The following is a 60,948-nucleotide window of genomic DNA, read 5'->3' as shown; positions in this document are numbered from 1 at the left end:
GAGCAGATGTAAACGAAAACCTGCAAATATGCGCAAAATATGCACATATGAGCAGATGCAAGCGAAAACATGCAAATATGCACATATGAGCAGATGCAAGCAAAAACCTGCAAATATGCGCAAAATATGCACATATGAGCAGATGCAAGCGAAAACCTGCTAATATGCGCCAAATATGCACATATGAGAAGATGCATGCGGTGAAAATTTTGGCAGATGCAGCAGCTTACTGCGCCGAGTGATGTCAGATGGTGTCCGAGCAAAGCGAAATTCTTCTCGAAACGCGTCCAAACGTCAGGATCCTCTCCACACGTAATTTTGCAAAAAGGCGCCAAATCTTAGGTGGCGTCTCCACACATAGCGCACAAATCTCGGGTGGCGTATTCTCCATACGTAGCGCACAAATCTCGGGTGGCGTCTCCACACGTAGCGCACAAACCAGCAAAAAAAAGTCAGGTTGCGTCAGGTGGCGTCGCGCAAATCTCAGGTGACGTACTCACCACACGTAGCGCACAAATCTCGGGTGGCGTCTTCACACGTAGCGCACAAATCTGCAAAAAAAGTCAGGTTGCATCAGGTGGCGTCACGCAAATCTCAGGTGACGTACTCACCAACACGTAGCGTACAAATCTCGGGTGCCGTACTCACCACACATAGCGCACAAATCTCGGGTGGCGTCTCCTCCACATGTAGCGCACAAATCTCAGGTGGCCGCGTCTCCACACGTAGCGCACAAATCTGCAAAAAAGTCAGGTTGCATAAGTTGTTAGCGCACAAATCTTACTCTCCCACGTTGAAATTTGTAAAAAAAGGCGTCCAACCATCAGCTTCCTCTGTAGATGAATAGGGCTCGGAATCCGCGGGCAAATTCAAAGGCTCGGTGACGTCACAGGTCATGTGACGCGCGGGCACAGCTCATTGTGCACGGCTGCTGAACTGTATTCCGCGTGCACGATGAGAAGTCACGTGGTGCCGATTCCAGCCACCTCATTGGCTGGAATCGGCAGTACGCCTAACCTAGGCAGAAGATGCTAATGCAGCCGTGCACTACACACTAGTTAAGCAGCCGTGCACTACACACTACACATAAGCAGCAGGGGGTAAGGGGGGGTTCACACAGGGCGGATTTGCTGCGGTTGTGCCGCAGCAGATCCGCCCGCGGCCGCTAATCTCGGGATTAGCCAGCCATGTGGATGAGATTTCTCAGAAATCTTGTCCACACAGGCCGGCTAATCCGCTGCGGTAAATCCGGTTTCAAAAGATTGAGCATGTCTGATAACTTTTTTTTTTGTTTATTTACGTCGCGGCCGCGCTCTCCTCTATGGGAGAGCCGGCCGCAATGGAAAAGCATGCGGCCGAGCCGCTTCAAAGCCGCCGCGGCTTAAACCGCAGCGGTTTTCCCGGCGGAAATCTTGCGGTTTTTGCTGCAGCCAAACCACGAGATTTCCGACGGGAATCCGCCCTGTGTGAACCCAGCCTTAGGGTTTAGGGTAAGGTTTTAACCTAACCCCGTGCTGCTTAACTGTAGAGTGTAGTGCACGGCTGCTGAAGGCAATCCGCGTGCACGCTGTGTAGTCACGTGGTGCTGAAGAGCCAATCAGGTGGCTCTAATCAGCAGCGCTGCTTAAGTGCGGCTGAAATCCTAAATATGCTCCCCTGTTCCCACACAGACATCTTCTCCTTCACCCCACAGTCATGTGACTGGAGCCTGTCACGTGCCCGTGGCGTCGGCCCTGTTTCCTGCACTCTCTCCCCGGGATCAGGCGACCAGCGATGTCGTCCGAGCAGTTTGAGACGCTACACGACCTCTTCACGGAGCGCTATGAGCAGCTGCAGAGCATGCCGGCCATACTGGAGGCCTGCCGCGGAGGTGACTGCAGGGTGACCGCTCGTTTAGGGGTAGCGGAGTTTGTCGGCATGACATCGCAGTGCATGTCAGCCATGGTGCTTGCGAGGCTGGTGTACTTACCTTCATCAGTAGTGTTAATGAGGATTCCAGGGCCCATTAACGCCTTAGTGACGGGCTGATTTGGGCCTTTACTCAACACTCATGACCTACAGGGTGTGTATGTAGGGGGCTGATCACACGGATTGCAGCTATTAACCCTTTAAATGGCAATGTTCAGGGGTCCTGAATGGGCCCCCATTATGAAAATGCGGGTTGCCATGCAAGTGTAATGGCAGCCAGTGGTCTTCTGAAAGCCCCCAAGCCATGTCTGTGGTTTGATACCCCATCTGTCGGATCGCTGTATGATTTAATGCTATATTAAACCGCAGGAGCGATCAGAGCCTCGCATGTTCATGTCTTCTATGCAGACTCTTTAAAAATAAAAATGTAGAAATCAGTTGAAAAAAGCTTTTCATACTTATTAAAGAAGCAATAAAAGTTTTAAACCCCTTTTTTGCCATATTAATAAAATAAAAATAAAATAACCCAACAACCTATTTAGTTTTGCTGCGTCTATAAAAGTCAAATCTATCAGAGTAATCATTCAGATAGCGGCAGAAAATAACTTTATTTTTTCCAAAAATATTTTATTTTTTAACATGTTACAGCAACAAACTATATAAATCTGGTGTTTGTGGTAATCATACTGACCCAGGTAATTTTTGTTGCAGTGTGTGCGCCATAAAACAAGGTGCACCCAAAGATGGCAGAATTGTGTTTGTTTTTTTTGTGTTTTTTTTGCTTTCCATTTCACTCAACTCAAGTTTCAGTACATTACATGGTACTATTCAAAGGTACAACTTGTCCCACAAAAAAAGAAATTTGACGGAATAGTCATAGGAGGGACCCTTCACACAGGTCGGAATTGGGCTGCAGGACGCCGCCAAATTCATATTTTCGGAATTCCACGCCAAAATCTTAAGATCTAGCTGCAAATTTTGATGCAAAGTTGCAGGCAGGTTTTAAGCCTGCCCCCCCCCCCCCCAAAGAAATTTTATAAGTTCTACACAACACATTATATGTACCCCAGAGTGGTGCCACTAACATATACAACTCGTACCCAAGAAAGATAAGCTCTCATACACCTAGGCCAGTGATGGCAAACCTTTTAGAGACTGAGTGCCCAAAATGCAACCCAAAACCCACTTATTTATTGCAAAGTGCCATCACGTCAGGGGGCGGGGCTTATCACGACGTATGATTTTACCCCCGTCGTTCTAAAAAAGGACAGGGCCGCTTCAAAACAAACAGCATGCAGATTTTGACTGCTTTTTCGATGTGGAAATACTGCAGAATGTCCTCAGCGGGAATTTCTGTGAAAAATTCTGCAGCATTTCCACATCCAAAAAGCAGTCAAAATCTGCACCATGTCTAGTTTGAAACAGCCCTGCCCATTTCCGCCACCTGTAAACATACCCCAGTCGTAATAGTGACACCCCAACAGCGCCCCCCTCCCCCGCATACTAGTGACACCCCACAGCGCCCCCCCCGCGTACTAGTGACACCCCACAGCGCCCCCCCCGCGTACTAGTGACACCCCACAGCGCCCCCCCCGCGTACTAGTGACACCCCACAGCGCCCCCCCCCCCCGCGTACTAGTGACACCCCACAGCGCCCCCCCCCCCCGCGTACTAGTGACACCCCACAGCGCCCCCCCCCCGTACTAGTGACACCCCACAGCGCCCCCCCCCGCATACTAGTGACACCCCAACAGCGCCCCCCCCGCATACTAGTGACACCCCAACAGCGCCCCCCCCCCCCGCGTACTAGTGAACACCCCCCGCAGCGGTCCCCCGCGTACTAGTGACACCCCCCGCAGCGGTCCCCCGCGTACTAGTGACACCCCCCGCAGCGGTCCCCCGCGTACTAGTGACACCCCCCGCGTACTAGTGACACCCCCCCCCCCGCAGCGGCCCCCCCCCGCGTACTAGTGACACACACCCCCCCCCGCAGCGGCCCCCCCCCCCCCGCGTACTAGTGACACACCCCCCCCCGCAGCGGCCCCCCCCCCCCCCGCGTACTAGTGACACACACCCCCCCCGCAGCGGCCCCCCCCCCCCCGCGTACTAGTGACACCCCCCCCCCGCGTACTAGTGACACCCTCGGCCCCCCCGCGTACTAGTGACACCCTCCCCCCCGCAGCGGCCCCCCCCGCGTACTAGTGACACCCCCCCCCCCCCCGCAGCGCCCCCCCCCCCCGCGTACTAGTGACACCCCCCCCTGCAGCGCCCCCCCCGCGTACTAGTGACACCCCCCCCCCCCCCCCCGCAGCACGCCCCCCCCCGCATACTAGTGACACCACCCCCCCGCGTACTAGTGACACCCCCCCCGCAGCGCCCCCCCCCCCCCCCGCGTACTAGTGACACCCCCCCCCCCCCCGCGTACTAGTGACACACACCCCCCCCTGCGTACTAGTGACACCCCCCCCGCGTACTAGTGACACCCTCGGCCCCCCCCGCGTACTAGTGACACCCCCCCCCCCCCGCAGCGGCCCCCCCGCGTACTAGTGACACCCCCCCCCCCGCAGCGCCCCCCCCCGCGTACTAGTGACCCCCCCCCCCGCAGCGGCCCCCCCGCGTACTAGTGACACCCCCCGCGTACTAGTGACACCCCCCCCCCGCAGCGCGTCCCCCCGCGTACTAGTGACACCCCCCCCCGCATACTAGTGACATTCCCCCCCCCCGCGTACTAGTGACACCCCCCCCGCAGCGGCCCCCCCGCGTACTAGTGACACCCCCCCCGCAGCGGCCCCCCGCGTACTAGTGACACCCCCCCCCCGCGTACTAGTGACCCCCCCCCCCCCCGCAGCGGCCCCCCGCGTACTAGTGACACCCTCCCGCAGCGGCCCCCCGCGTACCAGACACACTCCCCCCAGCGGCCCCCCGCGTACCAGTGACACCCCCCCCCCCTCAGCGGCCCCCCACGTACCAGCGCGCCCCCCCCCCCCCGCGTACCAGCGACGGCCCCCCGCGTACCAGCGACACCCCCCAGCGGCCCCCCGCGGACCAGCGACACCCCCCAGCGGCCCCCCGCGGACCAGCGACACCCCCCAGCGGCCCCCCGCGGACCAGCGACACCCCCCAGCGGCCCCCCGCGTACCAGTGACACCCCCCCCCCCTCAGCGGCCCCCCACGTACCAGCGCGCCCCCCCCCCCCCCGCGTACCAGCGACACCCCCCAGCGGCCCCCCGCGTACCAGCGACACCCCCCAGCGGCCCCCCGCGGACCAGCGACACCCCTCAGCGGCCCCCCGCGGACCAGCGACACCCCCCAGCGGCCCCCCGCGGACCAGCGACACCCCACAGCGCCCCCCCCCGCATACTAGTGACACCCCAACAGCGCCCCCCCCGCATACTAGTGACACCCCAACAGCGCCCCCCCCCCCGCGTACTAGTGACACCCCCCGCAGCGGTCCCCCGCGTACTAGTGACACCCCCCGCAGCGGTCCCCCGCGTACTAGTGACACCCCCCGCAGCGGTCCCCCGCGTACTAGTGACACCCCCCGCGTACTAGTGACACCCCCCCCCCCCGCAGCGCCCCCCCCCCGCGTACTAGTGACACACACACCCCCCGCAGCGGCCCCCCCCCCCCCGCGTACTAGTGACACCCCCCCCCCCCCCGCAGCGGCCCCCCCCCCCCCCCGCGTACTAGTGACACCCCCCCCCCCCCGCGTACTAGTGACACCCTCGGCCCCCCCGCGTACTAGTGACACCCTCCCCCCCGCAGCGGCCCCCCCCGCGTACTAGTGACACCCCCCCCCCCCCGCAGCGCCCCCCCCCCGCGTACTAGTGACACCCCCCCCTGCAGCGCCCCCCCCGCGTACTAGTGACACCCCCCCCCCCGCAGCACGCCCCCCCCCCGCATACTAGTGACACCACCCCCCCGCGTACTAGTGACACCCCCCCCGCAGCGCCCCCCCCCCCCCGCGTACTAGTGACACCCCCCCCCCCCCCGCGTACTAGTGACACACACCCCCCCCTGCGTACTAGTGACACCCCCCCCCCCGCGTACTAGTGACACCCTCGGCCCCCCCGCGTACTAGTGACACCCCCCCCCCCCGCAGCGGCCCCCCCGCGTACTAGTGACACCCCCCCCCCGCAGCGCCCCCCCCCCCCGCGTACTAGTGACCCCCCCCCGCAGCGGCCCCCCCGCGTACTAGTGACACCCCCCGCGTACTAGTGACACCCCCCCCCCGCAGCGCGTCCCCCCGCGTACTAGTGACACCCCCCCCGCATACTAGTGACATTCCCCCCCCCCGCGTACTAGTGACACCCCCCCCGCAGCGGCCCCCCCGCGTACTAGTGACACCCCCCCCGCAGCGGCCCCCCGCGTACTAGTGACACCCCCCCCGCGTACTAGTGACCCCCCCCCCCCGCAGCGGCCCCCCGCGTACTAGTGACACCCTCCCGCAGCGGCCCCCCGCGTACCAGACACACTCCCCCCAGCGGCCCCCCGCGTACCAGTGACACCCCCCCCCCCCTCAGCGGCCCCCCACGTACCAGCGCGCCCCCCCCCCCCCGCGTACCAGCGACACCCCCCAGCGGCCCCCCGCGTACCAGCGACACCCCCCAGCGGCCCCCCGCGTACCAGCGACACCCCCCAGCGGCCCCCCGCGGACCAGCGACACCCCCCAGCGGCCCCCCGCGGACCAGCGACACCCCCCAGCGGCTCCCCGCGTACCAGTGACCCCCCCCCCCCCCCCAGCGTACCAGCAACACCCCCCCCCCCCCCGCGTACCAGCGACACCCCCACCCAGGGCCCCCCGCGTACCAGCGACACCCACCCAGCGGCCCCCCGCGTACCAGTGACACACCCCCCAGCGGCCCCACAGTCTCTGCTGAAGTCGCTCTGTGTCCTGCTCTCCAGCTGCTGCTACCGTTGCTCTCTCCAGCCTCCACTGGTAGTGGCTGTGCTCATGCCTCCGGCGCTTAGTTTCCTGCTACCAGCGGCGCTCCCTCCAGCGTTCCTGGTGCTGCGGCCGCCGGCGCTCCGTCCCCTGCTGCCGCCGCCGGCGCTCCGTCCCCTGCTGTAGGGGAGCCGCGGCCACTCCAGGTACTCACTAGTGGTGAGCGGCCGATGGCTCTGCGTGCCAGCAGGGAGGGCTCTGCGTGCCGCCCCTGGCACGCGTGCTATAGGTTCGCCACCACTGACCTATGCCAACAAGATATGGCTCTCGCAATGCGACAATGAAAGTCTTTAAGGCACAAAATAGGCTGCTCACAGAGGTTTAAAATGTCTGACTTTCTGGCATTTTCTACTGGCTTTTGCTACATATATTTAACCCCATCGGGGTATGTATGAAGGGAGACACCCGGCGGCAATAGCTCCGATAAGCCGCACGGCTCATGGGAACTGTTAACCCTTTAAATACCACTGTCCATTCTGAAAGTGGAATTTAAATCCCTTGGCCAATTTTCGGGGGTCCCGTACGGCATCCCCTTCCCCCCCACCTGAAATTAAATCACAGGGAGCTGTGGCAGCCGGGGTCCTTCTGAAAGGCCGAGGGCTGCATGGCAGAATGCCTATCAGGCTATGCCCGTGGGGTTGCTTGATAGACTGCCTGCCCGATCACAGTATGATGTACTGCAGTATGCTAAAAAAAAGTTAAACAAAAAAATGAAGTTAATGGGCTCAATAAAGTTTTACTAATTATTAAAAAAAATCTAAACAATAAAACCGAAAAATACATATTTTCCTGGTTTCCTAATTAAGTCAGAAGATGTGTTCTCCTCTAGCAGACGTAGCTCATGGATGTTATAAGCCACAACTAAAACGTGAATTTTTTTTTTTTTTACAGAGCAACATAAAAGTTTAATTCGAGAATTTGACAAGCGACATCTAGAGGCAAATGAGATGGTAAATATATTGTAGCCTGAAGTCACATCTGTATTATATAACAAGCTGCACCTCGGTGTTAGCAGGGTTATCTGGGGAATTATTGTCTCAACTAGCAGCGCAGCAGAACCAACATAAGGAAAGATATACTTCCTGCTCCTGTTCTGCCTGCACCACTGATGCAGCTGACCACCGCTGTAGTCGTCACATGGCCTGGCAGCAGTCAGCGCTCGCTTCCAGCACCTGAGGGTAAGTATATCTTTTTTTTTTATGTCGGTACTGCAGGCTGAACTAGTTTATGAAAAAATGCATCTGGATAACCCTTTAAAATGCATCTGGATAACGTGTATGAAAGTACAACTCCCGATCTATCTGTCCCCCCCCACCCCCCCACCCCCCTAAATTTCTACCGCAATACAGACTTTAAAGTGGTTGTTTATTGGAGGTTTTCTGGATATTCCTGTATGAATTGCACAGCAGTTTAAGGCTGGGGTCACACAGGACATATTCCCGGCGGAAATCTTCCGGTTTGGCCGCAGCAAAAAAATGTGAGATTTCCGACCGGGAAAGCGCTGCTTCAAAACCCGCTGCACTTAGCCGTGCGCTTGTCCGCTGCGGCCAGCTCTCCCATAGAGGAGAGCGCAACCGCAGCGGAAAAAAAAAGAATCGACATGCTGCGGCCAGCGAATCAGTGCCGGCTGTGCCGCAACAAATTCGCCATCCCGTGTGGACGAGATTTCTTGAGAAAATCCGCCCTGTGTGAACCCAACCTAAAGGGGTTGTCCAAGTTATAAAAGGGCCCACATAGTGTAAAATAACTAATCAGCTGATATTCGCTGCTTCCCGCTTGCCCACAGCCATCTCAGGTCTCTGGCTGACGTCATCTTTAGAAGTTGTAGCTTCTAAATCCTGAGCTGTCTACAAATAAGATGCTACAGCTAATGACAGCGCTCAGCAATTATCTCTAAGCACTGTCATTGGCTGCAGTGGCAGGTTTAACCTCTTAACCACCACTAACGTGGCAGCCATTAAGAGGCTTTATTCTGGAACACCATCTTTTGATGGTGGCTGCATCAAAGCCTGGCGCGGGTCTATTGTGCCAGTGAGAGCTGGTGCTTGTCTGCTGGACAGCAGCCAGGCACTTGCTCTAAAATCAGAGACCAAAGAAAGACCAAATCCCTGCTATTTAACCCTTTACATGCTGCGTACAGTGCAACCGCAGTCGTTGAAACACTAATAGAGGGGGTCTCTCTCTCGCCCATCGGACCCGCACGATGTGATCACAGGGACCGGGGGATTGAATATCGCCATAGGCTTTCTAATGCACTGCTATACTGAAGCAAAATGAAGACTAGAGTTCATCTCGCTGGCTGTTATTCGTTCATTAAGTGCTCCAGTGATTGGCTGAGCCACAGCCAGTGCTTCCTGGAGACGGGGATTTTGAACCTCCAAACCAGAAAGCGCTTACTGAAAACTACAAACAAAGTCTGCCGGAGCTGAAGAGGAGGCGTGCGGTGGACCTGACAGCGGCTGTTAGGGGATTTATTTTTTAATGCAGATAGGGCTTATTTTAGGGACAAACAGTAGCGTTCTCGTGTGATGCGATGCAACAGAAAGGAAGGCTGTATAGGTAAACATGGGCTACAAAACATCACAAATCGCGGCTGTATTCAGCAACCCACAATTTTTTTTTTCTTGCAATGGCACAGGCTAGAAAACATCGCTAATTGGATCCCATTGGAAAACATAGGCTTCACATACATGCGAGTTTTGTAGCGATGTCGCATCACGAGAAGATCACGTGATTTTGCCACCCGTGTAAAAGCGGCCTTATAGAGGACAAATAACAATGCTATGGCTTTTTGAATACGGTGACACAAAAGCAGATCTTATAAAAAAAAAAAAAAGATAAAGATACATATATGTACTCAAAAATGCCATTCAAAATTAAATTTGTCCCACCAAAAACAAGCCCTCATATGGCTATGTTGACAGAAAATTTAAAAAGTTATGGCTCCAAGAATGTGACGATTAAAAAAACCTGAAAAATTCATTGGTCATTAAGGCACAAACAAGCTTGGTCACTAAGGGGTTAAAAGACTTCACAGGCTGTGTGTGTGTGTGTGTGAGATTGCAGATTTCTGCAGCAGATTCCGCGCGTATTTGCTTTAAGTGGTATTTTTTTTTGCATGCGGATATCCGCACCTATTAAAAGCAATGTGGCCGATCTGCACGGAATCCACAGTATAAGGCCTCACGTCCACGGGGAAAATCAGGCCCGCTAGGGATTCTCCATGGACAATCCGTAGCGGGTCCCTCCTGCCCCGCGGACATGAGGCATAAAAATAAGAATTAACTCACCTCTCGCCCGCTCCGGATCTTCCCTTCGCCGCGGCCGGATCTTCTTTCTTCGGCCCGGCGGATGCGCAGGGCACGTCGGTTGCCCATAGGGATGCATTGACCACCCGCGGATAGATAAATACCCGCGGATGGTCAATAAAAGTGATTTAAAAAAAAAATTGCTCCATTTTCGTGCGTGTCTCCCGCGGGGACGGCTCCCACGGGCTTCTATTGAAGCCTATGGAAGCCGTCCGGATCCGCGGGAGACCAAAATCGGAATTTACTCACCCGCTCCGGTTCTTCCCTTCGCGCCGCTTCATCTTCTCTCCGTCGCGGCCGTATTTTTTCTCTTCGGGCCGGCGCATGCGCGGGGCACGCAACCGACGTGCCCTGCGCATCCGCCGGGCCGAAGAAAGAAGATCCGGCCGCGACGGAGAGAAGATGAAGCCGCAGCGAAGGGAAGATCCGGAGCGGGCGAGAGGTGAGTTAATTCTTATTTTTATGCCTCATGTCCGCGGGGCAGGAGGGATCGGCTACGGATTCTCCATGGAGAATCCGTAGCGGGCCTGATTTTCCCCTGTGGACATGAAGCCTAAGGCCTCATGTCCACTGGGAAAATCAGATCCACTGCGGATTTGTAATGTGGATTTGGGCTGCGGATGCACTGTTATTGTCTTTTATTTTTCATGCGGGAGATCCATTGAGCTATGTGCTCTATGAGCTCCCGCACGCGTGATCCACACTAAAATGGAGCATGTCCATTTTTTTCATGCTCCAGAAATTTTTTAATTCACTTTTAAATACCATCCGCGGGTGGTCAATGCATTCCTATGGGGCGCAGATCCGCGTGCAGGAAAAACGCCTCATGTGACTAAGGCCTCATGTCCATGGGCAAATTAACAATTTAAATCCGCAGCGTTTTTCCTGCATGCGGATCCGCGCCCCATAGGGATGCCTTAGACACCCGCAGGTAGTTAAATACCTGCGGATGTCATTTTTCCCTGCAGGCACGGGTCCCGCGTGCAGGAAAAAATCTGGACATGCTCCATTTAGGTGCGGGTCTTCCTCGGGGACGGCTCCCGCAGGCTTCTAATGAAGCCTATGGAAGCCGTCCGCATCCGCAGGAGACCCGCGCCTGAATTAAACTCATCTGCTCCGGGCGATGCAGGTCTTCCTTCCTTCGCGGCGGGAAAATTCTTTCTACGGCCCGGCGGATGTGCCGAGCACATCCGCCGGGCCGAAGAAAGAAGATCCGGCCGCGAAGGAAGGAAGACACGCATGGCCCGCAGCAGGTGAGTTTATTCTTATTTTCAGCCCTCATGTTCGCGGGGCAGGAGGGACCCGCTCCGGATTCTCCATGGAGAATCCGTAGCGGGTCTGATTTTTTAATTTTTTTTCCCCTGTGGACATGAGGCCATGCAAGCTAAAAATTCCCAGATCCTTTAACTGTTCTTCATAGGACATGATTTGCAGACCACTTGCCATCTTGGTAACTCTTCTCTAAACTTGCTCTAGTTTGTCTGTCTTTTTTAAAGCGGGTGCCCAGAACTGGACACAGTATTCCAGATGAGGTCTGACTAAGGAAGAGTTGAGGGGGATAATGACCTCACGTGATCTAGACTCTATGCTTCTCTTAATACATCCTAGAATTGTGTTTGCCTTTTTAGCTGCTGCATCACATTGTCGACTCATGTTCAGTCTATGATCTAGAAGTATACCCAAGTCTTTTACATATGTGCGGCTGCTTAGCTCAATTCCTCCTCCCATTCTATATCTGCTTTTTTAATTTTTCTGTTAGCCGCTGCCCACTGTGCAAGCTTTTCTAGATCTTTTTGAATACTCTCTCTCTCTTCCCTAGTGTTAGCTATCCCTCCTAGGTTTGTTTCATCAGTGAATTTGATCAGTTTCCCATCAATTCCCTTCTCTAGATCTATATATATATAAAAAATTGAATGTATGTCTGTGTGTGTCTGTTTGTCCTTTATGCGCTACTACACCATTCATCCGATCGCCATGAAACTTTGGGAAGTTGTTGAGTACACTCCTGGGAAGATTATAGGGATAGTACATTTATGCTACGATAAACGGCGTGCGTGCGCCGTTGACAGTTACGCCCCCCCCGTAGATCGTTCGATTTCCATCATTGCCACTAATTCTCTCACTTCCCGATGTTGTAGAAACATGAAATTTGGCACGAGCATTGATTATGTCATAAATAGGAAAAACTAATGGGTCACAACTCGATTATTTAATTCTAAGCGCAAAAAAATTAGCGTCCAAATTTTACGTACGGAATCTAATTCTCTCACTTCCTGATGTCATAGAAACTTGAAATTTGGCACGAGCATTGATTATGTCATAAATAGGAAAAGTTAATGGGTCCTAACTTGATTATTTAATTCTAAGCGCCAAAGAATTAGCGTCCAAATTTTACGTACGGAATCTAATTCTCTCACTTCCTGATGTCATCTATATATTTAAAAATGAATGTATGTCTCTCTGTCTGTCCTTTATGCATTACTACACCATTCATTCAATCGCCATGAAACTTTGGGAAGTTGTTGAGTACACTTCTGGGAAGATCACTGGCATAGTACAACTATCCTATGATAGGTGGCGCGTGTGTGAGCGCCGTCGACAGTTATGTCGTCCCCCCCCCCCCCCCTTCCACGTAGATCGTTCGATTTCCATCTCAAGCACGAAAGCAAAAGGCATTACGAGCAACGGGAGGCGTGTTCAACTACAAAATGATGCATCCGCCGAACGTTTCGCTTGACAATTGCTGCATATTGAGAATGCTGAGGTAAAATGAAAGCTGTGCTGTGACTGGTTGCTATATATTATACTGCTGAGGCAACATGAAAGCTGTGCTGTGATTGGTTGCTGCTTCTTATACTACTGAGGTTACATGAAAGCTGCGCTGCGATTGGTAGTTATATATTATACCACTGAGGTAACATGAAAGCTGTGCTGTGATTGGTTGTTATATATTATACCGCTGAGGTAACTTGAAAGCTGCGCTGTGATTGGTTGTTATCTAGATATTTAAAAACGAATGTATATCTGTCTGTCTGTCTTCGCAGCAACGCGCGACGGGTAAGCTAGTCTATATATATAAAATTGAATGTATGCGTGTGTCTGTCTGCATGTGTGTGTCTGCGTGTCTGTCTGTTTGTCCTTTATGCGCTACTACACCATTCATCCGATCGCCATGAAACTTTGGGAAGTTGTTGAGCACACTCCTGGGAAGATTATAGGCATAGTACAACTATCCTGTGATAAATGGCACGCGTGCGAGCATCGACAGTTACGCCCCCCCCCCCACGTAGATCGTTTGATTTCCATCATTGCCACCAATTCTCTCACTTCTTAATGTCGTAGAAACATGAAATTTGGCACGAGAATTGATTATGTCATAAATAGGAAAAGCTAATGGCTCCCAACTCGATTATTCAATTCTAAGCGCAAAAGAATTAGCGTCCAAATTTTACGTACGGAATCTAATTCCATCACTTCCCAATGTCATAGAAGCGAGAAATTTGGCACGAGCATTGACTATGTCATAAATAGGAAAAGTTAATGGGTCCCAACTCGATTATTCAATTTTAAGCACCAAAGAATTAGCGTCCAAATTTTACGTACGGAATCTAATTTTCTCACTTCCCGATGTGATATATATATATATAACTCTGTCTGTCTGTCCTTTATGCATCACTACACCATTCATCCAATCGCCATGAAACTTTGGGAAGTTGTTGAGTACACTCCTGGGAAGATTACTGGCATAGTACAACTATCCTACGATAGGTGGCGCCCATGTGAGCATTATCCACAGTTATGCCCTCCAGACAAAGATCGTTTGATTTCCATCTCAAGCACGAAAGCAAAAGGCATTATGAGCAAGCGTGTTCAACTACAAAATGATGCATCCGCCGAACGTTTCGCTTAACAATTGTGGATATTGAGAATGCTGAGGTAAAATGAAAGCTGTGCTGTGATTGGTTGCTATTTATTATACTGCTGAGGTAACATGAAAGCTGTGCTGTGATTGGTTGCTATATATTATACTGCTGAGGCAACATGAAAGCTGTGCTGTGATTGGTTGCTACTTATACTACTGAGGTTACATGAAAGCTGCGCTGCGATTGGTTAAGTATTATACCACTGAGATAACATGAAAGCTGCACTGTGATTGGTTGTTATAATACCGCTGAGGTAACTTGAAAGCTGCGCTGTGATTGGTTGTTATCTTGATATATAAAAACAAATGTATGTATGTAAGTCTTCGCAGGAACGCGCGACGGGTAAGCTAGTCATTTATAAAAATGTTGCACAACACTGAGCCTTGTGGTACCCCACTTGATACATTCTTACACTTGGATGTGCAGCCATTTATGAGGGACAACATTTGCCCTTTTCCAATCTTCTGGGACTTCTTAGGTTAATTGTCAATCCGGGTATACAGGCAGGTAGGAACTATTAGGGGTTGATCCAGGGAACAGTCTGATTGCCATTAGGGAGTCAGGAAGGAATTTTTCCCCCAAAAGGGCTAAATTGGTTTCTGCCCTTGGGGTTTTTTGCCTTCCTCTGGATCAACACAGGAGGATAGACAGGCTGGACTAGATGGACATTGTCTTCATTCAGCCTTACATACTATGTTACTATGTTCTCCTGTTTTCCAAGAATTTTCAAAAACCTCTGCTGCTTCCTTTAGTATCCTAGGATGTAATTCATCTGGACCTTGGGACTTGAACTCATTTAAGTTTGCTAAGTGTTCCCTCACCATCTTTCTGTTTACAGATAGCCTGCATTCTTTTACTCCCCCAATAGCACAGGGAAGATCAGTTGATGTTCCATCCACTTTCTGAGAGAAAACAGATACAAAATAAGAATTTAAAAGTTCGGCCTTCTCGACATCATTCTTAACCAATTCACCATTTTCATCTTGTAAGCATCCTATAGCATCTTTGACTTTTCTCTTGCTTTTTTTTCCCCAACATAGTTTTTATTTGATTTTCAAAAGCATACAAATGTAATGCAAATAGGTGATCCTCATTACAATTGCAATAACATTGTGTTTCACTCATAACATTTTCCACTTATTCAGATATGGAAACATAAAAAGAAGCATCGAGATGAAACATATAAATGACATGTATGCAGTGACTTGTAGATTAGCATTACTCTGAATTATATATCTCCTTTTAGATTGCAATTGCATTTACTATTAATTAGCTTTATAGTAGTCCCTAATTCTGGTTAACTAATAACCAAAACTGTCACCAAGATTTACAGATAAAATTAAAACGATACATGGAATTTTTTGATTTAGTGTGTATTTTTACGTATTCATAATGGTCTGCCAAGGTATCTAGAAGTTTTTTAATGTGTGGAGGAGAACTTGTTCTCCAATTTGTTGTAATAAGTTTTGCCGTCAACAGGATATGGCATATCCACATCCTATGTGATTTGGGTATATCATCACATTCCAACAATAAAAGCGCAAGCTGGGGACTCTTTTTCACATAGGTGCCTGTAATCTTTAGTATGAGGGCAAATACTTCTCCCCCAAAATTTTGAATTGTCCGGCAATCCCATAAGACAGTGTTCCCCAACTCCAGTCCTCAGGGACCGCCAACAGGTCATGTTTTCAGAATTTCCTCAGTGTTGCACAGGTGATGTAATTATTGTCAGTGCCACAGATATTGCCACAGGTGTTCTTTACATAGGAGATCCTGAAAACATGACCTGTTGGTGGTCCCTGAGGACTGGAGTTGGGGACCCCTGCCATAAGATGTGAAACAGTGTTCTCACCTGTCCACAATTTCTCCAGCACTCTCTACTATGGCAGGGGAAACTTCTAGCTAATTTAGCTGGAGTGTAGTACCACCTTGTTAGTGTCTTATAATGCGTTTGCAGGATCGCCGCAGACAGAGTGGATTTACTAGCCCACTCAAAGAATTTCAACCACTGAAGCTGAGAAAAGCCCTGCTAAAGATCCGACTCCCAATTTATTAGATGGATTCTCTTCGTGACACCCATATCTTCTGATAAGACATTGTAAAATTTACTAGTTTTAAAGCCCTGAAAAGCTCTATTCGCTGTGAAGAGGGACCCCATGATGTCATTGAATGGCTCTTATTGGCTAACGCCAGACTAAGTTTGCCGATCAGAGCATTAGCTTTCTGGAGGCGGGGCATTCAAGCCCCGCTTGCAGAAAGCAATGCTCTGTCAACGTGCACAGGGGAGCGACTGCCTGCAGCAACGCCGCCGGAGGTATTGATTTTTTTTCACACTGTATTCTCAGCACATAAGACGAAAAGTCGGGGGGTTGTCTTATACGCCCCATCGTCTTACATGCCGGAAAATACGGTATTATGCGAGGTGGAGAACTCCGCTATCTTATTTTCAATATGGTCGGTGCGCTCCTCTATTTCCTGGAGCAAGTGGTAAAATGCAGAGGAAATATATGTTTTAAATCTTTTTGTAATAACCCTCTCAGGGCTATAATCATATTTTTTTATGAATTCCTCTGACGCAGGAGAGCTAGATGAAGGGACAGTAGAAAGAAAGTCATTTTCTTCATCAGAACCCTGCTGTATGGAAGGAGGGGTAGAGAGCCTGCGCTTATGTTTCTCTGGGTTCAGAGAGGGAGAGGAAGGCTGGGAGGAGGGGCTGGTGTGTGTAGATATGGCCAACTTAGATTGCTGAAGTTTTAATGAGAAACCCCTTTCTGCACCACTTTCCTTTAAAGCCATCTCTCTATTTCCTCTGCCCTCTCCTGACCCCACTCCCATGTCTCTGCTGAACTTTCCTTACCAGAAGCAAAGCTGCGTTGTTTATTTTAGAAGGAGGAGGGGGGGGCGGGGGAGCGTGTGGGCACCTTGATATATCTGTTTATCTGCAGATCGACTTCCACTGCACTCCCTTCACTCACCCCACACGTTGCTGACCTCCTCTGTGGGCTCAGTTGTGGAGGGAGACCAGCAGCAGCAGGACGTTGCTGTGCAGCGTCGACTGTATGAGGACTCCTCGCCCGCTCCTCTCCGGACAAAGAGTCCCCGGGAGCTTGCGGCCCGCTCCTCCGTCCTCACAGGGAAAAAGTCGGAAATCCTCTGCGGAGGCCCCTTAAAGACTCTTCTCTTTGGCATGCTGGTAAGACAGGAGCAGGCACCTTTCACCTACAGGGAGAAACCGCGCTGGGTCTGCTTGAAATGTTGCTTTAGGCTGGAGAAAAGACGGAGCTCAGCCTGATGCGATCGTCTCCACCATCAGTCAGGCCACACCCTGACTTTTCTTTTGCCTTTGACATACCCTCAAATCCTTTGTTACTGCTTTTGGCCTGGTTGCAAGCCTCAATTCATTATTAGCTTTAGCTTTTCTGACACTTGCCCTACAGTTTCTGCAGACCGCATTATATTCTTTTTTAGATATTTCCCCCTTTCCATTTGATAAACATATTTTTCTTTGTTTTTAACATGTGTTCCAAGTTCTGCGTTCATCCATCCTGGTTTCTTTAAATGCTTCCCATTCTTCCTTCTCTTAGGGATTGTTAACGATTGTGCTTTGAGAATCTCATTTCGCAATATTTCCCAACCTTGGGCATTTCTCTTCTCAAGAACATTCCAGCCATTGGATTCTTCCTACCATCTTTCTGAGTTTATTGAAATCTGCCTTTCTGAAGTCCAACCTTGCGGTCTGAGTCTTCCTCCCCTTTTTATCCAAAATTCAAGAATAGTATGATCACTGCCTCCTAAGGACCCAGCCACCCTTAGGTTGGCTTCAGACAAGCGTGTATTTTGTGCGTGCACAAAAACACACGTCTATTAGCCCCAATTCATTCTCTATGGTGTGTGTAGATGTCCATGCTTTACAGGCGTGTGCCTGCAAAGATAGGCACACGCCAGTAAAGCAAAGATAGGACATGCGTGCACCATAGGGAATGCCGGTGGCTCCATTGAAAACAATGGTCTGCCGGCACCCCTGCATTGTTTTTCAGGGAAGGGCTTTACATAGCTGCATCTTCTCCTGATGTCCCCTGCACTGCGGTGCTGATCTATGAGCAGGCGGGGATTTAAAATCCCCGCCTACTAAAAGAGCTGGATGTGATTGGCTTAGGTGCTCAGCCAATCACAGGCCGCTCGCCCATCATTCATTCGGCGAGAGCGGCCTGTGATTGGCTGAACACCTCAGCCAATCACAATCAGCTCTTTCAGCAGGCGGGGGATTTTAAATTCCCACCTGCTCATAGATCAGCACCACAGTGCAGGGGACAGCAGGAGAAGACGCAGCTGAGCCCTGGCAGCTGATGCAAGGTATCTCAATATTTTTTTTTTTTAACAGCACTTTTACAGGAATTTCTGGGAAGGGCTTATATTTAAAGCCCTTCCCTGAAAGCAGTTGACAGGGTGCCAGCAGCAGAATCCTCTACCGCAGCTGTCATGTGTGACAACTGTGGCAGAGAATTGAAGAATTCCTCTGCTGCATCTGTCACAGATCTCCCATAATCACTATGTCATGCTTTTTGGAGAGCTTGGCCATCTGATGTAGAAAGAGTTCATCAATATCTTCCGCTTGTCTAGGTGGCTTACAGAAAATGCCTACAATGCTGTCCTTTCTGTTCTCTCCTTGTATTCTTACCCAAACGGTCTCTACAGAAGTCCCATGCTCTGAAGCTTAAAACTCTGTGGAGATGAATGTTTTCCTAACATACAACACAATACCTCCTCTGCTTTTTTTTGGTCTGTCTCTTATAAATAAATTGTATCCTTCAAGCCTTGTGTTCCAATCATGTGTATCCTAACAAATGAAGTATCAGAACAGGTTCCTTATTTTGTTTACGATGTTTTTATATATAATCTGTATAGTTTTGGATTACAGGGCGCATACGGGAACTGTTTTTGTTGTTGTCGGGGGGGGGGGGGGGGCATTTTATTCTGTAATTTATTTTTACTTATTTTTGTAACTTTTTTTTACCATCTCTGTCCACCATGACCTCATATAAGACCTCTGGGTGTCATTCACATTGTATGTTTTTTTTATTTCACTTTTCCACTATAATTGGGTCAGCATCCAATACTCACTAACAGAGCTGATCAAGGTCTGATAGGACTCTTCAGCTTTTCTATGACAGGAGGCACCCGGCAAACATGTATAGTGGAACAAACACTTCCACTTTCATGTTTTAGTACATAGCTCTCATTGATCGCTGTGTAGCTTGGAAAGGAGAAGACAGAAGTGGTTAAAAACTGCTTCGCCCTTCCTCTCTGGGTTCTTGCTCTGTGTGCCAGCCGAAGACCTGACTTGCTCCTGCTTGATTGCAGCAGCAGAGGCTTTAATCCTGCACTGTACTTCTACTATTGGCTGGGATTAAAGCCCAGAACCAAGCACCCTATATTTACCGCAATTGGTCCTTAAGGGGTTAAACGAGTACTTGCATGTATTACACCTAGTGGTACCACATTGGTAATTGCCTGTGTAATCAAGCCATGTATAAGGAACATGTTTATTTCACCATGTTGCCCACTGACTATCCTTTCCTACCCACAAAATTAACTCCTGCCTTCAGAATGTCGGCTGAAACAGCATCCTGATAGAATATGGGTATATTTCTTTGTACTGCGGCTATAGTTTGCTTGTAATTTACACTATGTTGGGTTGTTAATAATCCCCTGATGATGGATGATATTCATAACGTCTTTTCTTCTTTTTCAGCTTGTACAAATGGAAGAAGAACTAAAAGTCGCCCCGCGATCATTTCAGAACCAAATGATGAATAAGATGCACACGTATAGAAAAGTCCTCACTGAGCTGCAGCGAGAAGCTAAAAACACGAATGTTGGGTTTGCTTTAGATGATGTCAGGAAGGGCTTTTATAGCGAGGAAAATGAGCAGAGGGTAAGTTTTGTATTAGCAGTTATCGGTAGGAGGATGGGAAGTAAAAGCGTGCTTCCGCCTACACCATAGCGGTTATGGCCTTTAAGCACAATGTCCGCGGGCGGACTTGATAAGCGGAATCCGCATGGGTCACTCGCACGGAAGTTCCACAATTCAAAGTGCCAATAGTGAAGCATTGGCATCCGCAACTCAATTTAAACATGCAGATTTGATTTGCGGACCATTTCATGCAGAAAACAAATATCAGCATGCTCCATTTCAGTGCGGATTCCATCTTCAATAGAAGTCATTGAGTGCGGACGATCCACAGTGCATCCGCAAATACAGTTGTGGACGCACTGCGGATTTGAAGGCTTAAATCAATTAGGCAGGTGGGGAAAAGGCTGGGAAGGTGGGGTTGCGGATTTTTTTCCAGACGGATGAACCGCAGTGCATCCGCGTACAACTGCGCGGAAAAACCATTGCATCCACAATCTCCCGCAAGCAATTAAAAATAATTTCCGCAGGCCATCTGCTGCGAAATCCAATCCACCCGTAGATATGAGGCCTTACACTTCTAGAACTTGGCCTGTTTTTATAATTTTATAGCAGCTTCACATGAGCGGGATCCGCTGTGTGCTGCCCCCGCATGAGACAGTCGGCATGGCATGCGTACTTGCTGCGTGCCATCAATTGCTTTGCACTATCTTGGCAAGATGCGCGCGTAATATGTGTCAAGATAATACATGCTGCAATCTTTTATTGCACGCGCTAAAATGGGAGCCTATGCCAGATTCGTACAGGGTATTACGCGTGCAAAACGTACGTGTGGAATATGCAGCACTCCATGTTTGTGTGAAGAAGCCCTTAGGCTGAGGTTACATGGGACAGAATTGCAGCAGAATTCTCGCGGAATGGTCACACCAAAAAACGGCAAGATTTCTGCGGGATAAGTGCAGCTTCAGAACCCGCTGCCTCTAGCCGCGTGTTTTGGAGCGGTTTCGCTGTTTGCATTCTGTTGCAACTTTCTCGCCCCATAGAGAGGGAGAGGGGCTGCTGCGGAAAACGAGAAAAGAATTGACATGCTTCTGAATTGAATTCCACTCCGCTAGTCCGTTTTTGTGCAGCTTGGCCGCAATGTATTGGCCTCAAAATCTCGTCCCCTTTGCTGGCTGATCACGGGATTATGAACCATGGGTGGAATTGCTTTGCGGAGTTTACGCACGGAAATTCTGCAACAAATCTGCCCCATGTGAACCCAGCCTTACCCTACACTGAAATATTCCTAGGACCTACTAATTGCCTGGTAACTAGCTTCCTGACAGCAGAGGGCCACTTTGCGGGAGCGTTTAGGAGTTTGAGGGCTTGGGTAAGAAAAGGAGAATCTGTAGTCGTGCCGTGACTATTAGGAGTGGGGTAGTCTGGAAGAACTCTGCTATGACTGCTGGACAAGTGGAGAGAGGGGTGGGGGGAATGCTTTAACCTATTAACCCTTTCCAATCCACTGTCTGACGTCTGAAGACATTCTCATTGAAGGCTGTACAGCTCCAATGTCAGAAAATGTCCGGCAGGGTATTCTTACTGTAGATTACTGACCGCTCTGTTGTCGGGGGCCTCTCCAGCATGACCCATACCGCAGTACTGGCTCTAGCCAGCAGATGGCACCATTGTAAAATGGCAGACAGAGAAAGCCCCCTAGACAAACCCTGAATCTAAAATTGGATTGCAAAGGATTAAAGACCAGAAATCTTTTAAACTTTCTTTTTTTGTTATTTTCATCCACACTTTTCAGGAGCTATAACTCTTTTAATTATCTATCGACATAGTTTGGGTTTTGCAGGGCAAGCTGTATTTTTTAATAGTCTTACTTATTGTACCTTATAATGTATTAACACTTTTAAAAATTTTTCAAAAGGGATGAAAGAGAAAAAACACAATTGCACCACTGTTTTAGGGTTTTGTTTTATACAGTGAATATGGTGCAAAATGACAGCCAGTGGCTATATTTACCAACATACAAATATAAAGCCATACAAGGGCAGGTATACACTACTTCCCAACAGAATGCAGATAGGCAGTTTGCTATATGGAGGAGTATTGCATGGGTGCAAGGCACTGATGAACAACCTCTGCATATGAACATACCTACTACATATTGAGGGAAGTGGCTGCTTAGTATTATACCTGCACATAGATAACACATACAAAGAGTGCCAAGTCCCTTTAATGCAAATAAAGAGGATGGAACAATACCTCAGTCAGAGGCCTATGACAAGAGTCGGGAAGGTATCATCACAACTAGAAGGTGAGTGAGGAGACTCACTTAACAAGCCTCTCACTAGCCAAGCCAGAATCCTACTGCACACTGATGAGGAGCAAACCCCTCAAAACAGCTATGTATGGATTCTGCCTTGGTTTTCTATTCCTAATCATTGTTCCAAAGACCAGTATAAAAGGCTTGACATTGATTTGCAGGAATACTGCCATCCAATAGGCAATTCCCAATCATTGTTCTATCTTCCTTATTTGCATATATTTCTCAGAGGAGCATGCATGGCCTTATAAGTCCCCTCACTCACCTTCTAGGTCCTCTCCTTAAGGAGAAATGATATCCTTGCGGGCTCAAGTCCCCTTAACCCCTTGAGTGGCATGCCCAGAAACTTTTTGGGATGAGCTCCACTGCCCATAGCGATATAGCCCAGAAGATTTACGGGCTATGTTTCGCTATGGGAGCTGCAGAGCACACTGCCGTAAGCTGTGGCAGTGTGCTCTGCCTGCACCGACCCACACAGAACAGTGCAGGACTTTAAAAAACAGAAGCGGGAAGATATTGCCAATCCGCCGACAATCTCTCGCTTCTATTTTCAAAGTCCTGCACTGCTTTGTTTACAGGTTGCCATAGAGACCATAGGCTTGTCAGAAGCCAGCCGATAGTCTCCATGGCAGGGAGAGCTGGTGCTTGGCTGTCAGAGGATAGTCAGGCACCAGCTCTACATAGCAGAGAATGGAGAAAACCTCCGATCTCTGCTGTGTTAACCGTTTACATGCCGTGCTCTATACGAACACAGCATGTAAAGGGCTGACAGAGGGAGTGGGCTCCCTCTGTCAGAGGATAGCCGGGCACCAGCTCTTACACAGCAGAGAATGGAAAAAGCCTCCAATCTCTGCTGTGTTAACCCTTTAAATGCTGCGGTCTATGCAACTGCAGCATGTAAGGGGCTGTCACCATTGGACCCCAGAATGTGATCAGGGGGTCCTGATGAGTCTCTGTGGAAGTCCCCTTAAGGGACAAACAAAAGTTAAAAAATTATTAAAAAATAAAAACGCTTGTCTCCCTTCACTTGGTAAAAAATGAAAAACAAAATTACACATGTGATATCCCTGTGTCGTAATGACCCAAAAGAGGAAGTTAGTCCATTATTTAACGCCTTTTCTTTTTTTTTTCTCCCACATTTAAAAAAATCATAGCTCCTTTATTCACCGATGTAGCTGTACGAGGGCTTGTTTTTTGCGAGACAAGTTGTATTTTTCAATGGAGCTATTTAAAGTACCATATAATGTACTGAAAAACTTTTACAAAATTCTAAGTGGGATAAAATGAAAAAAAAATTGATATTCCACCATCTTTCAGTGTGTTTTGTTTCTACGGCGCACAAACTGCAACAAAAATGACATAACTTTATTCTATAGGTCAGTACGATTACTACGATACCGAATGTGTATAGTTTTTTTTTTTTTTTTTTTTGCTGTTGTGCTTGTATTTTTTTTCAAAGACCTTTAATTTTTAAAACTTTTTTTCTGCTGCATCTTCTGCGCGCAATAACTTTTTAATTTTTCCGTCGACGTACTTGAGCAAGGGCTCATTTTTCGCACAATGTCCTGTAGTTTACGTTAGTACTAATTTGGAATAGATGCGACTTTTTGATCGCTTTTTATTGCATTTTTTTCCGGTGACTAAGTGCATTTGTGGCGTTCTTTATTTATTTTTTTTCGGATTACGTTCACTGTGCGGGGTAAGTAATGTACTACTTACCATGGGCACGTAGTGCCGAAGAATCCCCTGGAGGAAAGAGGTCAGGGCGGCATACCATGGATTCCCTGCATCCCTGGCGTACGCCGCCATGGAGCCGTCAGCCGCCAAGTAGCGCAGGCCTCCATGAGCGGGTCAGCATCTTCTGCCGTGATCGGGTAGTTCCTCCTGCCAGGGGAACGGTGGCAGTGGCATCTTTCTAGACCATCGGGGCGCATATTGGTGACATCATTCGTCGCGGTGACGTCACGCGCACGATGTAGGGAGGCTTGGCTACGGGCGCAGACCCAGAAATGGCGCCAGATTTAGATCTGCTTCACAGGACAGGCTCTACTCCTGCATGGAAGTTATCCTGCAAACTGCCATAAGTGCCTCAGCATATCTAGACGTGACAGCTCAGCACATGAAGGAGAAGCAGATGCCCTACAAACCATGAGTGGCTATATGCCAAAAAAGGAGTATGCTAAACTTGTCTCTGTGATTGATTAGATGCATATATGTTCCCTTTTCTCCCCCTTTCCCCTATTCTTAGACTGATAAGGAAGGTCTGAAGACTACAGCCGGACACAAGAAAAAAATCGAGGAAGTGTTATCTGTAGCACGTGACTTGAAGATAGTTACAAAAAGTCTCTATGTGAAGAGTGCACTGGGAAGATCCTAGCGGAGGAAAGGGCGGCGTTTAAAACTGATATCAGGTGCATGATTAAGGAGGGATTACAGGCCTCTATGGCGTCCTTCTCTCACCCTCAGCCTGGACCGTCAAGGCAGGCAGAATCGGCAAGTTCTATCTCCGGTTAGTCCCTGGAACACCTATCAGAGGGGAAAGTAGAAGATCCGCTGCCGATAGTTGAGGACGAGAAAAAATACTACTTTTCCTTAGATGACATGGGACACCTCATCAAGGCTGTCAGGGAAACGATGCAAATCGAGGAGGGCCGTCCACCCAGAACTTTCCAAGATGAGATGTTCAGGGGACTTCGATCAAGAAGGAAAACTTTTTTTTTTCGGTTACCCAGACCCTGCAGCAGGTTATCACAAACGAGTGGCAGGAACCGGAAAGAAGACTATCCATCTCAAGAGAGATTATAAATCATCTGGCTTTTTCTCCGGAAGATGTCTATCTGTATAGGGAGACCCCAAAGGTCGACATGCAGATTGCCAAGGTAGCCAAAAAAAACTCTACCTTTCGAAGATGCGTCCCAGCTCTCAGATCCTATGGACAAAAAAGTCGACTGACTGATGAAAAAGACCTGGGAAGCACCTGCCTTCACTATTAAGGCTAATATAGCGGCAACGTCAGTAGCCAGTTCTATGGTCTTGTGGCTGAACAGGATGGAAACCTCAATTAAAGAACGGGCTCCCAGGGAAGAATTAGTCAGCTGCGTTCCCCTTCTGAAAATGGCCACCGCCCTTCTTGCAGATGCATCAGCGGAATCCGTTAGATACGGCGCAAGAACTGCAGTCCTCAGCAACACCGCAAGAAGAGCGTTGTGGTTGAAATCATGCTCAGCCGACATGACGTCCAAAAATAAGCTTTGTGGAATCCCGTTCCAAGGCGAATATATGTTCAGAACTGTTTTGGACAAAATCCTTGAAATAAAAACAAGATCCTTCCAGACAGGAGGTCCTATAAGAAGCCATCCTTTCCAAGGAGGACATGGCAGCCACCTCCAGAAACTAAAGGGAAAGGAAAAACTGGGAGATGGTTGTACCCCAAAGGTGGTCGGGGTAACGAAGTCCAATCCATTTCTGACCCAACAGGGGGTAGATTAGCACGATACCTAGACCAGTGGAGGGGGATAACATCCAACCCCTGGGTACTCCAGATAATTGAAACAGGGTATCGAATCGAATTTAACTCATTACCCCCTAGAAGATTCTTCCTAACCTCCCCAGGGTCCCCGCAGGAACAGAAAAATCTGTTAAAAGGCATCCAGGAACTTAAAGACCTAGGAGTCATTATGCAGGTTCCCGAACATGAAAGGGGTGAGGGATTTTATTCCCCCCTTTTCTTGATAAAAAAAAAAATGGCTCTATTAGAACCATCTTTAACCTCAAATCGTTAAACAAATTTATTTCTTACAAGAAATTTAAAATGGAAACCGTGAGATCTATCGTACCCCTGATAGATCCTGACAGCGTCATGTGCACCATAGACCTTAAAGACACATACTATCACGTCCCGATAGCTGCAATCCATCACAAATATCTGAGGTTTGCTCTGCAGGATGGTGACAGTCTATCACTACCAATTTGTGGCTCTACCCTTCGGTATCTCTACTGCTGCTAGAGTCTTCAATAAGATCCTAATAGAAATTATAGCTTACTTTAGGCGAAATCAGATTTGTCCCCTATCTGGACGATTTCCTGCTTGTATCAAGAACAACAGAGGCCATACGTGCAGACTTGTCAGTAGTCCTGTCCACACTGGATGACTTGGGGTGGATAATAAACAAAAATCAGATGTAAGCCCAGGTACACAGAAGATATACCTAGGAGTACTCCTAGATTCCCACACCCAGGAATCACGGCTTCCACTGTCTAAGAGCAAGGATCTTATTCAATCCATATCATCCCTTTGTCAGGCCACAACAGTGTCTATCAGCGAAGCAATGAAAGTGCTGGGCCTGTTGACAGCCTGCATACAAATAGTTCCATGGGTGCAAGCCCATACTCGCCAGCTACAGCAGTTCATCCTCGCCCAGTGGGACAAACGACAGAATTCCCTAGACAGAAAAGTGAGCCTGTCCGTCCAGGTTAAACAGTCCCTGCATTGGTGGACTTGACAGAGTAACCTGAGCAAGGGTACTTCTTGGTCACGAGAACCCTCCGTATTCGATACTATCATGACCGGGTGGGGAGCACCAGTAGCAGACATGACCCTGCAGGGAACCTGGGATTCCCGAATAGCCGCACGTTCATCTAACTATAGAGAACTAAGTGGCAGAACCCCCACCTAAAAATAAGGCATGTCGAAATCCTAACCGATAACATGACAGCCCTGTTGTTTGTTCGTCACCAAGGGGGAACACAACACCTGCACTTCCAAAAACTGTCGGCAAGGATACTTCACTGGGCGGAATCCACGGTGCTATCCCTCTCCGCCATCCACCTGAAGGGATCCTCAAACATCATCGCAGACTACCTCAGCAGACAGAGTCCTTCCGGGAGAATGGTGTCTGAACCAACAGGTCTTTGATCATCCAACACGCCAGTGGGGGCAACCACAGATCGATCTGTTTGCCACAAAGGCAAATACAAAATGCCGGGACTTCTATTCCCTCAACCCAAGGGACAACCCATACGGGGTAGACGCCTTGTCTCAAAAATGGGACATGGACTTGCCTTATGTGTTTCCTCCCTTCCCGCTGATCCCATACATTCTCAAAAAGATTCAGGGCAGCCGAGCAGCCTTAATCTTAGTCATCCCCATGTGGGACAAGAGACCCTGGTATCCTTTTATTATAGGCCCTAGCAATCCAGGGTCCATTCCAACTGCCGGCCAAGCAAGATCTCCTTGTCCAGGGCCCACTAATGTACTCGGGGGTCGAAAAACTGAAGCTAGCAGGTGGATGCTGAAGGCGTAATTCTTCAGGGGAAGGACTTTCACAAAAAGTAATCACTACCTTGTCTAAAAGTCGCAAACCCGTAACCACAGCCATTAACAGTAAAGTGTGGAAGAAGTTCTCAGAGTTCCGTAACCTAGACCCAAGCAAAGTTCCAAGTGTAGATATACCTGTAATCTTGGAATTCTTGCAGGCGGGCCTGGAAAAAGGCCTTAGCTCAAGAACTCCTTAGGGTTCAGGTGGCAGCTTTAGGATCCTATTTTGGATTTTTCCTTAGCGGAGCACCGCTGAGTCCGTAGGTTCCTTAAGGGAGCAGACAGACTTTGGCCCTTCATTAGGGAAACATTTCCCACATGGGACCTGAACTTAGTCTTAAATAGCTTCTGCAAACCACCCTTTGAACCTCTCTCCCAACTTCCTGTAAGGTTGCTTACGTTAAACGTTTCCCTCCTAGTCGCCATAACCTCAGCTTGAAGAGTAGGAGAACTACGGGCCTTATGCTGTGTCGAACCGTACATGCGGGTACAAGGCCTCCACTGAGCTAATCTGCAAGGCGGCTACCTGGTCCAGTCTGCATACTTTCATAAAACATTATAGGGTTAATGTACAGTCGGACAAGGACCTGGTAAATTTTGGTTTAGTAAACATTGTCCACCGTAATAATGTGAAAGTCGCTGGCTCTTCCTGTCCATACCGAGGTCAGAGATTTGACTTGAGTTTTCTCTTTGCAGTGATATGTTGGTAAATAAGCTATAGGTAAATATGGCCACTGGCAGTGATTTTTTAGTTGGTTTCCCTTAGCAGTTAAGCATTTCACGGTGAAGCAAAAGTGACATATTAACTTTATTCTGTAGGTCAATACAAATGTGGTGATTCCAAATTTTTTTTTTTTTTTTGTTTACAAGTTGTTTCTGTTGCCATATTCAGAGAAAATAACTTTTTAAACTTTCATCAATGTGGCTCTGTGAGTGTTTTTTTATGGGCTGTAATTTTTATTGCTACTATTTTTGGGTACGGTTGTGGCGATACCTATTTTATTTTTTTTTTAAGTTCGAAATGGGAAAAGAGGATTTAACTGAACTAAGATTTTAAAAAAAATTTAAAATAACTTGCTTTTACTTTTTTAAAATTCCCATCTGGAACTTGATATTTGCGATCGTTTGATTGCTTTTAATGGTGGTCCATTAAGCCCTGTCACAAGCAGACCTTAATAGACTGCAATACATGCCAATCCTGGGATCCTTCACTAGGGTGTGGGCTACCATGTAACCCATCAGTACCCTGCATTTGTTTTGTAGGAAGGGGGAGTTGGCTGATTGGTCTCTGAAGTGAAGTTCCCCCATCCTGCTGGCCGCTTAAATGTCTACTTTGCCTAAACAGTTAACTGCTGTGATTGGCGCTAGCTCACATCGCTGCAGACGGCTGACAGCTGTCAGAAGCAGACGGCAACTGCTGGGTATGGAACAGGCATCGTTCTCAAGCCTGCAGTATATTTACGATAGGCAGTCCTTAAGGGGTTAACTACTGGGAAAGTAATGCTTGTAAAGTGCAGGTAGGCAATACTGTAATTACCAAGGAGCTCTATTCTGAGTATGTTAAAGACCAGATTCTCACATATAACTGAGTCCTTTTTTTTTTTTTTTTTTTTTTTCCAGCATTTTTAGCACGTAATTTTGTGAATGTGAGCTCACCCTTATAGGGTGTAAGAAGCCTGTCCACATAATGGTATGGGGTACTTGTGCAGAGGATTTTGTACCCCTAATTGTTGCTAGCACTTATTTCTTTGCACTTCGGCTGGTGTTTGTAAGGTTTCCCTAAAATCTGAGTAGTGGGCTGAAAGTGTTAAGTGCACACATATTGTATGACATTAGACAGAAAATGGTCTGCAGTTTTACTTCTTCAGGAGCAGCGCTCCCATTGTTTTTGGGTCATACCAGGTATTGCAGCTATGTCCCAAGAGTTTGAATGAGGCTGAGCTGTAATATCAGACACGGCCCATGAACAAGAGAGGGGCAAATCCTTTTCTTCTAATTTCATATACTTACTTAAAGACACGTTTTGCTTCCATTTTTGGATTGTCTGCTCCCTAGAATTGACGACTGCGCATTTGGCAGCAGCTGCTGAATTATAATAAGGTTCCTGACTTATATAAACTGCTTCTTGCTTGTAGCCAGCGGCCAAGTCATTGTTGTTCCCAGCCCTGATGTAGCACCACCGGCTTCTTCATTTTCTCTTTCCTGACTCCGCTTTCTTCTAAAGCTACATTGTTTTCTATTCCCTTTGTAACAACATTTTTTTAGTTTGGGTTTTTATGTTAACCGCATTGAGTTTGTTTTTTCTGCTTTACTCTGATCACAAATTGTTTGACTGACTGACTGACAATAGATCATCTTTTACACGGCTCTTATACAGTAGTTCACTAATCAGGAGGAGTTATTAAAGGGGTTTGATGTGAATCTTCATCATTGTACAACGTCCCGTGTTCAATCTCCCCAGACCCTTCACACTGCATGTTTTGCGCTCTTTTTAGAGACGGACTATTGTACCCCTTATTTCTACTGTCTTAACAATGTTGTGAGAAGAGAGGTGTCAGCAGAGAGTTGACACAGCCAAGCGCAATGTGCTATACCAGATTCGGCAGGACAGCTGAATGTGGCAGGACAGATGGAGTTACACAAGCTCTACAGCAGTAAAGTGGCAGGACACGTTTAACCCCTTAGTGACCAAGCCTGTTTGTGCCTTAATGACCAGGCCAAATTTTGCAAATCTGACATGTCACTTTAACATGGAAAAACACCAGAAAGGTTTCGCATATCCAAGCGATTCTGACATTGTTTTTTCGCCACATGTTGTACTTCATTTAGGCGGGAAAAAAAAGACCGATAGAATTTGTTTATTTATTAAAAGCACCAAAATTGGGAAAATGTTGAAAAATCGTCATTTTTTTTCACATTTCCAACTGCAATATCTCAAATATGTGCAAACATAATATAGAAATTTTTGCTAAGATATATATTTCCATCCGTTTACTTTATTTTGGGCGCACATTAGAAAAACTTTTGGTTTTTTTTTAACCATTTAGGAGACATACAAATTTAACATTACTTTTCAGCATTTTGAGGAACACTTTGTTTTCCTACACCAAGCCAAGATTGGAAAGGCTCATAGGAGTCAAAATGATAGATACCCCCACAAGTAACCCCATTTTAAAAACTATACCCCTTAACGTATTCACTGAGGGGTGTCATTAGTATTTTAACCCCAGTTTTTTTTTTTCAAGAGTCAATGCAATTTAGAAGAGAAAAACTAAAATTTCATATTTTTGCAAATATGTCATTTTAAAGACAGGATTTTTTTCTATAATACACATTTGTCCCGTGCTCAGAAACATACCCATTGTGGCCCTAGTATTACGTCTGTATACACAATGGGGCCCAAAATGAAAGGAGCAACCGGTGGCTTTCGGAACAGAAATTTTGCTTGAAGGAGATTTAGGCCCTGTTGCACACTTGTAGAGCCATTGAGTGACCAAAACGATGGAGAACCCCCACAAGTGACCCCATTTTGAAAAGTAGACCCCTTAACGAATTTATATAGGGGTACGATGACTTTTTTGACTTCATAGTTTTTGAATGAATCTAAGCCAAGCAGAAGGAAAAAATTGTGATTTTTTTTTTTTTTTTTTTTCATTTTTTTTTGGCAATTGTCAATTTAAAAAGTTTTTTTTGGACGGTATACATAGGAATGAAGACGTTCACCCCAAATTGGTACCCCCGTTTGTCCCATGTTCAGAAACATACCCATTGTGGCCCTAATCTACTTAAAGGACACATGGCTAGGCCTATAATGGAAGGAGCACCCGTTGGATTTCAGGGTACAACAGAATAAATTCCAGGCCCCATTGCCCACTTGTAGAGCCATTGAGCATCCAAAACGATAGAGAACCCCCACAAATGACCCCATTTTGAAAACTAGACCCCTTAACGAATTCATCTAGGGGTGTACTGCGTATTTTGACCCCACAGTATTTGAATGAATCTAAGCAAAGCAGAAGGAAAAAATTACGATATTCATTTTTTTTGGCAATTTTGTCAATTTAAAAGTTTTTTTTGTAGAGTGTACATAGGAATGAAGACGTTCACCCCAAAATGGATTACCCCTGTTTGTCCCGTGTTCAGAAACATACGCATTGTGGCCCTAATCTACTTACAGGACACATGGCTAGGCCTATAATGGAGGGAATGCCCGCTGGATTTCAGGGTCCAACTGAAAAAATTCCAGGCCCCATTGTCCACTTATACGGAAAAAAAATTGACTCCCTGTTAATCTCTCCCCCTCCCCCCTGCCATCCCCATTTTTTGGCATTCCCTAAATATTAGACAAAAGTTATAATATAAACTGCGTTTTATGTCCGAAGACAGGGGTAATTTCGGAGGCTGGTTGGGATGGGCACATGGGGCAAGAAAACCGGGTAGGGGGGCTCTCTCGCTTTTTTGGGGGGTATTTCATGACCTCAGCGGCGGGGATGGGGTGTAAAAAGTGGCGTTCTGTGAGGCTTTGTAATCTTGCTGCGGTGCAGCGGTCTCACATAGAAGGCACTCAACAAGCTGCTCCTGGAACTGCATGAAGGCGAGCGTTCCCGGGGCTTCTTGTAAATTACGGATTACAGGTAGCGATCCAAATAACGCCAGGCTCTCACGGCCGTATGCAGAATCCGCTTACAGAGGCCCGCAGCGGATTCCAGCTGTAACCCTGTATACAGCCACGTAATGTACTGTGCATAACTGCCTACTCACACAGACGGTCATGCGCAGTACACCGTTTTTTGTTTATATTTCCCGCGCCGTCGCTTAGAGATGACCCGGGTACCCGCAGCCCGTACACAATGTGTTTGCATATGGGTTGCGAGTATATCCGCGGTCATAGAGCACAATGGGGGGTAAAATATAACCTGCTGTGTTCTGTTTTCTGCGAGTGGATTCCGTAATTCCGACCAGCTAATTGGGCGGAATTGTGTAATCCAATGCATGCGATTGATCCATGGATTACCGCTGATCAAGCACATGCAGAACCCATAATTCCTCTCCGGTCATGCGTAACCGGCCTAATGTTATATCGCTAATTTATCACGTGATCGGGGACCGAGGTCTCTGGTCACTGCTCCAAGCACTTAGCGACCATTGGTTGCTGGGAGCAAGGAGATTTAAAATTTCCTGGGCTCCCCGGCTCCTGCGAATGTGTCCGGCATTTTGCCGGCGGGCGCATGCGCAGCAGCCGGAAGGGTCCATGGAGGATAATCGCATCTGGATTCAAATGTGGAAGCCTCCGAGAAGAGGTTTCATCTCCTCTCACCGATCGCATCGGTGAGGGGAGATGAAACTTCCACTTTAAGAACTTTTACGTGATCGCCATTATGCATTGGGTAACGGCGATCACGTGACCAGTAACCGCATACCGCGGCTCCCCGTGACATCTCCAGGCTCTTGGCTACCTTTGGTAGCCAGCAGCAGGGAGATTTTAAATTTCTTGGGCAATCTTTCACTTTTGCGCATGCGTCCGCCATCATGCTGACGGGCGCATGCGCAGAAGCTGGGGTAAGGTCCATGGATTAACATCCCATCAGGGAACAAATCCGGGACCTTGGGTACGTAATTTCATCCCCCCTTACAGATACGATCCGTAAGGGGAGATGAAACTTTAACTTTTTAAACTTTTTTTAACTTAAAGGGGTTGTCCCGCGATAGCAAGTGGGGTTATACACTTCTGTATGGCCATATTAATGCACTTTGTAATATACATCGTCCATTAAATATGAGCCATACAGAAGTTATTCACTTACCTGCTCCGTTGCTGGCGTCCCCGTTGCCATGGTGCCGTCTAACTTCAGCGTCTAATCGCCCGATTAGATGCGCTTGCGCAGATGGGTCTTTTCCCTTCGGCTCAGCTCGGTAGCAGCGGCGTTCTGGCTCCGCCCCCTTGTACGTGTCATCGCGTAGCTCCGCCCCGTCACATGTGCCGATTCCAGCCTCCTGATTGGCTGGAATCGGCACATGTGACGCCGCTGCTGCCGAGCCGAAGGGAAAAGACCCATCTGCGCAAGCGCGTCTAATCGGGCGATTAGACGCTGAAGTTAGACGGCACCATGGCAACGGGGATGCCAGTAACAGAGCAGGTAAGTGAATAACTTCTATATGGCTCATATTTAATGCACGATGTATATTACAAAGTGCATTAATATGGCCATACAGAAGTGCATAACCCCACTTGCTGCCGCGGGACAACCACTTTAACTTTTTTTTAACTTTTTAACTTTATATGATCAGCGTTATCTGGAAACCGCATACAGCGGTCCCCAGTCTTATCTCCCTGCACTCGGCTATCTGACAGCCGGGTGCAGGGAGATTTTGAATTTTCCGGGCTTGCCAGCCTTCTGCGCATGCGCGCCACATCGGCGCATGCGCAGAAGCCAGCGGAGGGTCCTGACACCGGCCGGAGAACATGGAGGAAGGGGGGTGAGTATTTTCACCTTCCCTCATGCATCCGAACCATGAGGGAAGGTGAAGCTTTTCTTTTTTTTAACTTTTTTCTCCACTTTTCCGCGATCGCCGTTATTCTTTGGATAACGGCGATCGCGGTACTGGGGACCGCTCACCACGGTCCCCGCTGACATCTCCTGCCTTCCGGCTACCTACAGGAGCCAGGAGATTTTAAATTTCCCGGGCCGCCAGGCCTTCTGCGCATGCGGCTGACGTAATGTCGCCTGGCACGCATGTGCAGAACGCCGGCTTCGGGGCCCGGAGGACCAGGAGAGCGGGGAGCAGTGTGGCGGACCCGGTTGAGTAATTTCAGCTGCCCTGATGGATCCGATCCATCAGGGCAGCTGAATCTTTAACTTTTTTGCCCTTTTTGCAACTTTTATGCCATCTGTGCTACCGATCGCATTGCCGGGGGGAATGACCGCTCCATGCTGTCGGCTACCTGCGGGCACCGACAGCATGGAGCTGTCACGTCCAGAGCCCGAGGGGCTTTATTCTCTGCAGGACACATGTTTTTACGTTCTCAGAGAATAAAGCCCACTTCGGGAGGACGTAAAAACACTATGGGCTGGTCGTTAAGGGGTTAATAGACTGTCTACAAAGTCACTCAATTTTGCTTTTCCAAAGTAAATGAATACAAATCGCAGGACTTGCCTGTGACTGTTTCAGAACTGCAATTTGGCTGCTAAAAAAACCCTCTTAATTCCAGGAAAGTTACCGTTGTATGCAACTTGAATTGATGTCTGTGGTGGAAACAGTCACTTGTGACTGAAACCAAAATCTGTCATGTCGCAGTCATGTTAAAGGGGTTTTTCAGGGAGAATACTATTGATGACCTGTCCCTTGGATGGATCATCAATAGTTTATTGGCTGGGGTCCGTCTCTTGGGAGCTGATTGTGCACCCTCTGTCAGCACCGCAAATAGACAGGGTCTGAATGGAAGTCCCTGCTCCGACCTCTGTGCAGTGGCCGACACTTGTAACTGCAAGCACAGCTCTCATTGAAATCAACCTGAGCCACTGTAATTTCACAGAGGTCAGAGCAGAGACTTTCACTCCAACCTTTGTGTAATTGCGGCACTGTCAGCAGGCACAATCACCTGGTCGGTTGGCAATGAACCCCAGCCGATCAACTATTGATGAACTATCCCTGAAAAACCCTTTTGAAGTCGTAGGTCACAATGCGACACTATTGATCATCATTAGATGCAACCTTGCATGAAACGCACATTGCCGTACAACCCTAGCAGTTTTTTTTTCTCCTAAAACTGGAAGCGCCTTCAATAGGCCTTGACCTCAAAATGCATACAGTACTTGTATATAGTCAGTTTTCCTTTAACCCCTTAACGACTGCCCCATTGGGAAACTACGTCCTCAGAAAGTGGGCTTTATTCATAGAGGACGTAGTTGTATGCATCCTCTTAGGATTAATGCCCACCTGCCTGAGGACGTGACAGCTCCATGCTGTCGGTGCCCGCAGGTAGCCGACAGCATAGAGCTGTCATCCCAGGATTCGGGCAGTCACCCCGGCATTGCGATCGGCGCTATCCAATGGATAGCGCCAATCGCAAAAAAATAAACAAAAATGTGTAAAAAAGTAAAGATTCAGCTGCCCTGATGGATCGGATCCATCAGGGCAGCTGAAAATACTCAAGCGGCTTGTCCGCGGTGTCCCCCGGAGATCGGGTCCTCCCGGACACGCGGGCGGTCTTCTGCCAGCCGATGTCGTCAGGCGCATGCGCAGATGCCCGGGAGCCCCCAGCAAATTTGAAATCTCCTGGCTCCCGGCTCCTGAAGGTAGCCGGGAACCAGGAGGTGTTACCGGGGACCGCTGTGAGCGGTCCCCGGGCACGCGATCGCCGCTATCCATTGGATAGCAGCGATCGCGAAAAAGTGAAAAAAAAAGTCAGTTTCACCTCCCCTCATGGATCGGATCCATGAGGGGAGGTGAAAATACTCACCTAAGTCCTCCCCGATGTCTCGATGTCCCGGGACCCAAATCACCGTCTGCGCATGCGTGCCCGATGATTGACCGCAGCAGATCCCAGCTCTGAGCCCGTACGCAGGGTCACGGCCGGGCTCACAGCTGGGATCTGCTGCGGGCCACCGCAAGCGGATTCCACCTACGGCTGCATAAGCCCGGCGTTATTCAGACCGCTACCTGTAATCCGTAATTTTCAAGAAGCCCCCGGAACGCTCGCCTTCCTGCAGTTCCAAGAGCACCTTGTTGAGCGTCTTCTGTGCGAGACCGCCGCACCTCATCAAGCTTACGAAGACTCACGGAGCGCCACTTTTTACACCCCATACCCGCTACTGAGGTCACGAAATACCCCCAAAAAGCATGAGAAGCAGGGGGATACACGGTTTTATTGCCTCATGTATCCATCCCAACCAGCCTCCGTAATTACCCCTGTCTTCGGAAATACCACACAGTTCACATTATTACTTGGGTGTGTGGGGGGGGGGGGGGGGAGGGGGGAATTTTTAGGGAGTCAATTTTTATTCCGTACAAATGAACAATGGGGCCTGGGATTTATTCAGTTGTGCCCTGCAATCCAACGGGTGTTCCCTGCATTACAGGCCTAACCATGTGTCCTATAAGTAGATTAGGGCCACAATGGGTATGTTTTTGAACACGGGACAAACAAGGGTATCCCTTTTGGGGTGACCGTCTTCATTCCTATGTACACTGTACAAAAAAAACTTTTTAAATTGACAATTGCCAAAAAAATGAAAATCATAATTTTTTCCTTCTGCTTTGCTTAGATTTATTCAAATACTGTGGGGTCAAAATACACACTACACCCCTAGATGAATTCATTAAGGGGTCTAGTTTTGAAAATGGGGTCATTTGAGGGGGTTCTTTATCGTTTTGGACGCTCAATGGCTCTACAAGTGGGCAATGGGGCCTGGAATTTATTCTGCTATACCCTGAAATCCAACGAGTGCTCCTTCCATTATAGGCCTAGCCATGTGTCCTTTAAGTAGATTAGGGCCACAATGGGTATGTCTCTGAACACAGGACAAACAGGGGTATCCATTTTGGGGTGCAAGTCTTCATTCCTATGTGTGCTGTACAAAAAAACCAGTTTTTAAATTGATACAACTGCCAAAAAAATGAAAATTGTAATTTTTTTCCTACTGCTTTGCTTAGATTTATTCAAAAATTGTAGGGTAAAAATACAGAGTACACCCCTAGATGAATTCGTTAAGGGGTCTTGTTTTCAAAATGGGGTCATTTGTTGGGGTTCTCTGTTGTTTTGGCTGCTCAAGGGCTCTACAAGTGGGCAATGGGGCCTAAATCACCTTCATGCTAAATTTCTGTTCTGAAAGCCACCAACTACTTTCATTTTGGGCCCCGTTGTGCATCCAGACAAAAGATTAGGGCCACAATGGGTATGTCTCTGAACACGGGACAAACAGGGGTATCCATTTTGGGGTGGAAGTCTTCATTCATGTGTGTGCTGTACAAAAAAAGCAGTTTTTAAAACGACAGAATTGCCAAAAAAACGAAAATCACATTTTTTTCCTTTTGCTTTGCTTGAATTCATTCAAAAACTGTGGGGTCAAAATGGGCAGTATACCCCTAGATAAATTCGTTAAGGGGTCTAGTTTTCAAAATGGGGTCACTTGTGGGGGTTCTCTTTGGTTTTGGCCGCTCAAGAGCTCTACAAAAGTGCTATGGGCCTAAAACGCCTTCAAGCAAAATTTATGTTCTGAAAGACACCGACTACTCCTTTCATTTTGGGTCCCATTGTGCATCCAGACATAAGATTAGGGCCACAATGGGTATGTTTCTGAACACGGGAGAAACGGAGGTATCCATTTTGGGGTGTAAATCCTCATTTTCATGGGCACTATAGGAAAAAAATGTCTTTCAAATGACATATTTACAAAAATATGAAATTTTCTTTTTTCTCCTCTAAATTGAATTAATTTCTGAAAAAAACTGGTGGGGTCAAAATACTCATGACACCCCTCAGTGGATACATTAAGGGTTGTAGTTTTTAAAATGGGGTCATTTGGGGGGGGTATCTATTATTCTGACACTCATGAGCCTTTGCAAACTGGGCTTGGTGCAGGAAAACAGTGTTCCTCAAAATGCTGAAAAGTAATGTTAAATTTGTACGTCCTATAAATGGTTAAAAAAAACACAAGTTTTTCAAGTGTGCATTCAGAATAAAGTAAACAGATGGAAATATATGCCTTATCAAAAATTTGTACAGTATGTTTGGACATATTTGAGATATTACAGTTGAAAATGTGAAAAAATGACAATTTTTTTCAAAATTTTTCCAATATTGGTACTTTTAATAAATATACACAAATTATATCGGTCTCTTTTTACAACCAAAATGAAGTACAACATGTGGCGAAAAAACAATGTCAGAATCACTTGGATATGTAAAGCCTTTACGGAGTTATGCTACGTTGAACGACGCATGTCAGATTTCCAAAATTTGGCTCCGTCCCTAAGGCGCAAACAGGCTTCGTCACTATGGGGTTAAAGCTACTAGAATTTACTTTTGTATGCTTTGACTAAACAATGAAAGTTGTAGAATTTATGCAGATTGATACTCCTGATCTTGGATTATTTTCCTCTTTGCAGTTTATAGTAACTAATTATGGAGCTTCTTCTGCAGGCAGCATTGAATCCACAAAGGTCGCTACTCCTCCAAGGCCATCAGAGTTTGAGCCGGACTACAGATAGTATCGCCAGATCGCACTGTATAGCTGCTGAAACTGATGCCATTGGCCAGAATATTGTGGAAGAGCTCGGAGGACAAAGAGAGCAACTAGAACGAACAAAGGATCGTGTAAGTTAGTGCTACATTCTGGCAGTTGAAGCCGATGCATAATGCAGGAAACCTGGTTGCCTTGCTCAGGTTTTGCTTTCTACCGGTCATTAATTCAGCACCAAAATGGTTCCTCTGCTGTTACTATTGGTTGGGAAGGGAGAGCTTGATATTGAGGGTTGCTGGGGGTGTGGCAGGGGACTGCACCACTCCTTTTCAGAAGTTATAACTTTTATGTACTTTGAACATGCGCAATGTTTCAAGCTTGAGAAAGACCTTTAGGTGAGGTCAAAACGTTGTACATTTTCGATGGAATGGAACCCAGCACTTCAAGCCAGTCTTGTACTCCCACCGCTATATAAAGGGAATACATTCAGATACTACCACTTCTTAAAGGTCCTCCCAGACTGTATCTCCTCTCACTCAGCTTTATCTAGATAGGTGGAGCACCTCCAAAAATTGATAGTTATGTTGCTGAATGCACTAAAATGTAATTAAATTCCTCCCGTCCAGTCATTATATCAAGATGGACTTGCAACTATACCACAGGGCATACATTAGTTCAGTAAAGGGTTGCAGGATGTAACATAACTTAGTAACCTAGTTCGTTAGGCCGAATGAAGACAATGTCCATCTAGTCCAGCCTTCTATCCTCCTGTGTTGATCCAGAGGAAGGCAAAAACCCCAAGAGCAGAAGCCAACTAGCCCTTTTGGGGAAAAAATTTCTTCCCGACTCCCTAATGGCAATCAGACTATTCCCTGGATCAACCCCTAATAGTTCCAACCTGCCTGTAAACCCGGATTAAGAATTAATATAAGATTTATAACCTATAATATCTTTCCTCTCCAGAAAGACATCAAGTCCCCTTTTAAACTCCTCTATTGATTTTGCCATCACCACTTCCTCCGGCAGAGAGTTCCACAGTCTAACTGCTCTTACAGTAAAGAATCCCTTTCTATGTTGGTGATGAAACCTGCTTTCCTCTAAACGTAGCGGATGCCCTCTTGTTACCGTCGTAGTCCTGGGTATAAACAGATCATGGGAGAGATCCTTGTATTGTCCCCTCATATATTTATACATAGTTATTTGATCACCCCTTAGCCTTCTTTTTTCTAGAGTAAATAATCCCAATTTGGATAGCCTCTCTGGGTATTCCAGTCCCGTCATTCCATGTATCAGTTTAGTTGCTCTACTTTGAACCCCCTCCAGTACTGTAACATCTTTCCTGAGCATCGGTGACCAGAACTGTGGTATTCCATGTGGGGCCTGACTAGTGCCTTGTATAATGGAAGGGTAATGTTCTCATCCCTCGCCCCTATACCTCTTTTAATACACCCCAAGACTTTTTTTGCCTTTGCAGCAGCTGACTGGCATTGGTTACTCCAGTTTAGTCTGCTATCCACTAGTACCCCCAGGTCCTTTTCCATATCACTTTTCCCTAACAGTACCCCATTAAGTGTATATTGGTGATATCCGTTTTTGCTGCCCATGTGCATAATCTTACATTTTTCAATATTGAACTTCATTTGCCATTTTTCTGCCCAAGCCCCCAGCTTATCTAGGTCCGTTTGTAGCTGCACATTGTATAATTTTCTGTCCTCTTCAAATATTGATATTTTGCTGTGCAGACCCTCTATCAGGTAGTTGATAAATATATTGAACAGAATGGGGCCTAATACTGAACCCTGTGGTACCCCACTAGTGACTGTGGTCCAATCAGAGTACGAACCATTTATTACCACCCTCTGCTTTCTATCATTGAGCCAATTCTTTACCCAATTACACACGTTTTCACCCAATCCGAGCTGTCTCATTTTGTATATTAGCCTATTATGTGGCACGGTGTCAAAGGCTTTAGAGAAGTCCAGATATACGAGATCAATAGATTCTCCCAGGTCCAGCTTAGAGCTTACATCATTGTAGAAACTGATCAGATTAGTCTGACATGAGCGACCCTTCATGAATCCATGCTGGTGAGGAGTTATTCCCTTGTTCTCCTTGAGGTACTCATCGATGACGTCTCTCAGAATCCCCTCAAAGTTTTCCCGTTGTGGAAGTGAGACTTACTGGCCTGTAGTTACCAGGCTCACTTTTGCTCCCCTTTTTGTAAATTGGAACCACGTTGGCAGTGCGCCAATCCAATGGTACAACCCCGGTCTTGATAGTGTCTAGAAATATTATATATAGCGGCCTAGCTATCTTGTCACTTAGTTCCCTTAGTATCCTTGGGTGTATTCCATCTGGGCCTTGTGATTTGTCAATTTTTAGTCTTTAATCGCTTCCGCTCTTCCTCTTGTGTTAGGTATGACATTATTTTGTGAGGGGTTCATTTTATTCCCCTGCATCCCGTGTGGCATTTCCTTTTCGTTTGTGAATACACTTGAAAAGAAACTGTTTAATAGATTTGCCTTCCCTCCATCATCTTCAATGATTTCTCCTGCATTTATTTGTTAAAGGGCCAGTGCTCTCCCTGCAAATCCTTTTGCTGTGAATATAGTTGAAAAGTAGTTCCGGGTTGTTTTTGCTCTCTTTGGCAATCAGTCTTTCTGCCTCCTCCTTGGCAATTTTGATCCTATCTTTGCATATTTAGGTTTTTTTTCCCTGTACGATTTTAGCGCTTCTTCACTGCCTTCCTGCTTTAATAGTTTGAACGCTTTCTTTTTTTTGTTTGTTGCCCCTCTTACAGTCTTGTCGAGCCACATTGGTTTCCTTTGGATGTGGATATAGCTGACCAATAGTTGTTTCTCCTCTTGCTCTGCAGGGGCAGATCTCTACTGCCGCCTGTGGTAGTGACCAGAGTTGTATATATTTGACGTTAGGTCTTGGTGTTCTTGACCAAAAATTAGAGATGAGCGAGCATCAAAATTCTCAGGTGCTGGTTGCTCGAGTCAAACTTTTCGTAATGCTCGAGAGCTCGTTTCGAGTAACGAATGCCATTATAGTCAATGGGGGACTCGAGCATTTTTCAAGCTGACCGATAATCCGCATAGGGGATAATTTGTGAAACATCGGAAAACCTCAGAAAGTCATGGAAACACCACAGAAATGGATCGGGAACGGCAGGGGCAGCATGTATGGCTGCATCTGAGGCTCCCAGGTCGCACTATGAAGCCAAATTGGGGGCAAGAGCCTGGCGGTCACCCGCCCTAACAATTTACTTAGGACAGACCATCAGTAGCAAGGCACATGCGCTGGCACAATTTAGCTAAGCACCACACTAGCTGCAACCAAGTGCCTTTTCTCCTGTGTTACATGCAGGCATTGCTGTCCAATCATCCGCACGAGCTTGCGTCCACAGCGTACTTAAATTTTTCCCTGCGCAGCATTCAGCTGCTACATGCTCTCTTGATAGCCACACTACCCTCATGTCTATTTGTAAGTGCGTCTTGGATGAGGGGGAACTGGAGACACACACTGCAGAGGGTTGGCAGTGCCTAGCAGCGACCCTCCTTGAAAGTGGGGGCGATAGCCCACAATGCTGATGAGAATTGATGATAAATTGACATACGATCATAATTCCAATCCCGTGCAACCTCCGTCACAAAATTGTCAGGAGCCACAAACGTGGGCCTAAAGGGGACTCAGATGGCAGTACTTTTACACATCTCCACAATGGTTTGAAGCAGGAGGTGTCGCAAAAGTAGCCACCACAGGTATACAGTGACCCTGTGAAAGTCTCAAAATCCGTTACATTTCCTGTGAATGCTCCAATCCAGTATCTCGGATTACTGTGGTAATTTGTAGCACGGGAGATAATACATGACGACCAGTGCAGATCCCCAGACCCCTAGCAGGAGGAGGAGGTGGCATAATAAGCCTGAGAAACCTTGACCAAGGTAGGACCAGCATTACTCTGTGTGGGAAGCACGTGAGCGGGCCCAGGGTCAGGCTCGGTCCCAGCCTCCACCTTGTGTGACCCAAGGTGCCATGAGTTACATACCTATGGGAAATCCATGTGTCCCCACACACTTAATTCTGTGTAGGTGTCAGATAGCAGAACACCGCAATGGGGGAAGCCTTCTGCACCCTATCCAAGTCATTCAGTGTATTTGTGCCAGATAGGTAAAACACCGCAATGCGAAGTCCCTCTGCCTTCTTTCCTAGTCATTCAGTGCATTTGTGTCAGACAGGTAAAACACCGCAATGGGAAGTCTTTGTGGACCCACAGCATAGGCGAGCCCATGAAACTCAAAGACAGTATTGCACATGAAGAAATCAGAGTACCCACACATGGCAGAGTTTCACTCCGCCCAGGACCTCGGCCCACACTTCTGCCCTAGTCATTCAGTGTATTTGTGCCAGATAGGTAAAACACTGCAATGGGAGGTCTTTGTGCACCCACAGTATAGGCAAACCTCTCAAACCTTTCAGTAGCAAGAGTATAGGCAGACCCCAGTAACCTTTCTCTAGCAAGAGTATAGGCGAACCCCTCAAACCTTTCAGTAGCAAAAGTGTAGGCGGACCCCAGTAACATTTCTGTACCAAGAGTATAGGCGAAGCCTGGAAAAATTAGTTTTCTAACAGTATAGGCGAGGGCCTGAAAAATTGGTGTACCAAGAGTATAAGTGTACCTGTGAAAAATTGCTGAACCCCATGGGTAGGTGAAACCCATAAACATTTTTTTAAAGATACAACTCATTGTTGCTTAATTTGTAACAGAGCCTGGAGGCAGCCCTCTGAAAAAAATTGGTTTAAGTTAAACTTTTAAAACTTTTAAACCGAGCCTTTTGGGCCGCAGAAAAATTGCCAGTTCAGCATGATGATATGCTGTTTTAGGAGGAGGAGGCGTAGAATTCAAGCGGAATGGACAAAGCTAATTCTCCCCTTGTTTGGAGTGATAGAAGATGCATTTTTCTCCTGTTGCAGCAAAAAGAATCTTTAGGATTCGCTGCTTTCCACCTGTGGAGAAGAGAAGTCTGGGGAAATCCAGCCTTTGTTCATCTTTATGAGGGTAAGCATGTCGACGCTGTCAGTTGACAGGCGGGTATGCTTATCCGTGACGATTTCCCCCCCCCCCCCCCTCCTACCCAGCAGCACTAAACACCCTCTCTGACAAGACGTTAGCGGCAGGGCAGGCCAGCACCTCCAGGGCGTACAGCGCATGCTCGTGCCACGTGTCCAGCTTTGACACCCAATAGTTGTATGAAGCCAAGGCATCACAGAGGACAGTGGTACTGTCGGCTATGTACTCCCTCACCATCTTTTTACAGTGCTCCCTCTGACTCAGTCTTGACTGGGGAGTGGTGACACAGTCTTGCTGGGAAGCCATAAAACTGGCAAAGGCCTTGGAAAGTGTTCCCCTGCCTGCGCGGGACATGCTGCCTGATCCCCACGCCTCCCCTGCTAGTTGGCCCTCTGAACTGCGTCTTCTACCGCTAGCGCTGTCAGATGGGAACTCTAGCATCACTTTTTCCACCAGGCCCCTGTGGTATTGCATTACTCTCCTACCCCTTTCCTCTTCGGGAATGAGAGTGGAAAGCTTCTCCCTATACCGTGGGTCGAGAAGGGTTTACACCTTGTAATCCTGGTTGGCAAGCATGCATCTAACGTGTGGGTCATGGGAAAGGCAGCCTAACATGAAGTCAGCCATGTGTTCAGAGTCCCAGTACGCAACACATCGCTGTCTTAACTAAGAGGATGCTCCTCGTCCTCTTCAGCCCATACACGCTGAACAGATGAGAGGCAAGCAGCATGGGTACCAGTGTGGCCAGCAGTCTCTTCCCCCTCCTCTCCCTCCCCCGCCTCCTCCAAAATGAGCTGAGAGTAGACGTGAGGATGGTCTTGCTATCAAGCGACATACTGCCATCATACGGTCTCTTCATATAACCGCAAAGCGTCGGCCTTTATGCTTAGCAGCGAAGTTCTCAGCAGGCAAAGCAGCGGAATGGTAACGCTTTCTGAGGACCTGGCAGATTTCTGCCATCCATGGTCACTCCTCTGTAAAGAACTGCGGAGGCTGACTACCACTCTGCCGCCTATGTTGCAGCTGGTATTCCACAATTGCTCTACACTGCTCGTACAGCCTGGCCAACATGTGCAGCATAGAATTCCAGCCCGTGGGCACGTCGCACAGCAGTCGGTGCTCTGACAGCTGAAACCGACATTGCAGTGTCCTGAGGGTGGACGCATCCGTGGTGGACTTGCAGAAATGTGCACACACGCGGGGCACCTTGCCGAGCAGGTCAGGCAAGTGGGGGTAGTTTTTCAGAAACCGCTGAACTACCAGATTGAAGACGTGGGCCAGGCATGACACGTTTGAGGCTGCAGAGCCGCCACCAGGTTACGGCCGTTGTCACACACGACCATGCCCGGTTGGAGGCTCAGCCGCGAAAGCCAGAGGTCGGTCTGCTCTGTCAGACCCTGCAACAGTTCGGGGGCCGTGTGCCTCTTGTCACCGTGGATGTGAGGGTGGGGGTGCAGGCCCGGAAGCGCTCGTGCCTGCGCCCTGGGAGGGGGATTGGATCTGTGTGCCAGTTTGTGGCACAGGGGAAGAGGAAGTGGTGTGACCCGGAGGCAGTGAATGGCCTTCGTCCCACCTTGTGGGGTGCTTGGCCATCACATGCCTGCGCTGGTAGTGGTGGCTCCCCGGCTGATCTTGTTGCGGCACAAGTTGCACACCACTGTTTGTCGGTCATCCGCGGTCTCACTAAAAAACATCCACACCTTATGAACATCTAGTCCTCTGAATGGAGGCTTGCCGTGAGGGGGTGCTGTGGGAAATAGTTGGGGGATTTTTGGCTCTGGGCCTGCCTCTCCCCCTGGCCACCCCACTGCCTCTTCCAACCTGTCCTGCTGCTTCACTTGCCTCCCCCTCTGAAGCCCTGTCTTCAGTATATAAGCTTTCAAATCAGGAAGTTAAAGGGGTTGTCCCGAGAAAGCAAGTGGGGTAAGCACTTCTGTATGGCCATATTAATGCACTTTGTAATATACATCGTGCATTAAATATGAGCCATACAGAAGTTATTCACTTACCTGCTCCGTTGCTGGCGTCCCCGTCTCCATGGTGCCATCTAATCTCCCGATTAGACGCGCTTGCGCAGAAGGGTCTTCTCCCCTCTCTTGGGTCTCAGCACGAGCGGCGTTCTGGCTCCGCCCCCTTCTACGCGTCATCGCGTAGCTCAGCCCCGTCACGTGTGCCGATTCCAGCCAATCAGGAGGCTAGAATCGGCAGTGGACCGCACAGAGCCCACGGTGCACCATGGGAGAAGACCCGCGGTGCATCGTGGGTGAAGATCCCGGCGGCCATCTTTGTAAGGTAAGTAAGAAGTCGCCGCAGAGCGGGGATTCGGGTAAGTACTAAACTTTTTTTTTTTTTTTTTTAACCCATCCCGTGTGTTTATCTCGCGCCGAACGGGGGGCCTATTGAAAAAAAAAAAAGCCGTTTCGGCGCGGGACAACCCCTCTAAGTAATTTAGGATATAGTTATATTATTTTGTGTGCTGATAGGTCATTCTCAGAAGGAGGTATTTGTGAGGCAGCTGTGAGATCATTCACCCAGGAGAAGCTTCCCTTGAGCATGCTCTATTCATTCTTGACTGGTGGTCCGAAGGAAATACTTCCTGTGTTTCTCTCCAGCCATTTCCTGTCCCTCTATACAAAGACATTCCTAGAAAAGTAGTTCTCTTCTAGTTAGAACCAGTTTGACCAGTTTATGGACACAAAGCACTGCTCCTTCAATTCTTGTGGGGGTGGGGGGCGCAATGTTCCCTTCCCCCAGGGGACTAGATTAGAGACACAATATAGCATCTTCACAGTTGATAAAAATACAGAAATTACAGACAAGATGGCGAACCTCTCAGCCTTCTACCACAATTCCCTCCTTTGTTGTGGGTATTTTCATTCTCCTGGATAGTCTTTTCCTTCCTATTTGTGTTCTCGGGTCTTTCCCTACCGCCTACAGGGGACCCTAGCTGTTACCTACGCCATGGGGACGACTCCCGCAAGGAAGCCACCCCAAGCCACCGCCCTTTCCCTGCCTCCTACCTTATCCCTTCCTATGGCTAGGTGATATGCAGGATAAGGAAAATACCTCACAACACGTTACATTTTGCCAATGGTATTATAGGTAGATGGCTTCTAAAAGATTGATCTTTTTCACGTTTTCTGCATAAGCCACCTTGTTCATAGTTTAGATGACATAACATGTCTATTGTGATCCGCTTACCAAGGTGTGATTTCAGGTTATATTGTTTGTTACGTATTAACATTTGTCTGATTTACACAATATGGCTGAATCATTGGTAGACTTACTGCTACCTTATTGTATTTGTTGACATTTGCCGATCTCTGACACATTACATATGAAACAGTAATAACCCTCTTCACAGGATGTATGTCTTCTGTTACTCTTCTTAGGAAGACAAGAAATGACAGCCCAATGACCGCAAAGATCCTACATATAAACAAAGAATATGGGCCACATTTGTCTCCTCCCTTGATAATCTTTATTCAATGTCTGACATGAACCCAAATTAGCTTTTCTTCAAGTTTCTCTGAGGTTGTAGTGGTTAACAGCACTTGAAAGGGTTCTTTGTATCTTGATTCCAAGCTCTTCCTTGCGTCTTTTTAGGACAACCCAACCACCGGAAAGCAAGCTATGCGACTTGATCTGGAAACAAGGAGAATACACATTTATGAGTGACAGTTGATATAACTCCTGATGTAAGGCACTCACGTGGGAGGTGAGGCCCTCCTTTTTGGCATAAGCCTATTATAGGAGCCCTACCAAACACCTTCAAAGGGACTCAACTTAGTCTTACAATTAGGCATGGTTGTAACCAAGTAGATGACTAATAAAATGTTTTACCTCTATTATTTACTATGACTTCTGGCATATCAAATATACAAAATTACTTTCGTAAAACAATTTCTTTAGTCATTTTTAATTTTATTTGATTTCTCAAGCCATACCTCCAACTTACATGAAAAGAGGTCTATGCAAATCAACAACTCCAAACACCTACCTTTGGTAGATGTATGCTATCATCCTGCAGTCACTGAAACAGATAGTCTGGCTCGCACCGAGAAGATACCTTGACCAATTGGCCTGGGTTGTAATGGATGCATATCATGCATCCCTGTACAAACCATATCGCAGCAGTGTTGAACCCTGGGGTAAGCCAAGCAGAAGACACTATACCACACATTACCTCCTTGGATGAATGGGTTAGCTCAGGGATCAGGTGTGACATCATGGAGTACAGTGTGCAGAGAGGCACAGGCATTTACCTTTCTGCCAGACCCCAGTAACGTTCTGTTTGCTTTTTCAACTCCTCCTTTTTCTTCCTTTTGAGGCCTGTTCCCGCAAGTCAAGCAACAGAGAAATATCTACACCTGTTTTAGGTGCAAGCAGGTTACGAGCCATTACCTCATTCAAGGGAAGTCAGGCTGCTGCGGTGCCTGCTCTCTGGTTCCTTCCAGCCTCAGTAGTTGTCTCTTTGACATAAGCTTGAACTTTGATAAGTCACCTTTGTGGAAAGAGCTAAAACTTAGTAGAACAAAGACACTGCTTCTGCATTCTGGATTGCCTTACTCAAGGACCCCATGAAACTTCCACTGTGCCACATAGGATGTGAAATCGTGTACGATTCCAAATATGTACCTTAAGTCGGTGCAGACACAAACAGTCTTACCTGCAGCCAGCTTACATATTTCAGTAAGCGCCATCACCTCTATTTCCTGTTTTTTGTATAATTAGCTTTTTCTGTTGGTTACCATTGCATAGCCTTTTTTTTCTTGTCCATTTCCACGATATTTGGAACAATCTATGGAAAAAACCAATTTAGGACCAGCCACTGTATATATACGGCGGCTGGTCCTGGGCTTAGAGGACCACCGATAGTAAAAATACGGCGGTGCTCTAAGCCTTCTGCCTCTGCAATCAGTCAGAGGCAGGAACAGGTTATCAGCTGTCACTAACCCTTTTAACCCCTTTTAACCCTTCCTGCCTTCTGCTTCCCCGATATCCAGTGCTCAATGAGCACTGTATGGGGGAACTGAAAGTAACATTTACTTTCAGTACGGGAGCCTCGGGGGGGGGGGGGGCGGGCATGTGACCTCCCGGGATTCCCTGCTATGCAGAGCTGGAGGGTCAGATTTAGACCCTGGCAGCTCTGCAGGTGACTAAAGTCACTAGAGGGGTTGCTTTCCCCTATAATTAGGGCTCCTATGGACGCCCCAACTATAGTGGGAAAGTGTCAAATAAAGTAAAAAAAAAAAAAAAAGGGAATGTCCCCCAGAGGTCTTACATAACGTCATGGGGGACATAGATAGTAAAAAACACAATTACATACATCAGTAAGACAAAATAACACAATAAAACAACAATACATACAAAAGAAAGAGAATAACACAAAGCGGACGCCAACAAAAACCGTCGCCGTATGCGCCCTGTAAACCAAAACCATACATACTATATATCAAAACGTCCAAAACAAATAGAGGAACCCATTCCCATACTTTATTTTAGTGTAAATATAAAAATAATTTTAAAAAAACTATAAATGTTAAAAAAATATTTTTTTTTAGCATTTTACCCCCAATAAAACTAAAAAACCAAAAAAAAAGTCAGTGAAAAAGATATTAAGAAAATAGTCCTATATGTCACGGAAAAAAAAACCCAACAAAAATAATTTTGGTAGCTAAAGGAAACAAAATGGAGCAGTAAAACCGCCTCATGGGTAAAATCCCTAAAAAGTGTCTGGTCCTTAAGGTACAAAACAACCTGGTCCTTAAGGGGTTAAGGGGTTAATCCAAACATTGATTCTTGCTTGACAACCGAACCTTATGTTGTCTGGACATTTGGTCTGCTGCTGATTTCCTTTAGGACTCCCTCACACAGGCGTTTGCAGAAACACAGCTTTTTTTAATGCTGCGTTTACTGCAGATTCAGCCTGGTTTCAGCAGCGCTGGCATGCGTTATGCCAGCGTTTTGGCTACGTTTTCAGCGCGGCTGAAAACGCTCCACGGCTGCTGATTATTGATTTTTAATTTCTTTTTTCACCTAGCAGGTGAAGCCACTGCCCTAAGCGCCACTGTCGGTACCTTGCGAAACCAGCAGATTGTTGTGATTGGCTGAGTGACAGCTGGCTGAGCCAATCGGAGCCAGTGCTGGATGCGCACAATCTCAGCCAATCGGTGCAATCTCTCGCTGGAGGCGGGGATTTAGAATCTCTGTTACTAGCGAAAGTTCCTCTGAAGGCTGAGAAGTCCCAAGAGCGCCACCGAAGACAGCAACATCACCTGCAAGGTGAGTATGTTTTTTTTTTGACTCAGGCAGTGTAGCTAGGGTGTTTAGTGCTGCCAAAAGCGCAGTACCAAGTTGTGCCACGTTTTCGGCAGCGCTGAAACCGCTGCCCATTCATTTCAATGTACAACACAGGGCTGAAAAGGGCCAAAAATAGAACATGCAACGCTGTCAAAGCGCACAGTTGAAGAAGCTGCGTTTTCAGCCTTGTGTGAGCAGCCCCATTGAAATGAATGGGAGCGTTGTATAGCATGGAGCGCTGCGCTGAAAAAGCAGCGCTAAACGCTGTATAAAAACACCTGTGTGAGGGTGGCCTTAGGCTTCTGGGAAAGGCTGAAGAAATGACTACTGTGACTTCTAGTATAGTAAAGTGGACTGCTGTGTCTTCTGGCGCAGTTGGTGGTGGTGGGGGACTGTTACATTAGAAGAACTGTCCTACAACTGCCTTAATTTCCACTCGTTTTGCTGAATCTCCACCTGCAGTGTCTGTCTTGATGCCTAAGGATTTGTAGTTCTGTTTTGGTTGTTAACAGGTACTTTCACTTTTCCTTGCAGTTGATAAGCACAGGTGAAAACTTGAGCAAGAGTAGAAAGATTTTGGCCGCCATGTCTCGGAAGTAAGTTCTCACTAGTGATTTCTATGGACTATAGTTACACATTTTGTTTTGTTTGTCATATTTTAGGTTAAAGGATATCTGACCGCATCAGAAGTTTTATGAACTTTTTCATTGGCTGGAGTTTGTGTGCGGATACCCTCACCAGTTGCTAGAATAAAGGCAGTACAGGGCCTCTACTGGGCTACTTGGGGCTTTGGCTCTGGTTTGCAATTTTCAACTCTCATATACAGACTAGAGAAAGTCCAGCATACACATACTGCTTTGCAGGAACAAGCGGAAATGCTGAAGGGGCACATAACTTGGATGAACACTTTTGCCCCTTTGTGGCATTATGGCACCTGAACCCCCTCAATCAAAACTTTTGATGTGTTTTTTAATAAAATTGACATCTATTACAGGGTTATTCTGATCTCCCAGTTTCTTCATATTTTGCTGTTGACGCTCTGCTCCTGGTTACCTGCTCTGACAGATTTGAGGACAGAGCTTGCCTCTGTGCCCTCCTGATGCTACAGTAACAGAAGCTTCAGACAGTGTCCTTGTGCCTTTACGATCTCTTGTCCATTACAAGAGCGCTCTATCTCAAGTGGCATGTTCAGAGATTTTCGCACCTGAAAAACCCACTATGATATCTGCGGCAGAATTCCAAGCGTGACCGTTTCGGCAGGAGGTCTGCATGTCAATATAGCCCCATTCAATGTGGCAAATCTGCTTGCAGCCACCTACTGTGTGGATTTCAAATTGGCCTAGACATAGATTCTCCGTGAAAATAATGGAACATGGAAACACATGGATGTCTGCGCAGAATCCCCATAAACATTCTGTCTAGTGAATGGGGCATGAGGCTCCAGTTGGAACTCTTGGCTTCAAAATGGTAAACACAGTGTTCTTATGCGTCTTCAAGTTATCCCGTTCACTTTCTCGTACTTCACCATAGCAAATACATTGTGACAACACCGGTAAGGTCTCCCAAATAGAGCTAAATAGGCTCAAACGCTGATGTGCATTTGCAGGAGCCATCTCATTCGGCACTATGCAGTTGCTGGGAGGTAGCCAGGAATACTCTGCCAAGAACCCGACCAGGCTAATAGAAATCTCCAGTGCAAGCAGGACCACCGCTGCAAGACCACAAAGGGGGTTGTACAGAAGGATGCAGAGAAGAATATTAGATCAGCAGTGCAATATAAAATTATAAAGCCAAATACAGAATTTAAAGTGGTTTTCCAAGGAGAATACTACTGATGACCTATCCTTATGATTGTAATGCAGACTTCCACATAGCTGGAGCTAGACATCAAAGGGAGTCACAATTGCTGAGCCGTTTATATAAGGCTCTGCTCACATTGTGTTATAGGCACCAGTTAGGACACCATGTCAACTGCTCTGTGAATAGACCTCAATGGCATCTATTAGATTCTCTATGAAATATGCTACTAAAAAAAATGAAGAGCTCAATTAAGCCTCACAGGGTAACCACAAGTTGCGTGTATTCAGGGATGTCAGTCTATCCAGTTAGGAAGCAGAAGTGATTGTGAATCCATTGCACTTGCTTTGGTGCAAATGAAAATGCAACAGCCAAACCACCCCTAAAACGGTAATACAGGTGGGGCCACAGATTATTACTCTCTCCTTCTCCTTCCTGACCAGTTCTTCTCTCACTTTATGTTTTTGCTAATATCCTTGTCAGTATTAGTAACATAAGGCGGTACCTGCAGCCTAATCAGCTTGAACCGGTACTCCTGCTGCTCCAGGATGGCACATGCATGTGTGTCATCTCAAGTAGGTTTGCTGTGTCTGATGCACAGTCTCCAGAGCATGGCAGAGGTATCAGGACACCATCTGTTACACGAGGAGAACTAGACAGGGCAGTAGGAGGGCATTAGGACTGAAAGACCAGGAGGAGCGCTGCCAGAGCCTATTGTCTGCTTTGTTCGAGATAATGACTTTGGATTATTTTGCAATATTGCATTATCTTTTTCTGTGATGTAATATATTATCACCTCTTTTTTTCGTTTCTTTGTAGAATCGTGACAAACAAACTCCTCCTATCCATCATCATTGTGCTTGAAATCGCCATTCTAGGTGGCGTTGTCTACTTCAAGTTTTTCCGTAGAACATGAGCTGTCTTTGCTCCTGAAAAGGATCTAGTGGCGGACTACTGTTCAGCTGGGAAATAGGAATAAGCCCATTTGTGGGTAATACTGTAAATATGTACAGAACATGGGAAACATTGCACTTCTCTCTGGGATTCTTGGATCAGTGTTGTAGATAACAAGACCTTTTGCTACATAATCAATTCCTTGATTGTTACAAATTCTGCAAAGTACCTCCAGAGTAGAGGTAAACTTAATGACAAACAGGAGACTTCATGACGTGTCACATAGTAATGGCAAGACATTCAATTAAACGGTTATGTCTTACATTATACACTTATTATAGTGATCTTCATTCTTTCTTTTCCTTCTTGTTCACAACTAATATATTCTAAGGTAATTAAATACAGTTGTTATATTCTATTGTTATTTATGCATCTAAAAGTCTATTAAAGAAATGAAACCTCATGGTGGTTGCATGGACATGATCTTAACACATAACTTGGACTCCTTTCTTCTACCTTGTTTGATTGCAGTGGGTTATATAGCAGTAATGCCAATCAATTCAGCCATTACTAAAGTTTTCTTGCAAAATGATATTTATGTGGCTTAGGCCTCATGTCCACTAGCAAAATTGAATTACGGATCCCGCTGCGGAATCCGCATTCAATCTTGCCCATAGGGAATCATTGGCCATCCACGGTCAATGAAATATTGCGCCCGCGGATGGCATTTTAGTGGATTTGCGTTTTCTCACGTGCGGGAGAAAAAACGCAGCATGCTCCATTTTCTGCGGGCCTTCCGCACGGATGGCTACCACATGCTTCCATAGAAGCCTATGGAAGCCGTCCGATCCCACGGTACACCCGCAGCTGAATTTCTGCTGAGCGGAGTTCAAAAAGAAAAAGAAATAAAGAGCACAGCACATGCGCGTGGGCAGAGGGAAACAAGATCCGGCCGCGATAGACTGGAACCCGCAGCGTCCGGACAGGTAAGAAAAATCATTTTTCAGGCCTCCTGTCCCCGGAAAAGGAGGAACCCAATGCGGGATTCGCATTGGGGAATCCGCGCGGGCCTGAATTTCCTAGTGGACATGAGGCCTTTTTTGGGATAGGATTGTGGTTACATGAGAACCGTTTTTTGCCCTGTTCACACGGTGCAGTTTTTTTCAGCTTAAATAGCATTCAACCACAAACTGGTCTTTTCTACATAACTTTCCACTTATTAAGATGCTCTCTGGATTTTGGCTGGCTAAAAATGATGAACCTAGATTGCAATGGTCCTAAGGGGGTTGACCTACCTGGTTCTATAGAACTACTTTCCAATAGAAAAAAGATCAGATTATCACTTGGGGTCCCTCTTCTGAAGCCCACCACAGTCTAATAGTACCAAGGTAAGTTTCATCCAGGCCACATTTCACACACAATGTATTACATGGCACCCATTCAGATAAATGGGTGACTGTGCTACAATCCTGGTCTGAGTCTGTCAAATTATTGTTTTTTCATCCTCTTCCAAGAACCATAACTTTATTTTGTCATTGGCAAGTCCTATACGAGGACTTGTTTTTTGCATGATGTGTTGCATTTTTAATGGTACCGTATCATGTATTCAAAACTTTTCAAAAACTTCTAAATGAAAAAAAAACAAAACAATTGCACAATTTTTGGGAAAGTTTTTTGTTTTTGCAGGGTTTATGGTGTGGAGAAAACATTCCATAGGTCAGCACAATTACGGCAATACTAAATTTATATACAATACTGTACAAAATTTTCCCACACTTGGCTAAAATTTTTGTCAAGTAAAAAAAAAACTTTCAGAAATAGAAGTGCTAATAGTTTATTTTTGTCAACGTGAACAACAGAGAAATCTAAATCCGATCAATATTTGGGGTGTTCACCCTTTGCCTTCAAAACTGACTGAATTCTTCTATGTACACTTGCACACAGTTTTTGAAGGAACTCTGCAGGTAGATTCTCCCAAACACCATGGAGTACTAACCACAGATCTTCTGTGAATGCAGGCTTGCTCAAATCCTTCTGGTTCGTCATGTAATCCCAGACAAAAAAAATGTTCGGATCAGGACCCTTTGGGGGCTATATTATCATTTATAGGACTCCTTTGTAGTTTACACTGAAAATAGTTCTTAACCCCTTAACGACCAGCCCATAGTGTTTTTACATCCTCCCGAAGTGGGCTTTATTCTCTGAGGATGTAAAAACGTGTCCTGCAGAGAATAAAGCCCCTCGGGCTCTGGACGTGACAGCTCCATGCTGTCGGTGCCCGCAGGTAGCCGACAGCATGGAGCTGTCATCCCGGACTGCGGGGACATGGATCGGATCCATCAGGGCAGCTGAAATTACTCACCAAGGTCCGCCGCACTGCTCCCCGCTCTCCTGGTCCTCCGGGTTCCAAAGCCAGCGTTCTGCGCATGCGCGCCAAGCAGCATTACGTCAGCCGCATGCGCAGAAGGCCTGGCGGCCCGGGAATTTTAGAATCTCCTGGCTTCTGTAGGTAGCCGGGAGGCAGGAGATGTCAGCGGGGAGCGGTCCCCGATACCGCGATCGCCATTATCCAATGGATAACTGAATGGATAAATGAAAATACTCACCCCCTCTTCCTCCGTGTCCTCCAGCCAGTGTCGGGACCATCCGCTGGCTTCTGCGCATGGGCCGAAGGCCGACGAGCCCAATAAATTCAAAATCTCCCTGCACCCGGCTGTCACAGATAGCCGAGTGCAGGGAGATATGTATGACTGGGGACCGCTGTATGCGGTTTCCAGTCATATGATCACCGTTATCCATCGGATAACGGTGATCATATAAAGTTAAAAAGTAAAAAAAAAAAGTTAAAAGTTAAAAAAGTTAGTTTCATCTCCCCTTACGGATCGTATCCGTAAGGGGGGATGAAATTACGTACCCAAGGTCCCGGATTTGTTCCCGGGTGGGATGTTGATCCGTGGACCTTACCCCAGCTTCTGCGCATGCGCCCGTCAGCATGAGGGCGGACACATGCGAAAAAGTGAAAGATTGCCCAAGAAATTAAAAATCTCCCTGCTGCTGGCTACCAAAGGTAGCCCAGACCCTGGAGATGTCACGGGGAGCTGCGGTATGCGGTTACTGGTCACGTGATCACCGTTATCCAATGCATAATGGCGATCACGTAAAAGTTCTTAAAGTGGAAGTTTCATCTCCTCTCACCGATGCGATCGGTGAGAGGAGATGAAACCTCTTCTCGGAGGCTTCTGCATTTGAATCCAGATGCGATTATCCTCCATGAACCCTTCCGGCTGCTGCGCATGCGCCCGCCGGCAAAACACCGAAAACATTTGCGGGAGCCCAGGAAATTTTAAATCTCCTTGCTCCCAGCGACGCTTGGAGCAGTGACTGGAGACTTCGTTGAGCGGTCCCCGGTCACGTGATAAACTAGCGATATAACATTAGGCCGGTCACACAATTCCGGAGAGGAATTACGGGTTCTGCATGCGCTTTGATCCGTGGATTACCGCTGATCATCGCATGCATTGGATTACACAATTCCCCCCAATAAGCGGGTCGGAATTACGGAATCCACTCGCAGAAAACAGAACACAGCATGTTATATTTTACCGCAGATATCCGCGACCAAGAGCCCATTGTGCTCTATGACCGCGGATCTACTCGCAGCCCATATGCAAACACATTGTGTACGGGCTGCGGGTACCCGGGTCATCTCTAAGCGACGGCACAGGAAATATAAACAAAAAACGGTGTACTGCGCATGACTGCCTGTGTGAGTAGGCAGTTATGCGCAGTACATTATGTGGCTGTACACAGGGTCACAGCTGGGATCCGCTGCTGGCCTCCGTAAGCGGATTCTGCATACGGCCGTGAGAGCCTGGCATTATTTAGATCACTACCTGTAATCCGTAATTTACAAGAAGCCCCGGGAACGCTCGCCTTCATGCAGTTCCAGGAGCATCTTGTTGAGCGCCTTCTATGTGAGACCGCTGCACCGCAGCAAGATTACAAAAGCCTCACAGCGCCACTTTTTACACCCCATCCCTGCCGCTGAGGTCATGAAATATCCCCCCCCCCCCTCACTTTTTTGGGGGTACCTGGTTTTCTTGCCCCATGTGCCCATCCCAACCAGCCTCCGTAATTACCCGTCTTCGGACATAAAACGCAGTTTATATTATTACTTTTATCTAATATTTAGGGAATGCCAAAAAATGGGGAGGGGGGGGATTATTTTTAGGGAGTCAATTTTTTTTCCGTATAAGTGGGCAATGGGGCCTGGAATTTATTCAGTTGGACCCTGAAATCCAGCGGGCATTCCCTCCATTATGGGCCTAGCCATGTGTCCTGTAAGTAGATTAGGGCCACAATGGGTATGTTTCTGAACACGGAACAAACGGGGGTATCCATTTTGGGGTGAACGTCTTCATTCTTATGTACACTGTACAAAAAAAACTGTTTTTAAATTGACAAAAAAAATGAAAATCGTAATTTTTTTCCTTCTGCTTTGCTTAGATTTATTCAAATACTGTGGGGTCAAAATACGCAGTACACCCCTAGATGAATTTGTTAAGGGGTCTAGTTTTCAAAATGGGGTCATTTGTGGGGGTTCTTTATCGTTTTGGCCGCTCAATGGCTCTACAAGTGGGCAATGGGGCCTGGAATTTATTCTGTTGTACCCTGAAATCCAACGGGTGCTCCTTCCATTATAGGCCTAGCCATGTGTCCTTTAAGTAGATTAGGGCCACAATGGGTATGTTTTTGAGCACAGGACAAATGGGGGTATCCATTTTGGGGTGAACGTCTTCATTCCTATGTACACCGTACAAAAAAACCTGTTTTTAAATTGACACAATTGCCAAAAAAATTAAAATCTTAATTTTTTTCCTTCTGCTCAACTTAGATTAATTCAAAAATTGTGAAGTCAAAAAAGTCATCGTACCCCTAGATAAATTCGTTAAGGGGTCTACTTTTCAAAATGGGGTCACTTGTGGGGGTTCTCCATCGTTTTGGTCACTCAATGGCTCTACAAGTGTGCAATAGGGCCTAAATCTCCTTCAAGCAAAATTTCTGTTCCGAAAGCCACCGGTTGCTCCTTTCATTTTGGGCCTCATTGTGCATACAGACGTAATACTAGGGCCACAATGGGTATGTTTCTGACAGAGCAAGCACTTTTTCCAGCTCCCTGTTCTAAAAATCCATTTAATATATGGTCCCCAGATAGGGGACGTATCAGATACAACACGCTCAGGCAGCACTCCGGGCGCACCCACAATGCACTGAGGGAGCCGGAAGACCTTTGCATAGCCCCGCCCAATGCCTTCTCAACCGTGCCCTCCCCCTCACATCCTCCTCAGTCCTTCCTCTTGCACCGTGCTCACGCATCCTAGGCTTGCAGAGCCTGCAGGACTCATCACCTCCCTACGCAGGATGGCTAACCAGGTGATGACACTAGAAGCAACCACTAGTTTGCCTCTGAAGGTGCGTCCGTCGGTTGGTTTGAGAGATCTCTTTTTCGAGTGGGGACGGACGGAAACTTTTTCCCAAAAATGAGAAAAATTGGCTTCGACCCCATAGGGCTTTATTGGCTTCCCCTGGGCTGGCATTAGTAGACCCTAGTAAGAATAAGAATAGATCCGCATGGTCAACTGAAGTAGTTAAAATGTACAGTAGGACTTCCCCCCACCATACATACATAAATACATGCATCCATCCATAACTATAGATTATATAGAGAAATAAATCTTGCTATTTGTATAGCGATAGATAGATAGTGTAGATTATAGAGATAGATAGATAGATAGTGAAGATTATAGATAGATTTTAGATTATTTATATCATCTGGATATAGTGTATATCTATGTAGATTCTATCATCTATATTAATTATATAATAATCCATAGATCTATCAATCAACAATAGATCTATTATATAATCAACATTATAGAATCTACATATATACATAATACAGCTATATGTGTTTGTGTATGTATGTAGATATATAAATATAGATTATATCTGAATTATAGATTTTGTGCATATAGATATATAAATATATATATATATATATTTATATATCTATAATCTCATCCAAAAATCTATCTTTAATCTACATAATTAATAAATAAATAGATAGATTCATTCATTCATATTCATTCATACATACACACTGTATGCAAATGAGCAAGGTGTCTGGCAGGCTGATGTCACTGCATTGTGATGTCATTAGAAGTATAAATACCGGGCTTGACAGCCATGTTAGTCAGTCTCCACTGCAGCTCGGAGACGAAAGGTGGGGGAACCCCTATCTCCTCCGAGAAACCACAGAACTGGATCCTTTTTATTTTTAGCGGAGTGCATTTTTAATGCAGCACACAAGGGGATGACAGCGGCCTACCAAAATCCAGTTGGCTGCTGCTGTGGCCTTTTTAAAAAAAAAAAAGGTAGGTTCTGTCCTATAGCTATCTTCAGGACAGGAGGACAGCTGTACAGCCTACTGGGTGCAGGGGGGTTCTTGTGCAGCCTTCCTCGCACACCGCCTACGTCGCGGAGAGTGCGCAGCATTCCGTTGTGTCATTTGGACGAGACTCTTTTGGACGTGTAAATCCTCGGACCGTCATGTATTGCAGATGAATAGTTTTACATTTATTAAATCCCGTGCCTCGCTGAGAACTGTCTCCGTCGTTTTTGTTTGCTTTTCTCGCTCCGCCATATTTTCTTCAGGCGACTTTCAGGAATCTTGTCCTCCTCCGTTATTCTCATCCGTGACTTACAGCTCGGTTTGCGCCAGACGTACATGGTCACAACTAGCGAATGCTGTCTGAAAAAAACGTATCTTTCATCTGCTGTCTAGCGTGGTATCGGTAAAGCCGGCCAAGGGATCGCCCTCCTCGAGGCACAAACTAGTTCAAAAGCGGCAAATATGCAGGCTGGCCCCTGATGCGTGCTTCAGAGCCAACGTTTATAGATGGAGCGACATTCGGGGAGCAAAGAACTCCAATGGACGGATGTCTACTTTAGAAGGATGTATTGCTTTATTCAATGCCTAGACACAGCAACAGTTCAACCGCTCGATAAAGACTGTAGTCAATAAAGGAAATAAAGAAATGTGTCTGTTTAATGTAAACTTGCATGGGACTCGCTTGCGAGCCACTGATTGACTGAATGCTGCTGGTGCCGCTGCATGTCTGAAACTTGGTCTGACGTTACATGCACCACCAGGAATAAGGCCTTGCCTATAAGCATTCCCCAGCTGGCAAAAACAGGACCTCCCTGCCTATTCCTCACCGTGGAAGGACAGAACCTACCTTTTAAAAAAAATAAATAAAAAAATAGGCCACAGCAGCAGCCAACTGGATTTTGGTAGGCCGCTGTCTCCCCCTTGTGTGCTGCATTAAAAATGCACTCTGCTAAAAATAAAAAGGATCCAGTTGTGTGGCCTTCTCGGAGGAGATAGGGGTTCCCCCCACCTCCCGTCTCCGAGCTGCAGTGGAGACTGACTAACATGGCTGCCAAGTCCGGTATTTATACTTGCCCCTGGAATAACATCAAGGCAATTATAAGAATAATGCTGATAATAATACAAATTCTGTATGTCTGTTTTCAGCCTTACAAAACCATAACTATAGAAGTTTAAATTTATACTTAAAACTAGATATTTGTAGAAATATCTATAGTGATAGATATATAACTATATATATAGCTAGATATATATGCAGTAAGATACATTAGATAGATAGATAGAGTAGATTATAGACATACATTATATCCAGATGATAGAATCTACATAGATATAAATTATTAAAAATAGATCTATGGATTATCTATCAATCAATAGATCTATTATATAATCAAGACTTCACAGAGGGGGCAGGTAAAGTCAACTTAAGAAATTGAAGCCCTATTCACAGACGTGACTAACACTAAAACCTAAATTTTATTAAATATATTAAAACACATAAATTGGGCACTACCAAGACAACTCACACATATATCCGGTTCCTAGAACTACTCAATGTTGGAGAGTAGATACTATGGAAGCCTGGGATTTATTCAACTCACTCGATATGAGGGG

At 47.0% G+C, this 60,948-nt stretch overlaps 1 protein-coding gene and 1 long non-coding RNA gene across 2 annotated transcripts; one reads left to right on the top strand and one right to left on the bottom strand.

The window, feature by feature from the left end:
* Nucleotides 1-247: 247 nt before the first annotated feature.
* LOC136633116 (uncharacterized) lies at nucleotides 248-966 on the bottom strand. The gene is made up of 3 exons (XR_010793231.1): nucleotides 822-966; nucleotides 649-738; nucleotides 248-551 (listed from the first exon to the last, which is right to left on the bottom strand). It is a non-coding gene; the product is annotated as an uncharacterized lncRNA (long non-coding RNA).
* A 717-nt stretch (nucleotides 967-1,683) lies between these two features.
* Nucleotides 1,684-53,346, top strand: VTI1B (vesicle transport through interaction with t-SNAREs 1B). Its single transcript, XM_066608601.1, has 6 exons — nucleotides 1,684-1,870; nucleotides 7,745-7,803; nucleotides 19,837-20,019; nucleotides 38,773-38,946; nucleotides 50,727-50,788; nucleotides 52,809-53,346. Exons 1-6 carry the CDS (start codon nucleotides 1,774-1,776, stop codon nucleotides 52,903-52,905), a joined length of 672 nt encoding a protein of 223 aa, XP_066464698.1. The 5' UTR covers nucleotides 1,684-1,773; the 3' UTR covers nucleotides 52,906-53,346.
* The last annotated feature ends 7,602 nt before the right edge of the window (nucleotides 53,347-60,948 follow it).

Source organism: Eleutherodactylus coqui, chromosome 6 (genome assembly GCF_035609145.1).
Source record: "Eleutherodactylus coqui strain aEleCoq1 chromosome 6, aEleCoq1.hap1, whole genome shotgun sequence".
In the NCBI taxonomy this organism is placed as follows: Eukaryota; Metazoa; Chordata; class Amphibia; order Anura; family Eleutherodactylidae; genus Eleutherodactylus; species Eleutherodactylus coqui.
The sequence above is the reverse complement of the archived record's forward strand: the minus strand, read 5'-3'. Positions and strand labels throughout refer to the sequence as shown.

Bases quoted from the DNA above. Each gene is read 5' to 3' on its own strand.
- VTI1B (XM_066608601.1), top strand. From the start codon at position 1,774: ATGTCGTCCGAGCAGTTTGAGACGCTACACGACCTCTTCACGGAGCGC. The intron at 1,871-7,744 runs GTGACTGCAGGG...TTTTTTTTACAG, and splicing joins ACTGGAGGCCTGCCGCGGAG to AGCAACATAAAAGTTTAATT. The intron at 38,947-50,726 runs GTAAGTTAGTGC...TTTTCCTTGCAG, and splicing joins TAGAACGAACAAAGGATCGT to TTGATAAGCACAGGTGAAAA.